Source organism: Vicia villosa, linkage group LG6 (assembly GCF_029867415.1).
Source record: "Vicia villosa cultivar HV-30 ecotype Madison, WI linkage group LG6, Vvil1.0, whole genome shotgun sequence".
In the NCBI taxonomy this organism is placed as follows: domain Eukaryota; kingdom Viridiplantae; phylum Streptophyta; class Magnoliopsida; order Fabales; family Fabaceae; genus Vicia; species Vicia villosa.
Window position 1 is genome coordinate 113,376,983 of NC_081185.1, and position 64,264 is coordinate 113,441,246.

General features: G+C 34.0%; 3 protein-coding genes across 9 annotated transcripts; 1 reads left to right on the forward strand and 2 right to left on the reverse strand.

Annotated features, from left to right (window-relative positions):
- Window positions 1–755: 755 nt before the first annotated feature.
- LOC131614376 (protein MAIN-LIKE 2-like) lies at window positions 756–1,409 on the forward strand. The gene is made up of 2 exons (XM_058885970.1): window positions 756–1,001; window positions 1,110–1,409. Exons 1-2 carry the CDS (start codon window positions 756–758, stop codon window positions 1,407–1,409), a joined length of 546 nt encoding a protein of 181 aa, XP_058741953.1.
- A 5,753-nt stretch (window positions 1,410–7,162) lies between these two features.
- Window positions 7,163–9,471, reverse strand: LOC131609643 (protein BPS1, chloroplastic-like). Its single transcript, XM_058881402.1, has 2 exons — window positions 9,311–9,471; window positions 7,163–8,459 (listed from the first exon to the last, which is right to left on the reverse strand). The coding sequence occupies exon 2, from the start codon at window positions 8,445–8,447 to the stop codon at window positions 7,389–7,391; it is 1,059 nt and encodes a 352-aa protein (XP_058737385.1). The 5' UTR covers window positions 8,448–8,459; window positions 9,311–9,471; the 3' UTR covers window positions 7,163–7,388.
- A 17,610-nt stretch (window positions 9,472–27,081) lies between these two features.
- LOC131609644 (furostanol glycoside 26-O-beta-glucosidase-like) lies at window positions 27,082–60,363 on the reverse strand. Of its 7 annotated transcripts, none has more exons than XM_058881405.1 (12): window positions 59,849–60,363; window positions 49,779–59,789; window positions 38,473–38,550; window positions 38,266–38,353; window positions 37,888–38,128; window positions 37,506–37,621; window positions 37,139–37,353; window positions 36,902–36,936; window positions 36,701–36,803; window positions 36,502–36,595; window positions 30,634–30,771; window positions 28,158–30,551 (listed from the first exon to the last, which is right to left on the reverse strand). In XM_058881405.1, the coding sequence occupies exons 2-12, from the start codon at window positions 50,026–50,028 to the stop codon at window positions 30,491–30,493; spliced, it is 1,419 nt and encodes a 472-aa protein (XP_058737388.1). In that variant the 5' UTR covers window positions 50,029–59,789; window positions 59,849–60,363; the 3' UTR covers window positions 28,158–30,490. The 7 variants fall into 7 exon arrangements, with proteins under 7 accessions (XP_058737390.1, XP_058737389.1, XP_058737388.1 ...); XM_058881404.1 differs by having other exon boundaries at window positions 28,158–30,375; window positions 30,463–30,551; window positions 49,779–60,363; XM_058881406.1 differs by having other exon boundaries at window positions 28,156–30,551; window positions 38,518–38,550; window positions 49,779–60,363.
- Window positions 60,364–64,264: the final 3,901 nt, after the last annotated feature.

Genomic DNA, 64,264 nt, shown 5'->3' on the forward strand with positions numbered 1-64,264 from the left:
ATTTCCGAAAACACCTTTTTTAAGAAAAAAAGTACAGTTTCGGAAATGAACTTCCGAAACAAGGGGTATTGTGGTAAATTCACCAGGGGTGGGCAAGAAGGTTAGGAGGTGGGTGAAGAAAAATTCTCTTGTAAACCCGGCATGAAAAACCCAAAATACCCCAATATTTCGGATATGCATATTCGAAGACACCTAAAAGGGTGATTTCGAATATGTATCTCCGAAATCACTTTTTTTTTTTAAAATGTGTCTTTGGAGATGCATATCTGGAAATTATTGCGTTTTTTCTCAAAACCCAAACAGACACCCCCTTATGTTCATTCTCTTCAAAACATCAAAATAATTTTTTTTTTCATCTTCCAATCCATTTCTGCCAAGTTGTATTCAAAGCATTGGTACTCCACAACTATTTCCAAGCATTGATAAATGATTCAAACCTCCATTCAGTATCTACTTAAACCTTCAAGAAATTGTAAGTTTCCACAACTTTACACTCTAGTTTGCATGTAATTTCGAAAGTGCATTTCTGAAATCACTTCAGACCAGTTTCGAATATGCACTTCTGAAATTTGGTCTGACTTGTTTTTTTTTTAATTTCCAATTTTATTTTCTTCATACTCTTACGAAATTTTCTTTTCAGGAAAATGACAGATAATCAGGTATCGACCGCACAACTTAAGCTGGGGAGGCAGACACAGACAACATCGGCTCGGCGCGAGAGAGCCGCGTAGCAAGGAGTCCGAGTGCAAGTCCAAATGGATGAGTCGAATGAAGGATCATCATCTGCACCGAGGAGTCGATTGTTTCGAGCATCTTCCTCTCGTGAGGTTAGTCGGGAGGAGGAGGTTGTGGGGCAGGAGGAAGTACCTGAGGTTCACCCTGAGCACGACGAGGATGATGCTCAAGACGCAGAGGAGGGCAGCTTCCCGGGAGGGCCTTTTGACACATCCCTCTTTATTTTCTACCATGACCATGCTGCTCGATGTATTTGGGACGTCGAGGTTGTATTTCTTTTAGCACTATCTAATTTAACCGTTTTATTTACAAATAGTTCATCTGAATTTATACTGTTTAACTAATATTGTTATTTTTTGTTGTGACAAGAACAGCCTACCATAAAATCTGTGAACCATTCGCAGAAAATATTATATCTATTTAAACCACAGGCTCAGTGGTTTAATGATGTTGTAGCTGGTTCCGGACTTGGCGGGTTATGCATGACCACATATAGTACCATAAGCCGCAACATGCAGGGAGATTTTGCTGAAGGGTGGCACAAGGAGACTTCTTCTTTCCACTTTCCTGTCGGGGAGTTGACGATCATCTTACACGATGTGGCCTGTCTGCTCCACCTGCCAATCAGAGGAGGTTATTGGACCATTCTCGGATACAGAGGGTTGAGGCTATAGAGTGGATGGTCGATTATCTGGGAATGGACCCAAATATGGCGGATTATGAGTGAAGAGCGACGAGTGGGGCGCATATCCAACTCTCCAGCCTGAAAGAGCTTTATGAGAACCACTTGGTGGCGGCAGCAAAGTCCGAGGAGGAGGGTAATGGGATTTTTGTTGAGTATTGTAACGCCCTGATAATTTAATTAATTATTTAATTAAATTATTTCGGATTAATTGTCAAAGTTTTGGAATGTTGGGATATGTGGATATAAATTACTATGTTGATATTGGTTTATTAGTTGATTAATATTTGTAATAATATTAATATAATTATTAGATTATTCTATATGGGCTTACTAAGTGGTTGGTGGTAGTAAAAGGAGGGTATGGATACTAAGCTCAATAAGAGAATGGAATTATATGTTTAAGTGGAATAAATGAAATTGGGGAAAAAGAATTAGAAGTTTTATTTTGTGAAAGAAGGAAGAAACAAAAGAAGAATTTTGGAGAGGAGAGAATCAAGCTAGGACATAAAAGGGGAGAACTCCATTGGAGAAGATGAAGCTTTTGAAGAGAATTGCTAAGATAAGGGTGGGGTTCTTACTCTCTAAGGGTTGACATGGTGATGGGTATGGTAGAGATTAGGCTTCATAATTATATATCCATGAATGTGTGAAAATTGTAATTTTGATGTTGTCGATGAATGTTGAAATTGATGAATGGTTCGTTGAGCATTTGATGAAATTGTTAGAGGTTTATGTGAGTGGGTGATGTTGTGATTTGTGTATTATCTCTAATCTTTCAATTTCATGGTTTGGGAATGTTAGGGTTTATGCTAGATTCTATGGATTTGTGTTCTAAGTATATTTTTGATATAGATTGCTGATGATAGATGTTAAATAATGGTTATATATGTTGTTAATTGCTGTATAGAAGTGATTTTGAGTGGAGAAATAGTTTTTTCGCAGAACTCAGTTTCCTGTTATTTTTCTGCAAAATCACACGTCCGCTAAGCGACCTCTGGTCCGCTAAGCGAAGTCTGGGAAGAATTTTGAAAATCGCGAGTCCGCTAAGCGAGCAAAATGGTCCGCTTCTGTTTTTTAGTTCTGCAAAGTGCGCTTGTGGCCCCCTAAGCGAACTTTGCTGTGAAAACTTTTATGAAACTTCTATTTGTCATATCTTTTGATCCGTAACTCCTTTTTATGCGCCGTTTGTACCGTTGGAAAGCTAAAATAAATTCATATCTTACAAGATGGATTGAGAGCCATTACAATATTATTTAATATGACTTATACTTTTTGTATGTGTTTGATATGTATGAATTGATAGTGATGTTGTATGCTACATGTGATTAGTTGTACGTATTCGATCTGTATGAGCTGATAATGATGTCTTGTGATGAATTAACAATAAATATGCTTTTAATTAAGAAGTTGAACTAACCGTGTTATTTCGTTACTTGACTTGTGTATTATGATGTTTGTTAGTAACATGATGGATTTGTTGTTGTTGTTAACGTGATGAATTTGTTGATGTGTGTTGTTAATATGTTGAATTTGTTGTTGTTGTTGTTGTTAATATGATGAATCATTGTCGTTGTTGCTGGTATGTGGAATTTGTTGTTGTTGTCGTAGACTCTATGGTCAATGTTGATAAGTTATATTCTGATGTATTGTGAAGTGTAATAATGTTGTATGTCGATATGATATAGTGACGTGATTGAGAAGTGATGAATTACTATAATAGTAATGAATTTGTTGTTGCAACTGAATCTTGGCATTGAGTTGATATTTTTAGCCGATGTTGTGACGTGTTGTGAATGTTGTGTTTTGTGGATGTTGCATCATTGAGTCGCATCCATTGCATAGTTTGAGACGACCTGAAAATTGCAACCACGACGATGGCCTGAAAATGGCAACAGTGACTATTAGCCTAAAAATGGAAACGACGATGGCCCAAGTGGAAAATGTTTGAGACAGGATTTTTACTCCAAATGATATCACATGCATATGCATAATGTTGAGTTGCATTTTGAGTTGTTGTGATTATGAAATGAATGTTATAGTGTGTTGATGATATAGTTGTGAACTTGAATATGTTGTTATGATTGGTTAATAACATTGTTGTTGTGATGAAAGTTTCTTTGTTGATGGTTTGATTGTGATAAAAGTTGTATTATATTGATAAAGTGTGAAGTTATAGTAATTATTGTATGAAGTGGTGAAATTATGTATGATCTATATCTCCTATATTATTTATCATGAATTCTTTTATATTGTAAGATATCTCACCCCTTCTGCTAATATTTTCCCTACCATGGGAAATGGGCAGGTACTCAAGAATAGTTATGGAAGTTCGAAGTAATTTTATGAAGTTTTTATGTTGCTCTATGATAAGTCAAGAGGGTTTGGTTCTGATACGTAGCACTCGGGGGAGTAGTTGTTGTTATTTAAGTCGTTGTATTCTAAGTTGACATTTATTTTGTTGAAGAAAAGTATTAAGTGTAATTTTGTTAAGTACTTTGTCGTTTAAAAGTTGTTTCAGTTGAATAAAAGATGTTTTTGAGTTGATTATAAACTATAAGTCGAAGTTGGATTCAATTGAATAAAGTTGTGTTTCTGAATGCTATGTATCAATGTTAAATGAAATACGGTTGTTTGTTGTTCTAAGTTAAAATATGACATCCCATTGTATGTTGAAAGTTTTTAAAATACTTTGTTTTTCACTTATAATTTACCGGGTAGATTTGGGGTGTTACAAGTATCACCATGGTTGCGCTCTGCGGTGTTGGTTCATGTTCTTGGTAGGCACTGCCCTCTTTGTGGACAAAATTGCAACCTATATGGACGTCTTGTCTCCGGTACTTTATTGATCTAACTATAGTTCACGAGTGGAACTGGGGGCGCCATTTTGGTATACCTATACCAGAAGCTGAATGAAACCTCCAACTGGAGGACCAGACAGTTGACTGGCTCTTGCACACTCCACACGGTACATTTCTTTTTAATCATTTCACATTTAATTATATCACGTTTATTTTTAACATATTATCGTATTTGTGTTTCAGAGCTAGATTATCTCTTATTTCTACCACATCCATGGCTATGGTCCTGATCCCGCTTACATTGACGCCATGCTCAGGGTTGTACGATATGTCCTCCAGAGGGGGAATCAGAAAGTGGGGCCATATAGTATATACCTCGATTGTACTTCTCACGATGACATCCAATGGACGTCCTTCAGTGATTACGGTGATGTTGTCCCATTCGACTGGATCACATTATATTATGGATGGTTGGCATGTGGGACTAACACCATGGTCAAGTATCTGCCGGAGCGGTGCATGAGACAGTTTGGACGTGTGTAGATGATATCGAGGTCTCCATTTGAGGATTCTCCTGACACCGTTACCCGCCGGGAGCTCACTGCTATCTTTGCGGATTGGCCGCATCATTTAGTTCCAGAGAAGTATCGGCGTATGCGGGCCACCCAGAGCTGGCACTATGTAGACGGGTACGTGACATGGTTCTATCAGGTGTTACACCCTATCATGACACCCGATGCTCCTGAGCGTCCCCCTAGACCAGCACATGAGGAGCTATTGGAGAACCAGTAGGTTGAGGATGACCATGCCACTGATCTCCCGCTGATCAGCCAGCAGATACACTCGATAGGGCATGAGGCATTGGAGAGAGGGATCATTGAGTAGGGCGATTTAGAGGCGGTTGCGATAGTACAGAGGATGGTTAGTGAGGCGTTCGGTGCGGCGGCGTATAGGAGGCAGAGGAGGTCGCAAGGTGTTTGCATTAGGCATACTCAATAGTAGTTTCCTATTTATGTTTTATTCATGACTTTTTTTTCTGTGTTGTAATATTTTGACTTTGTGCACTCATCCGAACAATTTTTTTCATATTTTGATATTCGTATTTTATTTTAGTTTGCGTATTTTTTCATATTTATGATTAAAGTGGGTGCTTTGGAAACTACTAAAGCAATTATTAATGACCTTGGGGATGAGTTATTTCTATTCTTATCGAAGAATCCTGGGATATATCTAATAAGGAGCAAAAAATTGTTGTATTGTGTTGTTTTAACAAATGCAGAATTATTATTGAATGGTTTTTGGGTATTGATTCGGTTAAAACTATAACATCCATATCACTGAAAATGTCCATAGATGATTTGTTATGCAAAAATAGACTTATTACTTCAAGAATTTGAGGAAAAGGTTATGATGGTGCTAGCAACATGCAATGAGAGGTTTTTGATCTTAATAATTTGATATTAAAGAAAAGTCCATGTGCATTTTATGTATATTGATTTTCTCATCAATTGCAACTTACATTAGTTTCTATTGCTAAAGATCACCTTCAAGTTTGCTCTCTTTTTAGCTTAATATCCACTATAATAAATGTTGTCGGGAGATCTTGAAAAAGGAGTGACATGATACATAAAATACAAATGATTAAGGTCCGAGATGCATTAGAAAATGGAAAAATCGTTACTGAAAAAGATTTTAATCAGGAAACTAGTCTCAAGGGACCTGTTGATACTCGTTGGAGTTCGCTATACTACTTTGGTGAATTTGATATTGATGTATAGTTCTATTACAGGTGTTCTTAAAATGTTGAAAGAAGATGTAACCGCCAAATATGCAAGCGGCGAAGCAAATGACCTTTTGCTTTTAATGGATTTAATTTTGCACTCACTTTGTATTTGTTGAAAAATGTCTTAGGTATTTTAAATGAGTTGTCGCAAGCATTGCAAAATAAAGAACAAGACATCGTCAATGCTATGAACTTGATTAACATCACAAAGAAAAGATTACAAAATCTAAAAGATTATGGGTGAGAACCTTTATATGAGAAGGTAAATTTATTTTGCATTGAGCATGATATTCATATTTTGAATATGAATGACATATTCTTTCGTGTTAAATCAAAATGTGGAGGTAATGCTCATTCTATCACAATAAGGAATCATTGTTGCGTTAATTATTTTATACAATTGTGGACATGCAACTTCAAGAACTTAACAATCGTTTTAATGAAAGAGATAGTCAATTGCTCATTTGTATGACTTGTTTGTGCTCAAGTAACTTGTTCTCTACTTTTGTCAAGGCAAAATTGATTGAGTTTGTAAAGTTTTGTCCAATGAGTTTTGTCTAACTATTTTGGTGATGCTTGATAATCAACTTGAGACTTTCATCATTAATAAGCGTACGAGTGTTGAATTCTCATATTTAAAAGAAATAAATTATCTTTTGAAAAAATTGTTGAAATTAAAAAGCATATTGTTTATCCATTACTCTATAAACTTTTGAAGTTAGCATTAATTTTGTCGGTCACCACAACAACGGTTAAACGGTCATTTTGTGCTATGAAGATTTTTGAATATTGGTTGCGTAGTTGAATAGGGGATGTTTAGAAGCCTTACTAGTAATATTTTTAAATTATCCAGCAAAATGCATTGCATAGGAGATGCATTTAGCCTTACTGGTAAGGTTATATGTTAATAAAAAAAATTCAAAAAATAACACGCACTGAAGTGTTTTTTCAAACTCTTCCACTGTGCACAGAAAATACAACTTAAATAATCTGATTTTGTTATCAGAGGATAACAACTATCATAGTAGGCCCTGTCATCAAAATTCTCATTTTCAGGTTAGGCCCTGTGTGCCCCTCGCCATATTAAAACTTCCAATTTGAAATCATTCCCTTCAAAACTGAAAGAACTAAAAAGGATCTCAAGATTCCGTAACCAACCACTTACACCATAAATAACTTTCTTTATACATACTTTATTATACTTTGATACACAGAATATCCCAACTACTACAAATTTCAGCAGTTCCATAATACAATTATAAAAGCTATTAATACTAAAGATAACTTCAATATAAGTAAAACAAGATTGAATAACATTATCAATCACGAAAGATAAAACCCAATAGCTAGATTCATAAGTATATACAAGATGTAGGCTGCAACATATTCAATTGACCACTTGTGCATCACTTTTACCTCCCAAGATATGGTCATTGCCGAAAGTAACCGACCTCAGATTAGCTAGCAAGGCATCACGGCCAGACAAAACCACTTGAAAAAAGCCATCCACCTCCTTTGCAAGAAGATCTAGTCCTTGAGAGAAATTCTCCGTTACGCTGCCAAATCTCTCAACAGTTTTTGCATGTGATTCTTTCTCAATTGTATGTACAACACCTTGGACAATAGGGTACAATTCCATCACAGACAAATCAATGGCTTCCAGCTCATTCAATACAGTAAATTTCCCACTTGAAAATCTAATTCTAATCTCTTCATTAACAAGATTCTGCAGACCTTTAAAAGCTGGAGCCCAGTAATAAACATCAGCCACATCCATATCCATCAAGTTCTTTGTAGAGCCTGAAAAAGCAGTAGCAAACACACTGCACACAAAAACCATCAGCGCCTTTACTCCATATATAGCTTCCATCAAAACCTTACCTTTTGCGGACTCTTTAATCTTTGGCATATCAGATGACTCAATTAGATTATCCAAAATGCTGCCACATTTTTCGATTCTAGGATTTCTAGAACTAATATGCTGCCTCCAACCATCAAGTGAAGAACATGCCCGGAAAAGATGATCTGGTGAGGAGGAGCCTAAATGGTGCAACGTGCACTGAAGTAAAAGGCGGCTCTGGTTTAGACGTGATAACTCGGAGCTAAATGCATTAGATATATCCAGCAACTTCACACTAATGTCCAAGTACACGTCTATCCATTTCTCATCCCAATCAGTCACAGGAAGCTCAAGGTCTGTCATGAGGGTTTTAATGTCATTGTGACTTTCACAAAGTGCCTGCATAGCCGAAGTCATCCAAGACAAGCTGACGACTTCATCCTTGCTTTTAGGAATAAGCTTTTTCAGCCTCTCTTCCAAATTTTCCTCAAAAGCCCGTAATACTGCCACTAGTTGCGGAGATAACTTAGTGCCTTTAGGTGATATCATCCGGAAAGGATTTCCAAAGGGGAAAAATGATCTGGGTGGATCCTGTGGAAGACTCATTTAGATGATTAACTGCAAAAAGAAAGATAAGAAAGTAAATACGACCCTTCTAAATAAATACCTTACAAATTCAATTATTCGTCACACAAAAAGCAGTATGTATTAATGAAAATCAATGGAAGAACAAAAACTCTGCATATATTAATTAGTAATTACTCCATTACTATTATAAATATTCAGTTATATCCTTCTAAACTTGAGCTGTAACACACTATACAATTTGTTTCAGCCATAGTTTGACATTGCGGTCACCAACCACGATGGAGCCGCAATATGAAAGTTCTGGAGGCCTTAGCAAATGTGCCACAGCCACAATATGAGGCCTTTGCAAATGCATCGCAACCGCATCAACCACATTCCTCTGCATTTATCCACAATATCAAGGGTCACAGCATAACTGCAGCCACAACCACAGTTTAAAACCCCGGTTTGACCCACAAACCCTAAACACCCAGCCTACTGATGGTAAGTTAAGCAAAATTCATAATTTACAAACAAAATTTACAAAATCAAAAGTTTTCATTTCAGCTCCACCCTTCATAATGTTGAAAATCCACAACTAAATCACAAATTAATAGCCACATAAATAAACTATCCCTACAAAAGCAACTTTTCTATATGAAAAAAAAAAAGCAGGGAAATTAGGTAAAACAACAAAAAAAACTCTTGAACTTCATCAAATACTTTAGATCCGTGGACAAACAAAACCGAAGAAAGAGAATAAACTAATAAATTATCAAAATTTTCACAAAACGTTTACAGTTAGGAGAAATTGGGGATTTCTCTTTCTAGATAAAAAAAGAAATAAAAAACTAAAGAATGATTGAGAAATTGAAGGAGCCATTGAGAATGGAAGAACGAACCTGGTGAAATAGATCGGAAAATCGATTAGGGTTTGAGAATTTGGTGTTGAATTTTAGTACGATTTCTACTATTGTGGTAGCAGAATGCGATGTATTTGTAGCCAAAAAAGTAATAATAATAAAACAAAAAATGTAATTTATTATTGAAGGTGTCAAGATGACTACACATTACATTACCGACCAACTCTTAAACGTCTTTTAATACAGTTGGCGCGTTCACCTATTATTTTATGTTTTCTTTCTCAAAATAGGATAGTGTGTTTTTTTAAAAATAAATTATAAAAGATAAGATCTTGTTTTTTTTATATAAAAATATAAATGGTTGAAGACGTGGTGAGGCACGCCTTGTCTTTTTTTTTAAAAAAATGTAACATATAAGACATTGTTATATTTTTATATAATAAAATTTATGTTATTGAAGATTAGAAGAGACACTTTAATAGTAATTTATAATTTTGTATGATAATTCAAACAATGAAAAAGCCAACATAAAATATATATTAACGATTTAACTAGTCATTTCAATTCAATTTTAGTACAAGAGGTACCTAGGGATGGCAATGGGTAGGGTACTATAGTATCCTTCCCCGTATCTGCGGTTGGAAAAAATCCCCATACCCGAGTCCATACCCGCTTGGGTAACAACTTTAGCATCTGTACCCGTTCCTTTTGGGTATGTAAGTACCCATACCCGTACCCATTACCCGCATTTCTAATAAAAAATAAATATATCAACTATAAAATATCATATCATTTTAAGTTTTTAGTAACATTTAAATGTTTTCAAAAAACTTATAGTAAAATTATGAAATAAACGAACACTTATGTTACATATGTAATGGTTTAACATCGATGTATTTTTAAAATTTATAGACATTTATTTTAATATAATAATATAAATCAAAATATATAAATATATATGTTGTGTGGGTATGGGGCGGGCTAGGTACTAAGTTGCCCATACCCGCTTATTTAAGTGGGTAATTACCCGAGCCCGTGCCCGTACTCATTTATGCGGGTTTTTACCCTACCCATTGTGGGTATATTTGTGGGTATCCACTGGGGATGGGCCAAATTGCCATCCCTAGAGGTACCATAAATGACAAGAAAGAATTCAAAATTAAAATTTGAAATTATAGGGAAAAAATCAACAAAAAAGGGTCTACATAATCGTTGATGAGCTAGATAAATTATTTAACCTCCATAACATATAATTATAATCAAAAGAAACATATTTCGACTTTAACTACTAAAACGATTGAAGTTTTACTTTTTCAGATAATGCTAGCAATTATTTCGCTTTATTATGAAAAATACACATATTTCGCTCTTTTCAAATAACTCAAACAACCGCGAAGCAAATAGTGTTAAAAGCCAAACCAACATTTTTCAAAAAACCACCAAGCCCACCAAACTGCAATAGATGATCCCAAGTCGTTCCTTGGGATGTCGTAGCTAATTAAGAATAATTAGCCACAAACTACCGGAAAAAAAATACATTTTACTAACAAATGATCTTTGTCTTCATCCACGCCACAATTCGGCACACATTTTTTATTGTTCGTGGTGAAAATCCACCTCCTAGCTAGATTGTCCTAGTCGAACTACGATTCAGAAACAACCACCAGACAAAAATAGATACGTTAAGTAGCACAATCGTCATCCATTAAAATTGAGAGTTAGCCTGAGTATTGTTGACGTCAACTTCAGCCAAATTTTTATAAGCACCATGTAACAAGAAGAGGTATGTAAAATTCAAACTACATCCACTTGCAAAACAATTGAGGTTAACAACTCAATATACTCCCATACTAACTCATCTTCCCATACAATCAACCTCCTATGCCACTTCCACGCCTCGCTATTCTCCCTCACTCCAACTCGTTCATTTCTGCTACCATCCTCTTTTTATTCTCAGCTAAATCAAATAACCTATTAAATTCAAATACAGATAAAAATGATAATTTGTGTGCTAATTCATCTCACTTTTATAATTTGTAATTCAATCAACAAAATTATATATTAAAAAATATATTTTTTACTTAAGAAATTATGATTATCTTAAAAAACTATTAGCCAAAATAATTTAAAAAAATTTAAGAGTTATATAACATAGATAATTTTAGATTTGGTTGAGTTCTTTTCTTTTGTTCCTGCTTTAATTTAATTTTTTTATAAAACATCATTAAAAGAAATTGATTCTATATCTCATCCTGCAATTGTGACTTTGTTTGTAATTACAGAAATTAATCAATAAAATTTTATTTCTTCAAAAAAATTGACTTTACTATATTTCTCTGTTTATAAACTCTGGGATTTTTAATTTAGTTATAAATTTTTTTATCATATCTAAATAATTTTTAATATAATAAGCCACAAACAACCGAAAAAAATAACATTTTACAAATAAATGATATTTATCTTCATCCACGCCACAATTCGGCCCGCATTTTTGATTGTTCGTGGCCAAATTGCACCTCCTAGCCAGATTGTCCTAGTCGAACTACGATTCAGAAACATCCGCCAAACAAAAATAGATACCTTAAGCAGCACAATTGTCAACCATTAAAATTGAGAGTTAGCATGAGTATTGTTGACGTCAACTTCAGCCAAATTTTTATAAGCACCATGTAGCAAGAAGAGGTATGTAAAATTCAAACACATTGATCTTCTACATCCACTTGCAAAACAACTTAGGTTAATAGCTCAATATACTCTCCTACTAACTCATCCTCCCATACAATCAACCTTCTGCGCCACTTCTATGCCTCACTATTCTCCCTCATCCCAACTCGTTCATTTCTGTTACCATCCTCTTTTTATTCTCAGCAAAATCAAATAACCTATTAATTTCAAACACAAATAAAAATGATAAATTGTGTGTTAATCCATCTAATTTTTGTAATTTATAATTTAATTAACAAAATTATATATTAAGAAATATATTGTTTACTTAAGAAATTATGATTACCATAAAAAACTGTTAGCCAAAATAATTTTAAAAAATTTAAAAGTTATATAACATATATATTAATATGATAAGTGAATTTTAGATTTGATTTAGTTCTTATGTTTTGTTCCTGCTTTAATTTATTTATTTTTTATAAAAAATCATAAAAATATTTTGGTTCTATCTCTCATCCACAATTGTGACTTTGTTTGTAATTACATAAATTAATAAATTAATGAATAAAATCTTATTTCTTCAAAAATTTGATACTATATTTCTCTATTTAATCTAAACTCTGGATTTTTAATTTAGTTATAAATTTTTTGTATCATATCAAAATAATTTTTAATATAAAAATTGTTAACCCCGCTAACGTAATATAATATTTATATAAGAATTTAATGATGACACACTTTTAGTATAAATTAGTTTTATAAAGTAGAAATTATTTTTTTTTTTTATTGTTGGGTGGTAAAAGCTATTTGGAATGAGATAGCGTCTTGGATTGGTAAAGAGGGGGATACGGAGGAGGGGTGCTTGCCGAATTTTATGGATTGGCATTGTTTCTTTCGGGATAAAAATATTAAGAATAGTAAGGCGGATATTGTGTGGCTAGCTACTACGTGGACGTTATGGTTGGTGCGTAATGGAGTGTGCTTCCGTGAAGATAGTTGGAATTTTAACGATACGGTTTGGAACATTAAGCATATGGTTTGGAAATGGTCATTTAGCGGGAAAATTACTTACTCCAATTATTCGTTTTATGAGTTTTTAAAAGATCCGCTTCTTTTTCTCTCATAAATTTATTTGGTTGTAATTTTCTTTTTTGTGCGGTTTATCCGCTTCTTTGTGTAATCGGGTTGGAGAACTCTTAGTTCTCCCGTTTCAATATATCTTGCTTACACAAAAAAAAATTGCTTTATAAGACTATTTTATAACTATTTTAAAAAAATTACTATTGATTCACATATTAATTAGACATAAAACTCTATATGTATTTATAATTTAAAAATTTAAAGGAGTTAGATTTCAAAGACATCTAGTAGATATCTAACTAAAAAAAGAAGTAAGAAATAAATAGCAAGAAAGGTAAAGTGCTATGACGAATTTCTTCGTGAAATTCAGCTGCATCATTATCTAACGATAGTTGAGCCAATATTGCTTCGCGCACGAGACTGATGCCAGGAGCTGATGCAGCTGATGCCACACCAAACTCTACCACGAAGCCAACTAACAGAAGTGAGCACCTAAAGCGGGGCTAGAAATTGTAGAATCCAAACTTGCACCCAGGTTCATAGTTCAATAATTCCTAAATACGCTTTAGGATTCATAACCACTGAGTTATATTGAATGAGAAGCTCTTAGATTTAAAATAAAGCCATCTCCATGAATACATTGTCACATCTTCTATCATCTTTTCCACTTTGATTTCCTTATTGCCAAAGATCTTGTCATTTATGGACTTCCAAATACTCCAAATACAAGTAAATTAGATTATTGTCAGTTTGTTAACTATCATTCTACCATTGCCTAATAAGCGCTCGAGTTTCTCTTTGTGTCGGTTAGAAAGCATAGGATAAGTATTTCTATTATCGTCTCCTCAGGGATTGATGCGATATTACCGCCGTTCTACAGCTGAGTATGTTTTGAGTTAAGATTCTGGAAGTGTTTAGTGTCATAAGATATAAAGAGCATGAAAAGAAATTAAAGACAAAAACTTAGGGTTTAAAAACGGTTTGGTAAAACTGTGTCAAGATTAGTTTTCATTAGCCTGCTTTTGTATATATTTTGATGATTATGTATATGAACATATTAATGATTAATATAACCACGTATCCTCTCGATACCGTTTATCTCTAAAGCAATATCATGAGTGTTATTATATTAACCGTCAGATGATCTCTCATGCCAACAATTGACATAATAACCTTTAAAGCTTGATACAAGTGATTATCAACTCACAAATCTATCTCTAGAGTTTGATTATTGATAGATGAATACCTTTTTAGGTCAAGATTTGAAACATATCTCTCAATAGTGTATCAAAACAACATATAAACATGAATAACAAAGATATTCACCATATATTAATCATCAACAAGGTTCATATACAAAAGATCAAGCTAAATACATACTATACAAGCTAACTACCTCTAATCTTGACACATGAGAAGTTTAGCTCTCCATAGATTCAACAACAAACATCAAAACAAGATCTCCTAGCATGAGAATCCAAAGATGATGTAGAAAAATGCTTGAGAAATCTTGAATGGAAAATGAGTTTTTTTCTTCCTTTCCTCTTGCCCAAGAATGTGTTCTTGGTTGTTATGAAAAAGAAGATAAGATTCTCCTCCAAAATATCTCAAAATGCCTAAAAGTAGTCCATTGAAAAAGTACTTCCGCTTAGCGCACAGACGGCCGCTAAATGGAGCACCAAAAATATCTGCTTCCACGCTGGAGGCCGCTAAGCGGATTTAGGCCGCTAAGCGGAACTGGCTGAACAAAAATTTCCTCTCGCTACTGGAAAGCGCGCTTGAGCGCTGCTCAGCGGCCCTTGCTGAACACAACTTCTTCAAATGGCTTTGAATCTTGCTCCAATAGTGCCCTTTATGACCTTCTATCATCCAAAACTTTCCCATATTACAAAATACCTACAAAATGCATAAGAAAAGCTAATAAATAATATATTTACTACTAAACTCGATTTTATTTATTTATACGATTATAAACCGTAATTGCATTGAAAGTAAGGAGAAAAGTTATCGAAATACCACAAAAGTTATTCACAAACTATCCACATTTTAGATTCTAACAGTGTCTCAATGCCTTATTCTACAAGACACAGTGTCTTCTAAGCCACTGACAAATATTTGACCAAACACCTAAAAAATTTGGACATTCAAAAAACAAATGTGAAACAGATTCCTTTCTATCGCACTCCCTTGCATAATGAAAAGTTCCCCGCTCTAAAGCACCTCTTCTCACTAGGTTATCTTTAGTTTGAATTTGATTATGAAATAGTTTCCAAAATAAGCATGAGACTTTATAGGGGATTGCCTCATTTCAAGCCTTAGACCAATCGGGGTCAAAATTGCATGGGATATTTGAGATTAGATTATTATACGCATCTTTTACACAATATCCATTTGTTTTCTACCCGATGACACTGCCTAATTGGGATATATCGCTCCACCAAGTAGAACTTCCTTTCCTCCCCGGGTTTATTACGCCGTTCGACATTCCGTATTTGCTTACCAAAGCCCTATACCACAAACCCCTTCTTTCCAAAAAAAATCAGCCCCATTTTCCTAGTAAGGCCAGGTTGAACTCCCCCATTCTTATAATCCCCAACCCCCTTATTCAATCGGTTTACGTACCTTATCCCAAATAACCCAGTATATCTTTCTCTTGACCTAGCTCTCTCCCCATAAAAAAATTGAACAAAGATTCAAGTTTAAGGATAATACATGTCAGAACCTTAAAGAAGGAGAAAAGGTATATCGATAGTGAAGATAAGACTGATTTTATCATGACAACGCGACCTTCGATAGACAAGTGTTTGTTCTTCCATCTCGATAATCTAGATTTCACTATCTCTACCACTTGATTCCAAGTGTAGATTCTCTTCGGGTTTGCTCTATTTGGGAGGCTTAAATATTTAAACATGTATGAACCAATGCTGCAATTTAGCGTTTTCACTACCTCTTCGAGCCATCTTTGATTTATGTTGACTCCCCCCAAAGAAATATTTTAATAGTTTACCTTTAATTCCGACATCATCTCGAACAACATCAGATTTTCCTTTATTGTCATAATGTTTGATCAATTCTTCTTGCTTAAAAACAGCGTGTCATCGGCAAATTGAAGGTGCAAAAAGTGAGTATCCCCTAAATCAAATTTGTATCCCAAGAACTTCCCCTATACAATAGCTTTATTCATCAACATCCTGAAACCATCTGCAGCTATAAGGAAAAGGAATGGCAACAACAAATCGCCTTGTCTAAGCCCATGACCCATCTTGAACTCCTTGGTGGGGCTTTCTTTCACTTACACCGAAATTGAGTCTGATCTTAAGCACTCTGATAACCAACTTCTCCACTTTTGATGAAAGCCCGTTTTGAAGGTAGAGAAAAACACAAGAAAATGGGGGTTTGAATTGGGTTTTTAAAACTTTTCCCTTTAGAAACATTATTCGTACAAGATAAACAATAATGAATGCAATAAAGAGAAAGATGACACATTCAGTTATCCAATTTCCCCTTAGAAAAGGTTAGTCATGTCCACCCGCCAAGGTGATTTTGCCTTAGAAAAGGAATTAATCCACTAATCATCAAAATAATTACAATTGCACGGGCCAACTATCGGTCACTAACAACCAAACCATTGATAAATTTGTTAGTGATCTCTTAAGAATTCTGACCCAACAAAAGCATTGGTCAAAGTCTTCTTGAGTATACAGACTAAGACTAGTCACTCAAGGAACAAACAACTAATTGTTTCTTAAAGTTTTTGTTTACATGATTGCTTGTATTAAGCTGATTACACAAATGTTTAAGTACAAAAATAACACAAATTGTTAAGCAAGATATGAGCAACAAATCTTAACTTTTACATGATTCTACAAAGATGTATTTGATGAGTGTTTGGGTAGCATCTTGTAGTAATCTTATTTCTCTTTTTTCTCTTCATTCTTTATCATCTTTTTTATTTGGCTTCACCTTTCAGCTTTGCTTGAGTATTTTGACTTCAGTAGCATAAACAGCTTGAACAGCATTTGCAGCCTTGGCATTCACTATTTTAGCATTTCCAACCAGCCTCAGCTATTTCCAGCAACCTTTCTTCTGAAATCTTAATCTTCTTTTATAGTCTTCAGAGAAAGAGACGTTGTGAGGATAAAAGAGTCATTTCTAGAGCCAACGGATAGTTTCAAGTGTAGATGTTGGATAGTACAACAAGTTACTTCCTTAGCCTATAACTTGCAGCTTTATCATGATAGCATGGAAGACAGCTTCTGAATAGTACGAACGTCTTGATAATAGTGGATTTGTTCAAGCATACCGTTGTACTGAAATCTTCTTAACAATTTTTTTTGATCTTATCTTCAAATTATGTACTTCTAATCTGAAGTAATAAGCTTGGAAAAGATCAACTTTTTTTATCTTTATTCTATTGATGATTTATTTGATGAGTAGTTCAGAAACTACTTTGTTATGATAGCATAAAAACATCAGAGCCATTAGGAAAAAACTTTGTCTTTCAGAAATAATAGCAACAACTTTTCTAAAGAGCGACGCAGGACTTCCTATATCAAATTCGTATCTGAAGTAAGATAAATGATTTTATGAGAGAGAAAGAAATCATATAACATTACACGCAATAGTGTCAGAGTCTTTCACAAATAGAACAATGTTTTCAGATATATAAAGCAATAACTTTTCTGAATACAAGTCTTGATATCTGAACAGAGAGTCGTGACAACTAATCAGTATTTATGATGCTAACCTTTATCAGCTAATCTTGACTATGTCATCAGTGTTAAAAAAAGCAACAACTCTTCTTACGAACATATTTTGACATCTGATCTTATGAAGCAATGACTTGTATCTGATGTAGACTTGTTTTATGCTCTTGAGATATTATTGAGAAGTACATAAGAGATCCTCTTTCTGATTAACATTCAATATTCTTCAAAACTATTGATTCTTTTTTCAGAAGTGAAAGAGAGTAGTCTTTCTGACGACAACGTATCTGATGATTCTTTAGACAATAGTCTTGAATCACAAAGAGCTTCTGATCTGCACACTCAAGAAACATTAGAAACAAAATTGTTTACATATAAAATATATGCGTTGTTATCATCAAAACTTAGAGATAAAGTGCATAACCAAATATTGTTCTAACACATTTTTTGCATCATAAAATCAATGTAGTTCCAATCTACCGACTCAAATGCTTTTTCGAAGTCCACTTTAAAGAGGACCACTTCCTTGCCCTTTTTCTTGGCTTCATCCACTATCTCGTTTGATAGCATCTAGAATCTGTCTTCCCGTTAGGAATGATGAATAGGACTCAGATATGACCTTATCCATCATTTTCTTTAGCATATTTTCCAACACCTTAGAGAGGACTTTGTTCACTTTAAAGAGGACCACTTCCTTGCCATTTTTCTTGGCTTCGTCCACTATCTTGTTCGCTATCAGGATACCATCTAGAATTTGTCTGCCCGTTAGGAATGCTGATTGGGGCTCAAAGATGACTTTATCCATCACTTTCTTTAGCCTATTTGCCAACACCTTAGAGGGGAATTTGTATATGCATCCTATTAACAAAATAGGCCTGAAATTTGCAACTTTCACCGAATTCTTTTTTTTGTTACCAATACTAAGAATGAACAGTTTGCCCCTTTTACCATCCTATTGTTTGAGTGAAGTTCTGCCATCATTCTCAAAAAAATCGCTATTAATGTCCTCCCAGAAATATTTTTAAAATCCAAAGTCATCTCAAATCCATGTCATAGGTTTAAGTGTCAACTATGTGATTTGAAAGATGATATATACATTGACAAAATGTAAAATAGTAAGGATGTGATTTGGTATGGATGGCAAAGAAGGTCATTTTTAAATCACCAGTTAAAAAAATTATTCCATCAATGATAAGTTAACACGTGTCACAATTTTTTGTTTTTTTATCAAATGGTCTAATGATTAAAATTTATCTTTTAAAAGTGAATAAATAGGATGTTGCGAGTTCGAACTAGTGCCTCTGTATTTGATGTTCCTATGTAACTATCAATTGAGTTGGTTTAACAAGATATTTATTTAATAAATATTATTTAATTTATTAACTATTAATTAATATACAATTACTTTTTCTTTTTAAAAATGTGACGTTTATAAAAGAAATTGTGACGTGAGTTCACATACACAATGTCATCTCAAAACCACATCATAGCCTCATAGGTTTAAGTGTCAACTATATAAATTTGAAATAAATTTAAAAATATTAAATAGACCGACCAAAAAATTATTATTTTTAAATAAAATTAAAAAGAAAAAAAATTGAAGACTTAAAAATACATTGAATACATTAAGGCCTTTCATTTTAAAGGGCATAGCAATTAAACTTTTTTATTTTATTTTATTTTTATAATTATTTGTAATTCTCAACAATTCTCAATGGTAGTTAATCAAAGTATCACACAGTTCATGTTTCTCTTTATGACATTAATCAACGATTCTTATTAATTTCTAACTTCAACTCCTCCCAAAAAAGTACAACAATATCAAGGCCGTTGAAGAAACGTCATTAAGTGGGTCCAACTCTATCCGACATTGGGTGACCCAGGCCCATTGCTTTTGTTGGTTTCTATTCTTTTTTAGACTGTTATCAATATCATTACGTAGAATACATTGTTCTTCTATTTTTAGAAATACCAAATGATCCCTTTAGAAAACATCATCCTTGACATTTCTAATCACAACAATTTCTTCTGAGAAAAGTTATATACATTATCAAAATAAAATGACTTAAGTAATAATTACTCAATTTGACTAAAAGAAAACGCGACTATAATTCAACTAATTAACTTGATTATAATATAAACGAAAACGCGAAATTAACTTGATCATAATATAAATGATACTAATCCGACAGTAGACAACTCAACGGATTTTAAATAATTTTTTTGAATTATCTTAATAAATATGGTTAACTAAATCAATCTTATAAAATTGACTTATAAAATAAAATATATTTTCACTTATAAACACATATTCATATTATATCTTTTGTGATAAAAGACTCTTAACATTGATTGCCTTTTGTTTGTGTCTATATCTTTTGTTTCTATTTATATTATTCAATATAAGATTTTTAATATTATCTATACACTTCAATATTTTTTTTATCCATTCTATAGTATCTATAGTTTTATCTTCTTAGATACGAGACACATTGCATGTTTGATTTGGCTTTTGAAAAAATCAATAGCAATTTTAGATGAGTAGAATTGATTCTAGATGATTTTAAGGTGTTTGGTTAGACAAAAGTAGAACTGATTCTGTCTCTAAAATTGATTATACTAGAAGCTAAAATTTGTATCTTTTGCCTCCAGAATTGATTCTGGATGATTTTTACACTGTAATTTATTGTTCAACTCACTTTTACATAAATGTATTCAAACATAAATCAATTCTGCTAAACTAAATTCTAATAAAATCAATTCTACTAAACTCACTTCTGCTAGAATCAATTCTGTTTACCGTCAATCCAAATACAACCTTATAGACCCTTTTTGAGAAAACTTGTCCCTTTTATGTTTTGATGAATCAACAATTTTGTTTGTCCACGAACATACATGAACTCTTACCAAACTTAAAAGCTTTTCAGTTAATCCCTGTGTTTACAGGGTTGTCCCTAAGCAAAGATGAGGCAAATGAGTATAAAAAAGTACCTTATTTTACAACATTTAACCCATAAATAAATTGCAACGTGGTATATGACTTAAAAAATAAGCGATAATAGCTGGAGTTGAACTAAATTAGGCATAAAGAGCCAACCTTTTTCCCATAAAAGGGTCAATTAGCACAACACAAAAAGTGCTCAGAAGAAAGGAAATGCTTCTCTTTACACCTATATGTCAACATCACACGTTATGTTATATTCTTAAATTCATTCATTAAAAATAATGATGATTGAATATGAAGCACTTAGTAGAACTGTGGCTGGTTTCTTGAAGGGATTGCTTTGTAATCAGTTGTGTTTCGATTGCAAGAAAACTATAAAATTTGGTTGGAACTGAATAACACGGGTAGGGATGTCAATGGGGCGGGGCGGGGCTGGGGGATACATTCCCATCATAATTCCCGCCATCGAATCTATTCTCCATCCCCGCTTTGGATCCCCGCTATGGGGAGATTTTGTCTCCCATCCCCATCCCCGCGGATCTCCGCGGGTCCCCACGGATCCCCATGCGGAGATCCATAGACATGATTATTATTATTTTGAGTGAAGACCCATTTTGGTCCCTCACAAAAACTACAGAACCCAAATTAGTCCTCCACAAAAAATAGGACCCGATTTAATCCCTTACAAAATATAACCGGGTCATATTAGTCCTTCTAGGGATATTTTTTTCAAACCGGTTTTTTCTTCTACTTTTAAACCGTGACTGGACCGCCAAGTCGTCTTTTATTTTTCATTTTTCATATTTTAAATACTAAATTGATTTTTATTTTTAATTTCGATTTTATTTTTAAACAATTCAAATTTTAAAATACAAAAAAAGATAAGATTTGTTCTGAAAAGGAATCGAACTTAAGACATTTAGGTCACATCCTATGCCTTTACCACTATGCCAACGTACACTTGTGACAAATAATTCGCATGATTTATAGTAATATTAAACAATTCTAAATTTAAAATATAAAATATAAAATTTGTACCTATGAGGTCTCAAACTCAAGTCCCTTCAAATTTAATGATAGTCACTTCACTATAGATATGAAAAGTGATTTAAGAGCGGGTGAATCAGTTAGATTAATCGGTATTAGTGAATTTTTCTCGATTATGAATGTTAGCAATATTGTTCTAATTTTTTCGAAATTGTTATAATAGTTTCAAAAAAATCAAAACATTGTTAACATTCATTATCGAGAAAAGTTCACTAATATCAATTAATCTAATTCATGCAACCCCTCTTAGATTACTTTTCATATTTACAATAAAGTGACTACCATTTAATTTGAAGGGACTTGGGTTTGAGACCCCGTAGGTATCAAAATTTATATTTTTTGTTTTGATTTCAGAATTGTTTAATATTATTATAAATCATGTCAATTATTTGTCATCAATGTATGTTGACATAGTGGTAAAGGCATAGGATGTGACATAAATGTCTTAAGTTCGATTGAAAAATGAAAAATAAAATACGACTTGGCGGTCCAGTCACGGTTTAAAAGTAGAAGAAAAAACCGGTTAGAAAAAAATATCCCCAGAAGGACTAATATGACCCGGTTATATTTTGTAAGGGATTAAATCGGGTCCTATTTTTGGTGGAGGACTAATTTGGGTTCTGTAGTTTTTGTGAGGGACCAAAATGGGTCTTCACTGTATTATTTTTTAAACCAAATTAATAGTAAAATCTTCAAAAAGTAACCACGAGAAATTTATAAATTATTCCTTTATGATAAATAATATTATTTTAACAATATTTAATCTATAATATTGAGTGTCATGACGACCAAAATTTCAAACTTAAAATAAACTTGAAATAATCATTTAGATCTCACTCTTTTACTAACAATGCATATATATTTTAAATTTGTGTATAAGATTAATTATATGAAATGACAAATAGACTTACATAATAATTTAAAATTATATATATAATAAATTAAGGACATTTGGCTATTTTATGCGGGACGGGGATTCCACGGGGCGGGGATTTACGCCACCCCCGTCCCCGAAGTCCTTCGGGGAGACTTTGTTCCCCATCCCCGTCCCCGCGGAGGGAAATTCCCCGTCTTTGGGGCCCTAGATGGGGAATCCCCATGGGAATCCCCGCTAACGGAGGCAAGTTGACATCCCTAAACACGGGTAGAGAACATGTTATTTCGGGTTTGTTTTTTATCTATAATTTTTTTATAATTTATAAAATAATTTTTATAATTTTTAAATAATAAATTTACTTTAAATTCATTTTTATAAATTAATTTTTTTTATGTTCCCACATTATTAAAAATTATTCAAAATAATTCTAAATTTAAATAATTTTTAAAATTTTTTATATTCAAAAAAGTTATAATAAAATGATGAAATATTTAAAATAAAATCATGTTTTCAAATTCTTATTTTAAATATTGGTCTTGTATCCTAAAACATTAACACCTTTATTCACATAGCATCTTATCAAAATAGCCCAAAAATCATATTTTCTACTAGTCATACATCATATTTGAATAATCATTTAAAATATAAAACTGAGTCAGAATCAAGCAGATGAATATGTTTTGAAAAGTTTAAAGAGTCTATTTTCAGACTATGTTTTTTATTTTATTAAATTATTAAAAATATACTAAAATTTTAATTTATATTAACCTAACATTCCGACTTCTACATTAATTTAAATATAATAAAACTCATCCAAAAATCAATAACTTAAATAAAATAATTAAAGACGTCAAAAACACTCTAAAACTCAATTAAAATAAAATAATCAAAATCAGGATGTTATAGTTCTCATATTTAGGAGGAGTCATAAATAAAAAGTCTATAGGATTAGGAAGAGGCATTGGACAACATGAGGTTGTTGTTCTTATAAGACTAACTGTATTAATTCAAAATTATGAATTTCCTTTCTTAGGTTGGAAGCCATCCCTCTAGACGTAGGTGTAGTTGCACCGAAGTGGGTTACCAATTATTTTGTTCTTTATTGCTTTTTTGCTTCATCATCTTGTACAAGTTAAACTCTCATAAATTGGTTTTGTACATTGTCCTAGACATCGTGTCCAACATCTGTCCCTAGGAACAAAATTTCAACCCACTTCTATCTCTTTCTTTGATTTCTTTTTCAAGATCGGGTAGGGTGTTTTGATGTAGTCAAGTAGCTATGGATTAGGTTCATTCATTATTTGTTTCTTAGTCTTTCTCAAGGGTGAGTTTATATCGATGAGTTTGTCATGGGTATCTCCTCTAACTTCATCTTCACCTTTTTTCTCACTCTTTTCTCACTTGAATTTTTTTCAACCTCTTTTACAACTACTATCTTTTTTTCAAAATTTCTTCTCACCTCACTTGATTCTTGTCTCTCGTCACAAAATTTTGGGTTCGAAGGTTCTAATCTATTTCTCAACTCAATGGCTTTACAACTCTCATTTTTCGAGTCGTCAGTCGTATTTTCGGCAAATCCCCCACTCGAACCAGCTTGTGTTGTCACTTGTCGAGATAATTGTCCGATTTGTATTTCCAAATTTTTTATTGAAACTTTGGTGTTTTTTTCTCAAGGTATCTTAATTTTTTGCCATCTCCTGTTGGGCACGAACATTTCTTCCTGAGTCTTTCCGACCTATTCAAACATGGTTTAAGTTGCTTTCATGAAGTTGGATAAGGTTTTCTCTAGTGGTGATAGTTTCCTTTGTGGTGCTTGAGGAACTTGTTGAACTCTCTGATTTGCACTCAAAGTTTGATTATTGCTCCATTTAAACTTTGGATGATCTCTCAAACCAGGATTGTAGTTGGTGGAATAAGGATTATTCTTCTGAAAATTTTCATACCGAGCTTCAGCACTATCAACTCCCGCTTCACAATTTCTATTTACATGTCCTTCCCCATTGTAATACGATGGGAGAACTGACTTTAATATTTCGCAAAAAAATATTGCGGTGAGCAAGAGTCGCCACCGACTTTTATTTCATCCAATTAGGAAAGGCTAAAAGAACAGGAAAGACCTTTTTTGAAAGACTTGGGTTCGGGGGGTAGGTTATACAAAGAGAAGGTGTAAGCACCCTTTGTATCCTTGGTTATCCATGGGCTCTTAATTGCTTAGCTCACTTGTTTGTTTGAAATGTTTGAAAGAGTGTAGTGAGTATTTAGAAAAACAATTTATTTTTGAAAATGTCTGAAAAGACAATGTTAAAAAAAACAGGGTGTGAAAAGCATTTGATTTATTGTGAGCAATCACTTAAGAGTTACCTACCCTAAATTCGTAAGGTATTTCCTATTCTAAATACTTTCCTTGAGCGATAGTATTATCCATACCATATAGGGGTAGGTAGTCCTATACATTGGATGTATTCGGGACATCGAGGGTCATCGTATAGTCATAGGGGCTATCCATACCATAAAGAGGGTAGGAAGTCCTATGCATAGGATGGACTATGATGATTTGAATCGAAGGAAACATGTGATAAGGTATCCCTACGCTCGAGGGACTTGACTATTATTCCAAAGGCAACAGAAGAGGGAATTACCCTAGAGGTGAGTGTGTGAGAAGTGTTTGTTTTCAGAATATTTTATCTTTTTCAGTTAGTGATCTAGATCGAGTTTAAATTCTTTCACATCCTATTTTACTAACACACACAGGTATATAGTACAGGAAAATAACGGGCAAAAAAGTAAAGATCCTAGCTATTACAGGGCTTCAGGGAGGGGGTTACAATAAAATTAGGAGGGCGGGAAATAAATCCTAATTTAATCTATTACAACAAAAACTTGCAACCTATACAGGAGTTTCTAGAAAACAAATGGGTGAATAAATAAACAATTAAATAGTTACAATTTAAACAAACACGCGTCAAACAATGGTGTATGAGATGAGAAGAAGAATCGGGAGAAGTTTGATGTTAGTAAAAGTTTGGAGTGTGATTAATTAGGACCTAATTATTAATTTATTCACTAAGTTAACCTAATGCTAAGTTAATTATTCTAATTAAAACCTAATTAAATTAATTATATACAAATACTAAAATTTAATTAAAAATCTAATGTCTAATTAATTTTAATTACTAACCTAAAAATTATTAATCAAAACTAAGCTACTTGTTTTTGTATATTTTTTTGGTGGATTTTAATTTTAAAAAAAACAAGGGTTAGTGAAAGAAACTAAAAAAAAAGGAAATAAAAAACTAATACATGGGCCTGGGGGGTGCATGCTGAGAAGCAGGGTGCTGGGCCCAAAATAGAAACCCAATCCAGCGAGTCTGGTTGAGTGTATAAACTCTTTGACGGTGCATCGTGGGGAGCAGTATCTTGGTCCATCAGATGTGCTGTCGCAGCGATCCCCTGGCTGACGTTGGGGTTGTACCGTGAGGATGTGTGAGCAAGAGGCGTGGGATCATGGAATTTGAGAAGAAAAAAAATGAAATATCCTCAGCATGGATCGAACTCAAGTTTGAGGGACTGCAAGCTTCTCCATCTAACCATATGCGCTATCATCATCATCTGAAAACAATACGCATGGAAATAATGAAATATTAAACGTGCATTGAAATCTACAAAGTCAAACTTGGGGCCTATCGTGTGCGCGCGTCCAATAGGAGATAGAGAGAGGAGTAAAATTTATTGACCAGCAAATAGGATTGGCACACACGAGTGGTCAAGCTTTCAACCCTACTGTTCATTGTCTTCTCCCTCTTATCTACAAGTTTTGTTGCGGCTTTAGCTGCAGTTTTACCTGCGGAATTGCAACGTTTTCGTAGGACAAAATTATGCAAACATGGAACTCGTGAAAACGCTCAAGGCAAATAAAACTAAAGGCCAAGATCGACTTGAAATTACTCCCTAATCATGAATATGGCCTCCGTTTGGCCTGAAACGCCATGGAACATAAGTTTCGAAGCTTTGCAGGTTTGAACCCTCAACAATGGTGGATCACGGTTTAGGACCTGAAGTTCCAATATGGCACGTTGGACATTGTAATACCTCAAAGGTTTATTGGGGTAATTAGTTGGTCTTGAACCCTCATGATTTTTTTCTTTATCGTGCCCTAGTTTAGGTTTCTTTTTGGAAGAGTTTTGCAGCATGTTTTGATGCTAGGGTTCGTCGAGAGTGAGGTTGCACTCTTGTGTTTATATATGGGATGAATTAGGTCAAGAAATATTGGAGAGAGAGCAAGAAAATTGATTGAAAAAGTATTTGGTTTTAATTATGCATGAAACCTTTCTTTTTTGGGTTGAATATATTTCCATACCATTTCCACGATTTATTTGGTGAATATGGACTTGATTCAATGAATGGGAATATTCCATGGTATTTACATGATTTTATTTGATTTTATTTTTAATTTTATTTGATTTAAATTGAATTTAAGTAAATAAATCCGAAAATAAATATAATAAAATCATAAAATAAATAACAAATAGTCCTTGGGCCTCGAATGAGCCTACTATCTCGTGGAAATAAATTATCTCAAAATATGTGGGCAAATTTTGGGGTATGACACCCATATAAATTACACCTGATTGTCTAAACTTGACTCATATTTGACCCAATGATGATGCATCTATTTATTTTGAAATTGCCTCCAGTTGAGCCAATACTGATATGTTTGAATCAACTGCAAAAATACCCTTTTGTTTTACTTCTTGATCACTTGAGCGAAACTTATTCTGACACATATTTTAAATCACCACTTTCACCTCATATTCATTCCTAGTTCCTAAGGTACCTTCAATTGAGGCATCAAGAAGAATTCTTGTTGGAGTTTTAAGCCCATTGATAAAGTGTGCCATCTGTTCCATAGCACTCATGTTATAATTTGGACATCTTCTTAATAAAAGTTTGAATCTCTCCCATGCATCAACTAGTGTCTCCTATTCACCTTAATCGAAGTTTAAAATTTCAACTTTTCTTTCTACAATCTGATCATTAGAAAAATACCTCTCCCGAAACTTGTCCTCTAGTTCCTTCTATGTCTGAATCATACTATTAAATATGTATTGCAACCAATCCTTAGCGCAACTTATCAAGGAAAAACCAAACAAACATAATTTTACATGATTGTCGGTTATCGCATTTAGTTTGCACATTGAACAGGTCTCATAAAATTTTGCGAGATGCTCCACAAGGTCTCTACTAGCTTATCCATCAAACGGGTTATCCCTCAAACCTAAAAGTACATAATTTTAAATATCAAAGGTTGCAGGGTTATCTGGTTGGAAACCTACAAATATCTTTCCGATATCAGTCCTCCTGCAACATCCCCCATCATTTTTCTTGGTGGATTTGCCATCTTTCCTCTCTCTTCTTCAATTTCTTCTTTAACTTGTAGTGCCTTTCTTCGTGCTCTCTAAGTTCTTCGCATTGTTCTTTTGATTTTTTAGTCTAACAATATCAACGTCGAACTTGAACCTCACATAAACGAATAATACCTCAATAGCACTGCACCAATCAAAATTGAATAAGAATAGAAGATAAAAATAAAATTAAATATAAACTATAATAACAAAATATAAAATTAATAACAATATGGAAGTGTCTATGTGTTGTTGTTACTTTTTTAAAGTTGTTAATGACAATATGTGCTTCGAATATTTTACTCCATACTTCATCATTTATTCTCCTATTTCTATATTATATTTTTTTGACCAAATTACTCATATAAATAGTATATTAGTCATAATATTTTACTTTTCCTGCAAAATTATTTTTCATTTCAGAACTCGTTTGCAAAGTCTTCCAATACACAAAATAAAAGTTAAAAAAACTAACTACCGAAACTCTTTTGCAAAGTCTTTCGGTACATTAAAAGTTAAAAACATGGACTCCTGAAACTCTTTTGCAGTCTTCAGGTACACAAAATAAAAGTAAACAATGTTAAGAAAAATTGACTACCAAAATTCTTTTATAAAATCACCCGATACACAAAACAAAAGTTAAAAAATATTTTAAAAAATGACTACCAAAACTCTTTTGCAAAGTCTTCCAGTACATAAAATAAAAGTTTAAAATGTTAAAACTTACTACCAAAATTCTTTTGTAACGTCTTCCGATACAAAAAATAAAAATTAAAACATATTAAAAAACAGACTACCAGAACTCTTTTGCAAAGTATGTCGATATACAAAATTATTGTTAAAAAATGACTACTAAAACTCTTTTGCAAAGTCTTCCGGTATACAAAATAAAAATATTTTAAAAAATTGACTACCAAAACTCTTTTGCAAAGTCTCCCGCTACACAAAATAAATATTAAAAAAAAACTAAAAAGTAAAATAGTAAATTAGTTAAAAATACACTAGGACAAAGTTGACATATATCCTAAAATGTAAGGGTATGAGAATAAATGCAGACGTATGGGTTAAATTTTCGGAAAAATACCAATAACCAAGTTTTAAAAAATACAAAAAAAATCATATTTTGGAAAAAGTTACCTGGGTATCCAGGTTTGCGGGGTGCCCTACACGTATCCCTCCTCATGACGCCTAAGTGTTATTTTTAAAGCTTGTGCACCATCCCAGATGGCCCCGTAATGCCGACCTATTTAGGGTTGCCATGTGAGGTGACGCCTATGTCCTTTTCCTTTTTTTTTATTATTTTATATAAAGTTCAATATTTAATAAATAATTAAATATACGGAAATATATACTAATGATAAAACATGCATTACAAATTTAAAATAAATACAAATATTCGAATGATAATTGTCACCGTAACGCCCATCGATTCCGCACCTAGGCGCTACCCGAACATGTCGTCGACCCTACCCTTTGAGGTTCCTGTTTTGTTTGTGTGGGTGGGCCTTGTATTATCCCCTCCATGCGCCCGTTGTCCATGTACTTCGATATCCTGCTGTCAAAGTGTTGGTTCCCCATGCCATCAAAGTTTTGTTGTGGTAGTGGGGTAGCCATATATGGTTGGTAGCACTCTGCATTTGAATTGCCTTGGTAAAAAGGCATTGTTGCTTGGGGTGTGGTGTACCATATTTTTGTTTTTGGATGCTACAGTAAAGTGACGATTGCAGGATTATTGGATCCCTTGGATCGTATTCCTTAGGTGGGCCCAAGTCGGGGCTAGGTTGGGATGTGGAGGGGTCCGCCTCATGGGGTTGGGTGTATTGACTTTGTTGTTGGTATGGAGTTTGATAATCTGCTTGGTAAGGGTATTGATATTGATGTTGATATTGATGATGGTGTTGGTATTGTTCTTGGTACTGAGTTTGGTGTTGGCTTTATTGGCATTATTGTCGGTTTTGGGGTGGTTGTTGGTTGTATATTTGTTGGCGGGGGTCGTGTAAATAGTACCAGTCGAACATATACACTTCAAGGGAGGTAACCAATATATACCAACTCATGTATTCTTCGGTTGGTTTCATTGGAAATGGGGCAACGGGGAACCGGAGAAAAAACCGGTGACGGTCCTTCCACATCTGATAAAATTTGGGTGTGCATTCTTTTAAATTTTAAACATTCCATTGGTGATTCAGTCTTTTAAGATGTCATTCACCCAAAGATGTCGGGAGAGCCAGGATTTCTTGACGCATGCCAAACTAGAGTTTCACACTGTCACTTTGGTGCATCTCCACAATGTTGAACCTTATGATAGGTGTTGTCGCAGTCCAAACAGCTTCTTCGTCAGGGTACGGCTCATGCTGTAGACCCATATATCGTCTCCAATAAAACTGCATAGGAAAAAAGGATACAATATATTATTTGAAAAATGGTTGATATTACAAATATGATTCTTAAAAAGTTTAGTGGTAATACACCCTCCAGTCGTAGGTGATCCAAAAATTATCAATACAGTACGATATTTCTCCTCAGGTTCTTACTGTAATCCATCCCTTTAACATAGAATCTTAAACAAAAAGAGAGAAAACAGATTATTTACAATTTTTTTAGAAGAGAGTGAGAAAATTGAAATAAAGTTATAAACTTACTCTGTTGCGTAAGGAAACATGTAGAGGTCGTTGCTTGCAGGGGCTAGTGTGGGCACTCTCCACCAACCCCATACTTGGAGCAAGAACGCGCATCCATAAAATGTGCAAGTATTGTATTTTGCGTTCTTACAGAGGGAACTATAAAGCATAGTCAAAACAGCAGACCCTTAGCTATATTTTCTAATTTTATTAATATTGTCAAACAAACTTAAATAAAAATTGACAGTGTTACCTGTACTCTCTGGAAATAACAGGTTACCAAACAGTATCATAAGATAACACTTAGTTTTATGAAAAATTTGTTCCTCAGTCGAGTTCTCGTCTAACTTAAGAGACTTATAATACTTTTTAAGAGTCTTTATATTGATACCTTGACCCCTCAAATTCGTGTCTCCCTCAATCCTTTCCCAAGACCTTCTCACATAGGGCATTTGCATGTTGAACACGCCCATTAACCGCCTTCCCCTCAATCGGGAGACTAGGCAACACGTGGATGTCCTCTAGTGTGATTGTACACTCACCTGTTGGAAGATGAAACGTGTGGGTTTCAGGTCTCCATTGTTATAATAATGAAAGTATGAATTTTTTATCAACGGTGTTATTAAAAACATTGATCACATGTCTGAAGCCAGCTACTTCCTGATACAGAACTATCATTGAGTCAGGAGCGACATAACCGTGAGAACGAGAATGGAATCGCGAAACATCCTAGAAGACTTATATAAATTAATGAGTATAGACACCATATAAGTATAGATGTATGGAAGAATATATGTACAAACTTACAAATGTATGAAGGTTTTCCTTAGTTCCTCTGTGCCTTTCACCCATGGTTAGAAGTTGAGACATCTTTGAAATCTCGAAAACTTACTTGGGAGCTGAAAAGTTTAAGTGTTGTGAAGAAGAGAGATGGAGTGTTTGATGAAAAATGAGTTATTGAAAAGGGTATTTATAGAAGGGATGGTGGATGATGATTTCTTTTGCTTGAGTGCCAAGTGGCTTAAATGTGACATGCATGTCGACATAGATATATGTTGCAGTATAGACGTGCATGCATGGACAAATAGCTATAGGTTGAGGTATAGGCGTGCATGCATGACAAATAGGCCGTAGGTCGCAGGTCTAGGGTCACATGCATGATAGATAGGCTATAGGTCATAGGGCTAGGGTCACATGCATGACAAATAGGTTGTAGGATGCAGTATAGGCGTACATGCAGGATCAGAATAGACTGCAGTAGACAGGTGTAGGCTCACATGCGGGACCAAAAAAGGATATAAATAGGTGTCGTCCCATATGGCGCCTTCTCTATAATGTTGTACATAGGCGCCACCCCATGTGGCGCCTTCCCGTAGATATATATTTTTTGCTTTCCATTCCTTAGTTCATTACATGTTTGCATGATTGCACTAGATAGATTGTGCATATCTGGTATACTCAACTTAGCATGGTTGTGTCTAGTCCAATCGGTTGTAAAGCATGAAACACTCCATGCATTAATCCCATCAACTGTAAACGCATGTGACGCTCCATGCATGCATCTCATCAACTGTAAACGCATGAGAGTATACAATATGCATTGTTCCCATAATTTTGTGTTGCAGAAGCAACTTTCTTCTTCTACTTAAACTAAAGAACTTCAGTACACAATGAAACATCTCATTACACACTTGTAAGCAATCAACAATGGCCTCTTCACCATAATACATTATCAATGCACATGTAAATGGTGAGATATACATTTGTGAAGCTGATGGTTTTCTGTTTAGAAACACTAAAATTACACGATTTTCTTTATACAAAAAAACAATTTTTTCTTACTTCAAAAAGATATTAGAGGCGAAGCTTGCACGGAGTGCTGTATCATAAATTTTCTACCAATATCTATTTTTTCGTGAAAACAATCCAGTGAAGTTTTTCCAAGTTGAGATCCAAGATAACGAAGACTTACATAATATGTTTACTAATCATGAGCATTTTGGTTACGACTCCATAGAGTTGTATGTTACCCTACAAGAAACGCAACTATCACAGTTGGTTGTATGTTGGCACTTTCTAATGTATGCTTTCCTATGTAAGACTAGTAAGGGAGCCATTCTCTTTAGTAAGAATTAATATTGAGAACTTAGGATAAAATTACATAAACATGATGAATATGTATTTTCAACTTTTATTGTTTGACGAGTAAAGGAATAGTGCATATCTATTGGGAAGGGTACTTATGGAAATCCCGTTTCCCTTGTCACCCCTTGTATTGTAAAACCTGAAGAAGATGGTCTAGTACGCATGATCCCAAGGTTCCTATATAAGATCTTGAATCCCTTCACAAAACCATAACTATTTGGGTGGAGTTGTGAGGGGAAGACATTGTTTGCCTTCAAAACGCTAACCTCAAAGATGGTGAAGGTATTGCATACCCCCCAAATCAACTATAACACATGTTTACATGAACAAATATTTCTCCCCTCCCATTGAGGATACATCTTACAAGAAGTCATCTTCGTTTTCAGTAGACAATATATACAAGTCCTCACACAAGGCGCCAACAAGAATTTTTATTCACTTTTGGTGGACGATATGTAAAAGTCCCTGCGTAACTTCTTTACCCTTATTTATTTATTAAATAGATAGTTAATGTTCACCACTTCATCACAAAAAAAGTACGAGCATACGTTTGAGGGTGCCATATTTGGCATTGTTAGTCAAGGGTAAGAAGAAAAAAAAGAACAATAAGAGTTGATATAAAAAATACTCCTAGAACTACTACCATTACTCACAAGCATCTATGTTTCAACATATATCTATTTCATTATACCGTCTTCTCGCTATGAACTCTTAATACAATGATGCCATAAATCCAACCTTTCTTCATGGGTATTAGGCTTAATTACATTACCACTAATGTTGCAATCTCTAAGGAACATAATCCTCTAAGGCATCATGAGTGGCTTAATAAATCTTAGTTGGCAGGGTTAGATGAAATGACAAAATGATATAGTTGTTGTGTGAGAGTATAGAAAAGAGGATAAATAAAAATGACATGCAAACATCTTTATATTTATATGAAATAAATATTTCCCGGCCTAGTAGAGATCATTATTGTGTTAAAATATCAAAGGTTCGACTTATAGGCATGAAAAGGAATGAAGGGCTTAAATTGAGTGGCCCTTCCCAATAAAACTTATTCATCACAACTTTAATGATAAAATTAAAGGACTTTTTCGAATCCCTTAACTAGTATATTGATTTTTCACCAAATAATCAAATGGTTTAAAATTAATATAGTTTTAATCGAATGTGATCAAGAGTCATGCAAACTCGCCTTAACCATTTTCTCCCTTATAAGCCTCATGCTTGAGGGAATATGGATCATTATTTCTCCCTTTAACCACTTTGCCTTTACAAGCCCAGGGCATGAGGGATTGTGGATTATTATAATAAGATTCGATCCCATTTTGGTAAGAGAGGCCCACAAAGGATTTAGTCGAGGTTACACACGTATTGAATACATGGGAGAGCTCACCAAGCTCCCTTATTTATTATAGGAGATGACTCGTCAAAGTGTGTTAACCTCCTTAAAACTAGCAAGTCCTATCACAAAAAATATCCCTAAACCTTATTAAGTTCCTTAACCACGTCTTCTATATTGGAGAAATAAGTCACCCACTTTGCTCCAGGTGGGCAAGAGTCGTGATGAACATGGTGACATTATAGAGAAAAAACCCAATATCCTTAGGGAGAGGAGGGGTGAAGATATAAATACCTAACTCCAATTCGAACTCCAATTCAAATAAGTTTTAAAAGGAAAGTTGTTTTTAAGTCACACACAATTCGAACTCCTAATTTCTTGTGTTTTTGGTAGATTGAGCCATAAATATTAATACTTTGTACCATGTAATGATTGATATTAGATGAATCGATGATAAACTTTATAATGTATATATTTCTAGTTGATGACTTTATAATGATGATGATGTTGATGAATATGTCTGAATAATGATAATGGTGTTTGGATGCTGATTATTTTATAATGATAATGAAGATACTTAATTAGTCTACGAGATTAATCTATGGTCAATAGTTTACATAACTTCAATATTAAAATCATTCTTAGGCATCCCTGCATTGAATAATCCATATAAAGGATTTAATAATGTGTGTGTCTGATTAAGAAAACATGTTATTAATGTATGACAATTAGAACCAAATTAATAAAGAGCTAAAGTGAATAACTTTTAATAGTTTGATTAGATATCTTAGACCAACTTCCGGTCATTGATTCGTTTATGGAAGGATCATAATTATTAAGTGATAGTAATAATTATATTTGTGTGATGTTGTTAATAATTGTTTTTTAAGTGGTACATAGCATGTCTTTGATATGACAAATGCAAGATATTGATATTGTATAATTGATTCTATTGTTTTTATTTATTTGCTTATATGGTTTGAACTCGAATTCTTAATTATAAAATATCTACAAGTAATAGTGATTTATAGGAATAGAGTGTGTGTCTTCACAAGAATTTGAGTTTTAAAGAAAGATCTTAGAATTTGGAAAATTTATCATAATTCTCATTGTTTGTTCAAGCTCTATCCAAGTCACTTGATATTTTAAGATTTTTATTTTTAAATGATGAAAACTATTATGTGCTATTATAATTAATATTGGTGTACTCTTTATTTGAAGGTGATTTAAATAAAATATTTTATTAATATTTTCAATTTTTATTTATTCGAAACAAATTTTATGATACATATCAACAACTAAGTCATTTCGAAGTATAGGGTCTCACATGCATTGTATGAGTATATACACTAGTATAAATTCCAACCACATTTGTAAATATATTTAAAAAATCGAAATAACTATAAAGGAAATAAACAAATTATTATATACAATCCCGTTTAAATAGGGATTCATGTCTCAATTATCCTTTTATAATGATCTTCTTTCCTTTTATGATGATTTCAATCAAATGTATATTTTAGTGTCTCAAATCAGTTGTAAGATATTCTTTGTACCATTTTGCTGTATCAGTCTGTATACGCTTGAGACTATCATTAAAATCGATATGATAAAGACCCCAATTTCCAGAATAACTAGCTTAAAATTCAAATGTATCAAATGCAGACCACAAAAAGTAACCTTGAACGTTTACGCCATCACTATCATTTTAAACATAGAAATTTTTAAGAGATGAGTCATACCGATATTTTTTAGGTTTCATCACTTTAAATTTGATTTCTTTTTTATATTATAGATAGTTAAAACAGAACAAAAAACTATAAATACTTAAAGTGAACAATACACTTTTGGGAAAAGTAAATAGTTTTTAGAAATTGCATGAAATTTAATCTCGAACAATTAAAAATTGTTACAGACCCATTTAATTATATTTTATCATGATGTCAATTTATTTTTATCATTTTTTAAACTATCCGAACACAATATCTAAATATTAAGATTATTGAATAACTACTTAAGAGTATTTTTTACTGTTAATTCAAAATCATTGACCTTTATTATAATTTAACATGTTAGAATTTCATTACTTTTATCCAAAATATATCTTGAATCAATACATTATAAAAACCAACACAATATAGTTAAGAAACATTTTTTAATTTTTTTATTACTCTTCTATACTTAAATAACAATATTAATAACATTCTTGGTAATATAAACACAATATATTAAATAAATTATTCTCACAAAAACAATAATAAATCATGCATAAACAAAACATACGCACATGTCTAATAGGTAAAAGGAATATATTCAGTTTTAAAAATAAATAACTGCATCATGATATATTTATTTATCATCAATATAATTAAAATTATGGATAAGTAAAAATGACTTACTTAATTGCTGTCTTGGTAACATTTAAATGTGCGGCAACATATGCAATTCGGTGTTCGTCCTTCAATGGATTTGAGATTTTTGAAGAAGCAATACCTACATAAATATGATTTTACAAAAATTATACTAATTAATATTTTTGTAGCATAAATTATAGATATTTGTTATAATATTCTAAATGTGATAAAAAGCACCACTAACCATTTTCAGTGATGTAGACTTTCGGATTTTTGTACTTTTCCTTAATGTAGATTAGGAAATTATATAATCCTTCGGAATAGACATTGCTCCAACCATATTGATCCTATAAATTATCAATATTGAACAAAAATCAAAAATATTATAATAATGTTATTCCCCTAACATATATCATTATTTAAGTTCTTATCGTTATCTTCTCACCTTGAAACCAAGAATTTTTCCTTCTGCATTGGAATCTGTAATTATGAAGTAAATGGCCCAAAAAAGTTAATAATTAATTATTATAATCTAATTTAATCTTACACGTAAAATAAGAGAAATTTTATTAATAGAATGTGTGTTATTAACACTTGTTTCTAGAGTGATGTGTTTTGTATACCATTTTTGTATACCATTTTTACACCTTAAAAGTAAAATTTAATTTAAGAAAAAACTTACCTTCTGAAACTGCTAAAGCATCATAATTGTCGGCCATAATCTTAGTTCGGTTTGATTCATGTCTAACAAAGTGAGAAGTATAATAATTGATCCCAATAAAATTTGTGCTTCCTTTTAACATATGTTTCTCCTTTTTAGTGAATTTTGGTAGCCTAATTCCCACCAACTCTTTCATTATTCTTGGATAATCTCCATGAAACACTAGATCTAAAATCCTACATGTTGGAATGAAATGTTGCTAAATATATTTTTTATATATATGTAATTACCTTTCAAAGAAGATATAAAACATTAAATAAACATAACATCAAACTCGTGATAATGCACACTAGGTGTGTTGTTTGTAGGGTAAGTAAAAGAGACTTACCATCCCCAATAGAAATCCATTAGTCGTTGAGCAACAACCACATCTTCTGGATTAGAACTATAAGGAACATATCTTCCTGATGAAATAACAAGTCCAATTTCTCCCCTTTGTATTGCCTATATCAAATATTCAATAGAAAAATAACAATAATTTATTTCTTATATAAATTATCCTTATTTTATAAACCTTTGATTAAAGTTACTAACTGTCAAGGTAGTATTTTTTTAAATTTAAACATATGAATTATAACTATTATCAATACTTTTATCGATGGTTTGTATTCCACTCACTCATGTTGTGAATCTCAATTGTTGATCTACATATATTTTAATCTAATATTCATACTATATATGTAACATAGAATATCTAAAATATATCTTACTTGGAATTTTGTTGTGTATAGCTTTGATGTTATAGCATGGACCCGAAGGAAGTTATGAACTAGAGTATATGTCTTTGTACATATTTTCGTATTTATGCAGGTCTGATCAGAAGATATATTATCAATATTGAACATGTATTGAACTATAGCTGTGAACTCTGCCTCGTTGATTGTAGTCCAATGTTTCACTCGATCTCCATGTGTTTTGAATAAGAGCTCACTATAATCCTTGTAATATTTACTGAAATTTGTTTTTTTACATAAATAATATAAGCATAAATGTTGAGATTTTATAATCTTGGTGTACACTAACTTTAAGGTCAAATAAGTTAATCAAAAATAAATTATTAAAATGAGATGATATTGAGGAAAATTTACACAATGGAGCGATTTAAAAAGCCACCATGCTTTTGTTTAAGGGCTAATGGATAGTCAAAGTGCATGATACCCACAAAAGGTTCAATACCTACACATTCAAATAAAAAATGGATCATGTAAAAGCAAAAAAAAAAAGTGTATGTATTTTTAACAAAATTCTCGTTGAATCTGATTATTGCAATGAATGTTATATACTTTAAGCAATACCATTTTTGAGTAATTCATTGATCAAGTTGTTGTAGAAGTTGATACCTTCTTGATTTATACCTCCTTTCAAAGTTCCATCTATATAATCGATCATTAAAAATAAATAAAAAGATAAGTATATTTGTATTATGAAGTATTTCAAAAACGATACATTATAACATTAACTGTTATGCATTTGAAAATGATTATTTTTCTGATAACTTTAGTACCACCAACAATAAACATCAAATTTTAATTTCGAGAAGAAAGACACAAACATTTACAAATTTAGCATAAGTGTTACACAGATATGACATGTTATATACATTCAAAACAAGTATCAACAAAATGAGCTAAAGTCTCTAATATTTAAAAAGAAACAAAAAAAACTTATAAAATAAATTTAAAATCCAAAAATAAGTAAGTGGAATAAAAAAAGTATAGTTTAACCTACCTAAACATATAAAATTCTATTTATATTAATAAATTTAAATATTATTTAGTGTTTGGATTACTGTTGTTTAAAATTTAAATTAATGTTAGAATTGTATTGTGGTAATAAGGTCAACACAAATACAATTGTTTTAATTTTTTTAAAATAATTTAAATTACAATTTTAAGTTTGACGTTTATTTTTGAAGTTTTTTTGTATTTCACTTTGATGCATTAGATTATAGATTTTTGACTTTCTTATCCTTATATTTTTCCCTTTTATTTTAATCCATGTTATAAAGGTTGAAAGTGACAAAAATAAATAAAGAGTTTAATATTTTTAAATTAATAGAACAAAATGTATAATACTTAGAATTTAAGAAAACAAAATAGAATACAAAATAAATTAAAGAAATTAAAATATCTAAGATTTGTATCTTAAAGAGGAAGAAATGAATAACAAAAATCTAAAAGACCAAAGTAAAATCTAAAAACAAGTTAAACGACTAAAGTTATAATTTATAATTTTTTTAAAATCATAGAAAAATAAAATTTCTTGTTTAATTTCCAAATTAAAATTTTGTTTAATATTCTTCACTTCAAATACTAATCAATGTTCGGGTGAAAATCAAATATAAAGATCGGACCAAAAAAAAACACATTTTTAAAATTAATTAAGAAGAACATAATTTATACTCGAACATAAGATATTATAGATTTAAAGATAGCAATAAAAGGAAGAACCGAAACACCAAATATTACTCAAATGTTAATCCACTTAACATTCATCTTCTGCGAAATATGATTGTATGTTAACAAAAAACTCTTGTAGATATTTTTTAACAATGTATCCACTCATTTTTTTTATAAATTCAATCATATAAATTAATATGTTTAAAATATTTTATTGTTTTAGATATTATAATATATTGTGTAAGTTTGAAGAAATTACCTGGCAATATTCTACTCCAAGAGATGGACATTCGATAAGAATTTACTCCAAATTTCTTTAAATGTTGCACGTTGTAGCAACCTGCCCTAAAAATTTAGCTTTTAGAGTCGCCACCTATTCTGAAGGGCGAATAGGAAACCCTAAGCAGTATAGAGATCAGGGTAAGATACTATATTCAGGTCGAGGGAAGGTGTTAGGCACCCTCAACCCTTTCCTATGGCTTTGAATCTAAGGTCAACAATTTTATGGCTAAGAGTATTAAGGTAAGGTTTATGCTTTCGAGGGTTAAATAATTAAGGGAAATAAATCGGGAAAAATGAGATTTAGAAGGAAGGGGACTCGCCTTGTTGCCAAGTGCCTACGTACCTCCTTATGGAGGATCAGAGTCTACGTAGTTCGGGCACAGGATTGTACGCCTTTAGAATTGATTATGAATGTATTTGAAATTGTTTGGAGGCTTTTTGAATGGCCTATCGTAGTTTTAGAAGTTTTGATTTGAAAATCGCAGTTGAATGGATAAAAATCCGTAGTATCGTGGTTTAGTGTGTTTTAGGTGTTTTGTGTGAATACAAGATTACACTCAAAGATGTTTTTGATTCATGGCAAACTCAATAAGCATTCAAACAACAAAGCGGGAGCAGAAAACTCAAAGAAAAGCAAGCATTGATCACTCATGACAGAACAGGTTGATCTATTATGCATATAGGTCGACTCAACACAAGCAAAACAAGAAGAATGCAGAAAAGCAGCAGTTAGGTCGACCTACCATCAACCCAGGTCGACCTAAAATGGAGAAAAATCCATATACTTCTGCTAGGTCGACTCACACATCATCTAGGTCGACCTAAATTGATGAAATTTACATACCAGTCTGCTAGGTCGACCTACACAACAACTAGGTCGACCTAATCTGAGAAAATGTCCCCAGAATGCATCTGAAGAGGATTCTGGTCGACCTACTCCTTTAACAGGTCGACCTAACTGGGAGCAAAATTCTGCAAGTTCTGCTAGGTCGACCTAAGCACTAAAAGAGGTCGACCTAACTGATCAAGAAAGTCAAAAATTCTGTTTCTCTCATCTCCAACTGTTAAGCTATCATATATATTGTCCAAGGTTCATTATTACAAGCAACACCAACGACTGAAAGATACACAAAGGCTTCTCATCTTCGTTCTTCGTCATCTCCAACACAATTACACATAATCATTCTTGCGTTGAGGGTTAGTGATCGAGTTCGATAACGTCCATGGAACGGAATTGAAGATTCCTAGTGGGTGAAGATTTGTGGGGTTTTTGGTGAATAAAATCTGCGGGTTTTGTCCTCCAAGATAGGTGTTTCTTGGGGGTTTTTATCAAGAGGTTTCATCGAGGATCCGGCTGAGTGTGAAGATTGAAGAACAAGGGTTCGAGGGAATTGAAGACACTGCAGAAAGGGATCAAAGTGAAGCTCTTGGATAACCTTGATCTGACTCAAGATTAAGGGGGAAGAAGATTCAAAGGATCGACATAATTGGTTTATGGTTTATCGCTTTGTTATCTTCTTTGTATATACTACTTTCAACATTAATGAAAGATTACCCAATTTCAGTTTGGAATTGGGGGCAGACGTAGTCGTAGCGAGGACGATCGACGAACTGCCTAAACAAATATCGTGTTCTTGTCGCTTTTACTTTTTCATTTACGTTCTGTTCATATTTGGTTATAATAGCAAATTGATCAACGATTCGAGTGTTAAGATTGTGAATTAAGAACTTACATAAACATCACAATCCATCACATATTGAATCACCGTCAATTTGATCATTATCACCAAGTGTTTGTATAATTGTTTCTATCACTTTTACTGCATTGCAAACATTGTCCATCATACAAGAAGTTAATCTGATTTTCAATAAGAGCAACGCTTTGATTCTGCAAAGTATACTCTTATCACTTACCTCAAGTTTTTGACTGGTTTTAAACACATATACAATCGTTTCGATAGTGGTTCGGAATAGACGCGAGTCGATTCAGAATCACTTCCGCTGAAAAGTCGTTTAACTCCGTAAAACTGTGAACGATCTATTCACCCCCCCTCTAGATCCTAAGGCCAGCGTCTAACAAGTGGCATCAAGAGCTCTGGTTTATTCCGTGCTACGTGAAACACTTATTGGATAGATGGCTTCCGGACCTAAAGGGGCTCACAATAGAGCTCCAGTTTTCAACGGTGAAAACTATGGCTATTGGAAGGATTGTATGTGTGTCCACATCAATGCAATTGATAGGAACATCTGGACAGCTATTGTCAATGGTCCCTTTCAGATCACCATGACAAATGCAGCTGGTGCAGTTGTTCCAAAACCAGAAAATACTTGGGATGCTGAAGATGAAAAGAGATATGCATACGATTGGAAAGCGAGAAACATTATAATCTCAGCTCTAGGAGTTGATGAATACTATCGCGTTTCCCATTGTAGATCAGCTAAAGCTATGTGGGACACATTGCAAGTTGCCCACGAGGGAACGAATGATGTCAAACTAGCTAGGATCAATACGTTAACTCAAGAGTTCGAACTCTTCCACATGGAAGATGGTGAATCCATCGAAAACATGCAGAAGAGATTCGTTCACCTGAAAAATCGGTTAAATTCTCTTGATAGACCTGTTTCCAATGCAGTTGCTACTAACAAAATCTTAAGATGCTTGAACAGGGAATGGCAACCCAAGGTTACAGCAATAAAGGAAGCAAATGATCTAAACACCTTAGACATTACCACTCTCTTTGGCAAACTAGAGGAACATGAACAACACCTTAAGTGCCTTGACATGCATGAGAAAAGGGCAAAGAAAGAAAAGAACATGGAGAAAGAGGTAGAGAAGAAGTCAATAGCTCTAAAAGCTTCAAGCTCCAAGACCTCAAGACAAGAGCCAAAGGATAGTGATACAAGTGATGACGAAGACTCCGATGATGAGGAAATGGGACTGTTTGTGCGAAGATACAACAAATATCTAAAGAAAAATGGAGCAAAACATTTTGACAAAGGCTTGATCAACTATAGAAAGCAATCAAACAAGTTCAAACAAGATGACGACAACAAAGGAAAAATCAAAGGCCTTTGCTTCAATTGTGGGAAAGCCGGTCACTACAAACCGGATTGTCCATACCTTAAGAAAGAAAAGGAGAAGAACCAAAGCAAAGGTCATAACAAATCTAAAAGAGCCTACATAGCATGGGAAAGTGATTCATCTAGTGAAAGCTCATCAAGCGATGAAGAAGAATCAGCAAACCTATGTTTCATGGCTCATCAACACAAGAAAAAGAAAGATGTAAGTCATCTTAAACCTGAACTCGTAGATAAGGTATCTCATTCTCAACTAAAACTTGCTTTTGAAGAATTACATAGAGATGCAATTAAAGCTTTCAAACTTTTGGCCTCAAATAAGAAAATCTTTTCATATCTTGAATCAAAAGTTGAGAAAACCGAAAAGGATATGGAAGCTTTAAAACAATCTATGCTAGACATTCAAAAGGATAAAGTTGAAATAGATCCTACATCATGGTTTGGTTGTGAGACATGTCACATTTGGCAAAAAGAAGTAAGAGATCTAAAAGCCAAGTTAGACAAGGCTCTGCAACCAAAAGTGACTTTTGCCGTTGATCCAAATAAGTTCAAAAGATCGTATACTCCTTTATATAGTAAATACACTTTTGTACCAAAAGTATCAACTAGCAAAACACCATATTCTCATCATATTACCTGTCATTATTGTTGCAAAAAGGGACATACCATTGAAAAATGCAAATTTAGGAGAATTTTAGTTCCTAAAGGAGTATTTCAATGGTTGCCTAAGTGCAACAAATTGTGTACTCACTACCAAGGACCCAATGAAAATTGGGGACCTCCCTCTCTAAATTAATCTTGCAGGAAAAGTGTCTTGACATTGCCGAAAGGTTGTGGTTCCTTGATAGCGGATGTTCAAGACACATAACGGGAGACCTATCTCTTTTCGTTGAGTTTCAAGCAAAGAAAAAGGGGTATGTCACCTATGGAGATAACAATCGGGGAGCCATACTTGGTAAAAGAAGTGTAGGTAACCCTTCTACCACTACTATAACTGATGTGCTGCTAGTAGAAGGTCTTAAACATAATCTTTTAAGTATAAGTCAATTGTGTGACAAAGATTTTAAAGTAATGTTTACAAATTCTGGCTGCACAATAGAACATACTAAGAAAAGAGACATTATGTTTAAGGGCTTAAGAGTAAACAACATCTACATGCTAAACTTGGATGAGGTATCTAAGTCTAGTACCAAGTGTCTAATTGCTCTGGGCGAAGACTCATGGCTTTGGCATAGACGTCTCGCCCACATAAATTTTGACTTACTTAATAAAGTTGTCTCAAAAGATTTAGTAATCGGCTTACCTAAAATGAAGTTTTCAAAAGATCATCTATGTGATGCTTGTCAAAAGGGAAAGCAAACAAAAATCTCTTTTAAATCAAAGAACGTGGTTTCAACATCACGCCCTCTTGAACTACTTCACATGGATCTCTTTGGCCCTTCAAGGACTAAAAGCATAGGTGGAAACACCTATGGTTTTGTCATTGTCGATGATTACTCTAGATTTTGTTGGACAATCTTTCTACCTAGTAAGGATCAAACTTTTCCAGCTTTCACACAATTTGCAAGATTATGTCAAAACAAAATGAACAACAAAATAGTTGCAATTCGAAGTGATCACGGTGGAGAGTTTGAAAACATTCTTTTTGAAAAATACTGTGATAAACATGGAATTGAGCATAACTTTTCAGCTCCTAGAACACCTCAACAAAACGGAGTAGTTGAACGTAAAAATCGGGTTCTAGAGGAGCTGGCAAGAACAATGCTGAATGAGGGTAATCTACCCAAGTATTTCTGGGCCGACGCGATTAGCACCGCATGTTATGTTTTAAATAGGATAATAATACGTCCTATACTGAACAAAACTCCCTATGAATTACTAAAAGGTAGAAAACCAAATGTATCTCATCTCCATGTATTCGGTTGCAAGTGTTTTGTCTTGAACAATGGTAAGGATAATCTTGGTAAATTCGATGCTAAAGCTGATGAGGGCATATTCCTTGGTTACTCACAATCTAGCAAAGCATATCGGGTATATAATAAGAGATTACTTATAGTAGAAGAGTCAGTACACGTGTCTTGTGATGAATCTTATGCAAAATATGTCGAGAAAGGTCTTTCATTTAATGGTGCAGGTCCATCCACTGAAGACATTGTCAAGGATAAGAAAGACGAGAATGAAAGTATTGTAAAGAAAGATGCTGAGAGAGAGAAAGATGAGTCTCACAATGAAAATGAAAAAGAAAGCATCTCAAACAATGAAGAACTTCCCAAGGCCTGGACAAATGTGAAAGACCATCCAATTGACAATATAATAGGAGACATCTCAAGGGGCGTTACAACACGCTCAAAGATAAGTAACTTCTGTCATCATTTTGCTTTTGTTTCACAAGTTGAGCCGAAAAACGCTAAGGATGCATTACTTGATGAGCATTGGCTAATGGCCATGCAAGAAGAATTAAACCAATTTAAACGGAATGATGTTTGGGACTTAGTCCCTCATCCGGGAGATCATCAAGTAATAGGCACTAGATGGGTTTTTCGTAACAAACTTGATGAAAACGGCGTTATTACTAGAAACAAAGCTAGATTAGTTGCCCAAGGTTATAATCAAGAGGAAGGTATTGATTATGAAGAGACATACGCTCCTGTAGCACGTCTCGAAGCTATTCGTCTCTTACTTGCTTATGCATGTTCTAAAGACTTCAAACTATTCCAAATGGACGTTAAAAGTGCCTTTCTAAATGGCTATATAAATGAAGAAGTCTATGTTGCTCAGCCACCCGGCTTTGAGAATCATTTGTATCCAACTCATGTCTATAAGCTGAAACGTGCTCTATACGGTCTTAAACAAGCCCCTCGGGCTTGGTACGAACGTTTGAGCAAATTTCTCCTTAGTCAAGGGTACTCTAGGGGTAAAGTTGACACTACTCTCTTTATTAAGAGAAAAGATAAAGACATTCTCCTAGTCCAAATTTATGTAGATGATATTATATTTGGGTCGACTAATGCAAAACTTGTCAAAGATTTTTCTAAGCTTATGCAGAGTGAATTTGAGATGAGTCTCATGGGTGAGCTAAATTTCTTCCTTGGCCTACAAATCAAGCAACTCAGTCATGGAACATTTGTAAATCAAACTAAATACTGTACGGAACTGCTCAAAAGATTTGGAATGAGTGAAGCAAAGGAAATTGACACACCTATGGCAACAAATACTAATCTAGACAAAGATGAGAAAGGTAAAGAGGTTGACGTGAAATTATACCGAGGTATGATAGGTTCACTATTGTATCTTACTGCCTCAAGACCAGACATTATGTTTAGTGTGTGTATGTGTGCAAGATATCAATCTTGTCCAAAAGAATCTCACTTAAAAGCTGTCAAAAGAATTCTGCGATACTTACGTGGAACTACTACATATGGCCTATGGTATCCAAAGGGAAATGAGTGCCATTTGGTAGGATTCTCCGATTCAGATTTTGCTAGCTGCAAATCCGATAGAAAAAGCACCAGTGGAACATGTCATCTATTCTCAAATTCATTGATAAGTTGGCATAGCAAGAAACAAGTATCGGTTGCATTATCTACTGCTGAGGCAGAATATGTAGCTGCTGGAAGCTGCTGTGCACAAATATTATGGCTCAAGCAACAACTTCTTGACTTTGGTATTAAGCTTGATTGCATACCTATCATGTGCGACAACACAAGCGCCATAAACTTGAGTAAAAATCCTGTCTTACACTCACGTACCAAGCATATTGAAATAAGACATCACTTTCTACGAGATCATGTAGAGAAAGGAGACGTTGCATTTGAACATGTAGAAAGCAAGAAGCAACTAGCTGACATCTTCACCAAACCTCTAGCAACGGAGCAATACTTCAACATTCGTAGGGAATTAGGGATACTCGATATCTCTAATTTGGGCTAATTACGTTTGTTCTCTCTTAATATTATTTCTTTACTTTATATATATATATTTTTCTGCTAACATTTCTCTTAGCGTGAAGGTAGTTCATCATCAAGCCAGGCGTCATTCCACATTGACTAAAGGCTGCCACTAAAGTTGACACCTACATATTGAAAAAGCGGTAACGTAATTGTTGTTCACTTCCAAAAATATTATTGATACTATAATATGCTATCAATTAACATGCTTATAGTGACTTCATGCATATAATTGCTCTTGCTCATATATGTGTATCTTCTTTAATACACCTTTAAACATATTTGGCTCTCATGCTATCACTATCTACCTTTTATCTACTATACTATGAATGCTAGCATTTTATCTATGTTTCTCTCGTTACTCTTCTACTCTCTTGTTTTCTCTTTTTGATGTTGTCAAAGGGGGAGATAGATGCTGAGTGTACGGGGGAGCTTTGTTGAGAGATAGATGCTGAGTTTGTTGAGTATTTGTCACTTACTACCAAAGCCTCGACTACTGGTTTGCCATCATCAAAAAGGGGGAGAATGTGAATACAAGATTACACTCAAAGATGTTTTTGATTCATGGCAAACTCAATAAGCATTCAAACAACAAAGCGGGAGCAGAAAACTCAAAGAAAAGCAAGCATTGATCACTCATGACAGAACAGGTTGATCTATTATGCATATAGGTCGACTCAACACAAGCAAAACAAGAAGAATGCAGAAAAGCAGCAGTTAGGTCGACCTACCATCAACCCAGGTCGACCTAAAATGGAGAAAAATCCATATACTTCTGCTAGGTCGACTCACACATCATCTAGGTCGATCTAAATTGATGAAATTTACATACCAGTCTGCTAGGTCGACCTACACAACAACTAGGTCGACCTAATCTGAGAAAATGTCCCCAGAATGCATCTGAAGAGGATTCTGGTCGACCTACTCCTTTAACAGGTCGACCTAACTGGGAGCAAAATTCTGCAAGTTCTGCTAGGTCGACCTAAGCACTAAAAGAGGTCGACCTAACTGATCAAGAAAGTCAAAAATTCTGTTTCTCTCATCTCCAACTGTTAAGCTATCATATATATTGTCCAAGGTTCATTATTACAAGCAACACCAACGACTGAAAGATACACAAAGGCTTCTCATCTTCGTTCTTCGTCATCTCCAACACAATTACACATAATCATTCTTGCGTTGAGGGTTAGTGATCGAGTTCGATAACGTCCATGGAACGGAATTGAAGATTCCTAGTGGGTGAAGATTTGTGGGGTTTTTGGTGAATAAAATCTGCGGGTTTTGTCCTCCAAGATAGGTGTTTCTTGGGGGTTTTTATCAAGAGGTTTCATCGAGGATCCGGCTGAGTGTGAAGATTGAAGAACAAGGGTTCGAGGGAATTGAAGACACTGCAGAAAGGGATCAAAGTGAAGCTCTTGGATAACCTTGATCTGACTCAAGATTAAGTGGGAAGAAGATTTAAAGGATCGACATAATTGGTTTATGGTTTATCGCTTTGTTATCTTCTTTGTATATACTACTTTCAACATTAATGAAAGATTACCCAATTTCAGTTTGGAATTGGGGGCAGACGTAGTCGTAGCGAGGACGATCGACGAACTTCCTAAACAAATATCGTGTTCTTGTCGCTTTTACTTTTTCATTTACGTTCTGTTCATATTTGGTTATAATAGCAAATTGATCAACGATTCGAGTGTTAAGATTGTGAATTAAGAACTTACATAAACATCACAATCCATCACATATTGAATCACCGTCAATTTGATCATTATCACCAAGTGTTTGTATAATTGTTTCTATCACTTTTACTGCATTGCAAACATTGTCCATCATACAAGAAGTTAATCTGATTTTCAATAAGAGCAACGCTTTGATTCTGCAACGTATACTCTTATCACTTACCTCAAGTTTTTGACTGGTTTTAAACACATATACAATCGTTTCGATAGTGGTTCGGAATAGACGCGAGTCGATTCAGAATCACTTCCGCTGAAAAGTCGTTTAACTCCGTAAAACTGTGAACGATCTATTCACCCCCCCTCTAGATCCTAAGGCCAGCGTCTAACATTTTGGGCGTACAACCCTGATTTTAATTTGTACTATTAATCACGATGATCAATAGGTTTGATCACCATAATTAACAGATTAATAAAAGCATTGCTAATTATTCTAATCGATTGATTCGATTATCACCGTTAGCAAATTGATGTGTTTTAATCATTTAATTTTATCGTTATCCCTCATAATCAATAGCTTTGATTAAAAATAATAACGAATTTTTAAAGGGGAAATGCTAATCATCGTAACCAATAGATTTGGTTAAAACCATTTAGCAAAATAAGTTTATTTGAATTAATATTATTTTAATTAATTAATGGTTAATGAAAACAAAGAAACTATCCTAAATTAATTTTAACATAACATGTGTATCTTTTCTCTAAATAAAAAGATCATATTAGTGTTTAGAATTCAGCCTACCATTATATTGCTCACTTTAGATTCAATTGACAACTTAATATATGATAATATACATGTAGATGAAACTTACCTAGAAATCATAACGACAATCCATTTTTATCCTTAAAATCACACCAGCAATGGTACACGTTGGACTATCATTCAAAGCAATAAAAAACCATAAAAAGTAAACCGAAAATAAAGATGTATTATTTTATCCTTCTCACATGTTGAACTGTTTTTTATAGAAAATTAATACCGAAAAGCATACTCTCTGTTATCCCCACGAAATCAATTCAAACATTTTCAAAAAAAAGAAAAATAAAAACAGAAAACTCAACTTTCCTTTTATGAATTGCAGATCCAAAACAAAGAATCCATACACATCTCTTTTAACTCAGTTTTTTAGAGTAACAAAGAAATCAAGAGAAAACATACCGACGGTCTTGCAAAGAGGATGAAAACAGTTTGACGGCGGAGGTAGATCGGGGCGTTGTGGTTCATAGTGAATGGAACTCGTCGGCACGTTTCCGGCGGAGAGTGGTGCAACGCGGTGGCTCGCGGATGCTGCTTTGTAGATCCGGGTTCTCTCTCCCTCTTTATCATTGTTTCTTTCAAGTTTCTCTATTTTCCTGTAAGAATAAAAAATCAAAAAAAAACATGTACAAGTTATATTGTGTTGGCTCATACCTTAGTTGATGATTTGGTGTGAAGAGTGTTGATGTTGTTGTGTGAAGGATTCTCGAACGGAGGTTGAGGGCGGAGATGTTCACGGTGGTCGTTGCGGATTGAAGGGTCGGAGGTGTGAGTTTCGGCAACGTGGATCTGATGAGCCTACGCGGCGGATTCGGATGTTTGTGGTTGTCGGCAAGCTTATTGCAACGTTTGAGGGAGACCGATTCACCTTTGTTCTTCCTCTGCTTCTTTTTCCTGATTGTGGACTTCAATGAACATGGAGTTTCAATGTTACAGTGTCAAAGATGGCTTTTTTTAGTGAAGGTTGTTGTTGTTGTTTATTGGTTTGTAGGTTAGGAAATAGAGGTAGGCATTTGGTGGTAGAGTGAATGATTTTCACAGCAGGTTAGAAAATCGTTCACAGGGCAAACAACAGTTTGGTCGGTGAATATTGTGTGAAAGAAATAAGGATTAGTGATGACCTCCCCCCCTGTGAATAGGATTATGCACCTCTTTTATATTGCACCAATTAGGTTTTATTTTTATTCCTAATGGGCCTATTGCCCAAATAACATAATAATAATAAAAAAACTCCTAATAATTAAAATTAGTAAGAATAATAATAGTTAGTAATAACATATACAAATTCTATAATACTAGATAATATTAATAATAATATCACCTAATATTAATATTAATATTAATAATAAAATTAATAATATTAAATACTAATAGTTAGAAGTAATAAAAATTACTAATAATAATCCAAAAAGATGCAAATGTTAGTAAAAGGAAAAGAAATATTAACAAATGATGAAACCCTTGAAACGCCTGTTAATCGCACCCCATTTATTTCTCGGGATATTTTATAATAGGGCAGGTTTGACAATAGGAATGTCAAACCCCATGGCTCTCAATTCTAACCCTTGATGATTTAACAGACGTAGATTTGATCGGGCAAATTTTGGGGTACAACAGCTGCCCCTGTTCAATCTTCTTAAACCTGAAGAGTCAGATAGGCACGTCTGCCTATCGTGATCTAAAGGTAGAAGATGATTGAACACTGAAGTGCCCTAAAATTTGCATTTGTTAGGCAAAAGTGCTGTGGGAGATGGGCTTGAAGATGCCACCCGCGGTGAATACCATTTTTCAGAGTGTGGAGCAAACACCTTTTGGAAGGAACCAGGTGATTTTGATTGTAGCATAGCCTAAAAAGGCAACCTGAAATTTATGCAATGTTATGATGCATGCAATGTATGATGCAATGAGTCTCTCAAAATAAATGAGAGTGATGTATGTATATGCACTATGTATGAATGAGGTATGTTAGTTGAATGATGCATGATTGTTAGTTATGTTAGTTGCAGTTAGTAACTTTGGAAAAGAAAATAGAACCTTGTTTGTTATTGATGATATTTTGAAGAAGATCACTGCCGAGGGACTAACGTGATAAACCCAATTGAAGAACTGTTTGAGAAACCTTGTGATCAGGAAAATAGATCCCTATTTGCAAAGAGACGTAGCTTTATATCACTGCCAGGGGACTAACGTGATATTAATCAGCGAGATGATTTGAAGGAGATTGTAACACCCGAGGCCAAAGAAGGCGAGTGGTGGTTGCACCGCATGGAACACCTGAGGCCGAAAGGGGCAAGGGTGGTCGCCACATCGGAATGAGAGGGATCCTGAAGCTGTGCAGGTATGAGACTGCATGGTTGAAGGAAAGCTTATAAGGATTGATAGGTACTACCTATACCAACAAGATGCATCTTCTTTTCGGGAGCCCGTTCCGTAAGAACTCCACAGTTAAGCGTGCTTGACTTGGAGTAGTATTGGGATGGGTGACCTTCTGGGAAGTTTCCCGGAAAGCGTGCGAGTGAGGTCAAAGCATGCTGAACAGACCTGTGTTGGTTTGTGGGGTCAGTCGATCATCCCGAAAGCAGTCTGGGGCGTTACAAATGGTATCAGAGCCAGACCTCTCCCAGTACGATGTGGTTCGAGGACGAACCATGCGGAAGCTGGTGGGCATGTAACACCCGAGGCCAAAGAAGGCGAGTGGTGGTTGCACCGCATGGAACACCTGAGGCCGAAAGGGGCAAGGGTGGTCGCCACATCGGAATGAGAGGGATCCTGAAGCTGTGCAGGTATGAGACTGCATGGTTGAAGGAAAGCTTATAAGGATTGATAGGTACTACCTATACCAACAAGATGCATCTTCTTTTCGGGAGCCCGTTCCGTAAGAACTCCACAGTTAAGCGTGCTTGACTTGGAGTAGTATTGGGATGGGTGACCTTCTGGGAAGTTTCCCGGAAAGCGTGCGAGTGAGGTCAAAGCATGCTGAACAGACCTGTGTTGGTTTGTGGGGTCAGTCGATCATCCCGAAAGCAGTCTGGGGCGTTACAGAGATCACTGCCAAGGGACTAACGTGATGAATGTTGTGTAGAAGATAATTAACTTGCTGTAGTGCTAGAGGGTTTGCAGTTCGTAGGTAACCCACTTACTATAGTTCTAGTAAGTCGTCGCGGTTGGTATACCCACTCCCTATCGTAGTTTGAGTAAGTTTGTCGCAGATGGTGTGGCTCACTTACCATAGTTCGGGTAAGTTGTCGCGGTCGGTCACACCTACTTACTATCGTAGTTGGAGTAAGCTTATCGTAGATGGTAGGGCCCACTTACTATTGGTCTAGTAAGTCGTCGCAGTTAGCCATACCTGCTTACTATCGTAGTTGGAGTGAGTTTATCGTAGATGGTAAGGTCCACTTACTATTCAGTAAGTCGTCGCGGTTGACCGTACCTGCTCACTATCGTAGTTGGAGCAAGCTTATCGTAGATGGTGTGGCCCACTTACTATTGTTCTAGTAAGTCGTCGCAGTTAGCCATACCTGCTTGCTATCGTAGTTTGAGTAAGCTTATCGTAGATGGTATGACCCACTTACTATAGTTCTAGTAAGTCGTCGCAGTTAGCCATACCTGCTTACTATCGTAGTTTTGACTAATCCCAAAGGGATCAAGCTCACCTGCACCCATGGGATCCACTTGCCTCGGTTCGGACAAGTTTACCTGCATAGGAGATTGTTTGCTATAGTTCTAGCAAACTTACCTGCATGAAAAAGATTAACCTGTTTGGAGACTCACGACTCGAGGGTCGGAGAAAATAGCATGTCAAATATTCACGACTCAAGGGTTGGGAAGGAAACGGTATGTTTAGAAACTCACGACTCGAGGGTCGGACACTCACGACTCGAGGGTCGGAAAACACGCCTACCACAACACGAGGGTTGGAAACTCACGACTCGAGGGTCGGAAAACTTTTTGTAGTATGCGAATGCACTATATGATATGTGTATGCTAATGCGTATGTATGTATACTGAAATGAACAACAAGGTTGCTATCATCGGTAAGGTTACTGGCATCGGTAAGGTTACCGGAAGCACCAATCAGGTGATTGGAAAGAATATCTTAGTAAGGTTACTGGCATTGGTAAGGTTACCGGGAAGCATCAATCAGGTGATTGGAAAGAATATCTCAGTAAGGTTACTGGCATCGGTAAGGTTACCGGGAAGCATCAATCAGGTGATTGGAAATAAGCCAACAGTAAGGTTACTGTCATCGGTAAGGTTACCGGAAAGCATGCGGACAATGTAGCTTAGCACCAGCGTTTTGAATTGGATGTTTTGATGTACGGAATAATGCTTATGCTCATGCATATGTTGATTGATGTAATGATTGGAATGAAGTGGTGTCTTTTATAAGGTTACCTAAAAAGGTTTCTGGAATGGATATGAAAATTTTGTCTTAAAGAGGACTATCTGAAAAGATTTTTAGAAATGATAGCAATTTGTCTTTAAAGAGGACTACTTGGAAAGGCTGAAAAAATGTCTTAAAAGACTACCTAAAGAGGTTCTTAGAACTGGCGATAATTGTCTTAGAGAAGACCACCCAGAAAGGTTCTTTGGAAAAAGAATGTCTTAAGGAAGACTACCTGGAAAGGTTTTTAGAAAAAGAATGTCTTGAAGAAGACTACCTCAAAAGGTACTTAGAAAAGGAATGTCTTGAAGAAGACTACCTGAAAAGGTGCTTAGAAAAAGAACGTCTTGAAGAAAACTACCTGGAAAGGCTAAAAAATAATATCCTTAAAAGACTACCTAAAAGGTTTTTGGAAAGACTAATGAATGTCTTAGAAAAGACTATTTAGGATGGAAATGTCTTACAGAAGACTACCTGAAAAGGTATGGTGTAATGTATCGACCAATGTATGTAATGCATGATTTATGTATTTGCATGATGCCCCACTGATAGGTTATTGATAACCAAGCGGATATAGTTTGCTAATGTTGTAAGGTTGTTGGATGCTAGCACGATTTTCCAATACCTTTTTTTTGCAGATCGTAGTTAGGAGAAAGATTGATTCGGGGTTGCAAAGTATGAAGACGCATTTTCCTTTTGTTGTACGTCTTACGGATTTGATATCCATTGCCCCAGTATTTTTGTGGAAAAAGATGCTTATGAGGGAAGTGCCCCAGGAAATAGCCTTGTCATATGTTTCGACGTTTGAATTGAAGGGTATGCCCTTGATCTCCAGGATATGGAGGACTATCCATAGTGTTCTATCCTTTGTATTTGAATTCCTCCCATGTTTGACATGTCCCTGTTTGTAATTGCTTCGAGATGTGACCCAGGTCGATTGGACCTTAGGAAGAATGCCCCTAGTTAATAGGATGTTTGGTTGTATGCCCCTGTTTAGGAAAACCCTCTGGACGTGGTTTCCCCATTCAAGAGTCTTTATCAGAAATGATCGCCTTTGTGCTAAGTGTATATTCATAAATGGCGTTGTATCCTTCGAAAAGTAATTCTAATGTAATGCGAATGCAAGTTTTGAAATCGAGGTCCGGCATGAATTAAGACTGAATGATTAGAAATGAATGTTTGAAGAAGCGTAGTGATTAGCAATAGTTTTAACAAACCTAGGAGTCAGTATAACAAAATCCTGCTTAATATGCTTTTGTAGTTGACCTTGCCTCAATTAGGACTTTTAAATGTTGTAACTTGGCCTGGTTCATGTTTTTAAAAAAACAATAGATATAAGGCTCAAAATTTTATTTAACCCACCCATTTCTCCTTGATGTTCTCCAAGTCCTAAAAATTCGCCTAATCCAATGAATGTGCTTTGTTTGTAAGAGAGTCGTTTCAGTTTTTGATGTTGAGCAAAAAGCCTTAGTATAGATGCAAGCATTGATGAAAATGTTGTAGAGATCCAAGCATTTATGAGAAGCTTCCATGATTTAGCAGTCACAAGATTGTGCTTTGTATTTTTTCTTTGTTTTGTTTTTATCCCTTATTTTTGCATGAACCAATTCCTTTGAATTTGATCCATCGGGATGCCCTAAATTTTGCCTAAGTCATTTGGTTTGTTTTCATGGAATTTTCCATTTTGACTTAGCGGGCGTTTTTCTTTTGAATGCTCCTTTTGAGATTTGATCCTTGGATATTGAATATTGTGACTGCCATGATGGTTTGGATTTGCAAGCTTCGGCTTAGATATGTCCTCGATCTTGGATGATGTATTGAGGAAGAAGATGTGCTTGGAACTTTGCTTGATCCTTATGTTTGAACTTTTGCTTGAATCCTCGCTTGGATTGATTGATTCTCTTGACAACCAAAGTACATCGTTGAATTAATCGAAATCTACCCTGCCCCGGGTTGACATCAAGGTTTAATTGAAAAAGTCGAAACAAACTCCAACTCCTGGCTCGAGGGGGTAACGAGGGATTAACATCCTTATATCTCCACTGTTTGGGAATTGAAACAATGCCTGTACATCCTCGGTTCGGTCTTACTTCGAAAGCATATGTTTAGCGAGACTTAGTTATTTGTATTCGTCATTCTCCCTCAAGTTTGTTAATAATTGAAAGTTGAAATTGAAATGGAATAGAGGGGTGTGAGTAGAAAATCGTAGTAGTGAGCGAATGAAGCGAATGAATTGATTTCAAACATGCATGATTATTTTATTGAATTACTGTTCGAAAGATACAACGTTTTACATCAAATAGCATTTTGTGATCGTAGGAGTTACAACTTGAAGGATAGACCTATTAATCCTGAGGGCAATCTCCTTTGTAAGTCTGTTGACCATATCCTACTCCTTAGTTCGTGGAATTGTAGGAGTGAAGGGTAATCTCGAATTCTCCTTGGGCACGTCGAATCTGTCGGGAATGAATTGTTAGCGGTGGGTTTTCGTCGTATCGGAACTTCACGAGTTTCCTTTGACTTAACCTCTTTTGCTTTTTCCTAAGGATAATATCACACCATTTGCAATCTTCAGAGTTTGTAGATTGATATAGAAAACACATGACCTTTTTGCCCCTTGGTGGGGAGTTAACATATGTCGTTTTCCCTCCATCGTAGTTAAGCATCTTCGTTCAGGGTGTTGCCCCAGTTGGACTAACCCTTGCCCCCAGGTTATCGTAGAGCGTCCTTGTGAGTTTGCTATGTTCGTAGATGAACCCCCTTATGACTAGATACCCCTTGAGTGTATCTATGAGGGAATTTCGTTGTTGAACTAATCCTTGCTCGACAATAACCTTTGTTGCATTCACAATCCTGTTACGACAAGGCGTGGGCATGCGTCTGGCATGGTGAAAGACATCCTTTTTCCTCCTTGTGAGACCAAGTTCGTTCTCGAAAATTTATCCTCCTTTCTCCATAGTCTACAATCCTTTTTATTATTTTTTTTTGTGAGTCTCGGGAAATCGGCTAGCGCGGTAGGTGCGGATGCGGGTGAAGATAGAAATGCAAATGTAGATGTAAATGAATGTATGGATGCATGAAAATGCAAATGCATGCGTATGCAAAGGACTCCTTTATTATTTGTATGTTATGACTCCTTGTATGTAATGCAACGCGGACGTGCGTTAGATACAATCCTAAGGATAGCCTATGCGGGTTTAGGGATGACATTAGAGTCTAATGAAACATTTGCGAGCTAGATATTATGACACGTTAATGGGAATAGATTAGGAAGTGCGTGGGAAGTAGCAGCTGATGACCGTTCAAGACGGTCACCAAGTCTCATGACCTTCGAGAGGTCGTTCGACGTGTACTTACGAAACTGTCCCTCGTGGGAAGGTTCTCTATGTGGAACGCATCCTATCTAAGGACGATATCGAGTGAAGAGAAATCCCTACAGGGTAGGGATGAAAGATGTATAAACGGATATCCAAACCCTACAAGTTAGAGGTATACGGGAATAAGCACGGGATGACCGTTCTAGACAGTCACTAGATCTCATGGCCATCGAGAGTCCAATCGACATGCGTTAATGAAGATGTCCTTCGTGGGAAGGACACGTGGGTGTAAAAATACAAAGATGTAAAAGGAAAATCCCTACGGGCTAGGGAGTGCGTAGGAGTAAGCATGGGGTGACCGTTCGAGACAATCATTAGATCTCATGGCCATCGAGAGGCCAATCGACGTATGCTAACAAAGGTGTCCTTCGTACGAAGGACACGATTTTAAGAATAGGATCCCTATAGGCTAGGGAATACGTAGGGGTACCTGCAAAATTGAAACGCATAGATACTTGAAGCATATAAATTGCAAACATATAATAAGTACATAAGCACAAAAGTCCTAGGTTCATAGGTCCGACGTAGCGGCTCTTGGGAGCCAACCTTTTAATAGGGGGTTCTAGAAGGTCTCATGGGGTCGTTCGTAGCCTCCGAGACTTTTTGTCTCTTCGGATTTTAGAACGACTCATTTTATCCATGAGGTTCGAATTTTTGGGGTAGGTTCTCGGAGAGATCAGCCAAGTATCCAGTCCTGCCCTCAACAAAGTCAAGCCTCGTTTTGGACATTTCCGAATACTCAACCCACTCCGAGTGGAGTTATCAATGAGACTCGTAGGCGATTCATACTCCCCTATTGATCTCAAAGTTAACTCCCACACTTAGGGTTTAACACAACATAAAAAAACACCAGCAAATATAATAGAAATAAATATTCACTTAAATAAATATTTAATTAAATCGCAGTAATGAAATTGAAAAGGAAAATAAATAAATAAATAAAATTTAAATATTTACAAAAATAAATAAACCCTAAAATGGCTAATTAGCCAAACCCTAAAAAGAAATCGCCAAAAACCTAAATAGTTCGCCACAAACCTAAACCCTACCAAAATCTATAGGAGTATAGTAATTCACCATTTAAGTTATCCCCAGCAGAGTCGCCAGCTGTAGCAACCTGCCCTAAAAATTTAGCTTTTAGAGTCGCCACCTATTCTGAAGGGCGAATAGGAAATCCTACGCAGTATAGAGATCAGGGTAAGATACTATATTCAGGTCGAGGGAAGGTGTTAGGCACCCTCAACCCTTTCCTATGGCTTTGAATCTAAGGTCAACAATTTTATGGCTAAGAGTATTAAGGTAAGGTTTATGCTTTCGAGGGTTAAATAATTAAGGGAAATAAATCGGGAAAAATGAGATTTAGAAGGAAGGGGACTCGCCTTGTTGCCAAGTGCCTACGTACCTCCTTATGGAGGATCAGAGTCTACGTAGTTCGGGCACAGGATTGTACGCCTTTAGAATTGATTATGAATGTATTTGAAATTGTTTGGAGGCTTTTTGAATGGCCTATCGTAGTTTTAGAAGTTTTGATTTGAAAATCGCAGTTGAATGGATAAAAATCCGTAGTATCGTGGTTTAGTGTGTTTTAGGTGTTTTGGGCGTACAACCCTGATTTTAATTTGTACTATTAATCGCGATGATCAATAGGTTTGATCACCATAATTAACAGATTAATAAAAGCATTGCTAATTATTCTAATCGATTGATTCGATTATCACCGTCTAATTATTCTAATCGATTGATTCGATTATCACCGTTAGCAAATTGATGTGTTTTAATCATTTAATTTTATCGTTATCCCTCATAATCAATAGCTTTGATTAAAAATAATAACGAATTTTTAAAGGGGAAATGCTAATCATCGTAACCAATAGATTTGGTTAAAACCATTTAGCAAAATAAGTTTATTTGAATTAATATTATTTTAATTAATTAATGGTTAATGAAAACAAAGAAACTATCCTAAATTAATTTTAACATAACATGTGTATCTTTTCTCTAAATAAAAAGATCATGTTAGTGTTTAGAATTCAGCCTACCATTATATTGCTCACTTTAGATTCAATTGACAACTTAATATATGATAATATACATGTAGATGAAACTTACCTAGAAATCATAACGACAATCCATTTTTATCCTTAAAATCACACCAGCAATGGTACACGTTGGACTATCATTCAAAGCAATAAAAAACCATAAAAAGTAAACCGAAAATAAAGATGTATTATTTTATCCTTCTCACATGTTGAACTGTTTTTTATAGAAAATTAATACCGAAAAGCATACTCTCTGTTATCCCCACGAAATCAATTCAAACATTTTCAAAAAAAGAAAAATAAAAACAGAAAACTCAACTTTCCTTTTATGAATTGCAGATCCAAAACAAAGAATCCATACACATCTCTTTTAACTCAGTTTTTTAGAGTAACAAAGAAATCAAGAGAAAACATACTGACGGTCTTGCAAAGAGGATGAAAACAGTTTGACGGCGGAGGTAGATCGGGGCGTTGTGGTTCATAGTGAATGGAACTCGTCGGCACGTTTCCGGCGGAGAGTGGTGCAACGCGGTGGCTCGCGGATGCTGCTTTGTAGATCCGGGTTATCTCTCCCTCTTTATCATTGTTTCTTTCAAGTTTCTCTATTTTCCTGTAAGAACAAAAAATCAAAAAAAAAACATGTACAAGTTATATTGTGTTGGCTCATACCTTAGTTGATGATTTGGTGTGAAGAGTGTTGTTGTTGTTGCGTGAAGGATTCTCGAACGGAGGTTGAGGGCGGAGATGTTCACGGTGGTCGTTGCAGATTGAAGGGTCGGAGGTGTGAGTTTCGGCAACGTGGATCTGATGAGCCTACGCGGCGGATTCGGATGTTTGTGGTTGTCGGCAAGCTTATTGCAACGTTTGAGGGAGACCGATTCACCTTTGTTCTTCCTCTGCTTCTTTTTCCTGATTATGGACTTCAATGAACATGGAGTTTCAATGTTACAGTGTCAGAGATGGCTTTTTTTAGTGAAGGTTGTTGTTGTTGTTGTTTATTGGTTTGTAGGTTGGGAAATAGAGGTAGGCATTTGGTGGTAGAGTGAATGATTTTCACAGCAGGTTAGAAAATCGTTCACAGGGCAAACAACAGTTTGGTCGGTGAATATTGTGTGAAAGAAATAAGGATTAGTGATGGCCTCCCCCCTGTAAATAGGATTATGCACCTCTTTTATATTGCACCAATTAGGTTTTCTTTTTATTCCTAATGGGCCTATTGCCCAAATAACATAATAATAATAATAAAAAAACTCCTAATAATTAAAATTAGTAAGAATAATAATAGTTAGTAATAACATATACAAATTCTATAATACTAGATAATATTAATAATAATATCACCTAATATTAATATTAATATTAATAATAAAATTAATAATATTAAATACTAATAGTTAGAAGTAATAAAAATTACTAATAATAATCCAAAAAGATGCAAATGTTAGTAAAAGGAAAAAAAATATTAACAAATGATGAAACCCTTGAAACGCCTGTTAATCGCACCCCATTTATTTCTCGGGATATTTTATAATAGGGCAGGTTTGACAATAGGAATGTCAAACCCCATGGCTCTCAATTCTAACCCTTGATGATTTAACAGACGTAGATTTGATCGGGCAAATTTTGGGGTACAACACACGTCCTCCTACAAGACCATGCAAAATACAAGAAAGAAAAAAAGTTCCCAAAAATAATTATGTTAAGGTGTATAGTTTTTTAATCTATTTCTATATTGTCAATCTATTATATTTAATTAGTAATATGTCATGTATTAATTCTAAATTATAATGTACTAGTACTTTAGACCCGTCCGAGGCACGGGTTAAATATTTTCTAAGTAAAAAATCTCATTTTAAAAACACTTATAATTTACAAATCTTACTTATAGCAATTGAATAAAAAAATGTATAAAATAGATCTTTTATTTAATATATAATAAAATAAATTGAATAAAAAAAAGGACAAATTTGTATTTTTCATAAGAAAGTTGTGTTTTTCATACATCATAATTGTCTCATGTCTAAGATATAATACTTATAGCAATTTTTAGTATAAATACAATTTGCATAGGTATATAATTATGTGTAACTTCAATGTACATATTTCTAATACTAAATTTAAATATTTCATAAATATTAAGTTGTATTTTAGTTATAAACTAAAACCCGTTTTAATATGAATCTATTCAATAATAATAATAATAATAATAATAATAATAATAATATATAATAATATATGTTTTATGTTATAAAATGATATCATCTCATTCACTAAAACAAAAACAAAAATGATATACTACATTAGCCTCTAAAATAATTTACTAACACAAATGAAAAATGACTCCTATGATATTTGAAGATAAAAATTTGAATATAATAAAATATATCAAATTAATTTATTGATCTTTATTAAATATAGTAAGAGAATATAAATTGTCCAAATTTTACCGTATAAAATTTTAAAGTAATAAATTTGTGTATTAATCAAATATTTTTAAAATTTTTAGAATAAATATTAATATTTTATTTTAAAAAATACAAACTTTTTTGATAAACTAATATTTTAATATAATTTGTTACACTTTAATAGTGTTTGTAATTATAGTTAATTACATGTATTTTTAAGAAAAAAAAATATCACAAATAAATAAAGTTTATACATACAAATTATTATATATTATTTTATACATTTTTAATAAGATAAAATTTACTTTTGATGTAAACTAACTTTATGTTAAACAAATTTCAAATTCTCAAAATAATATTAAATTTAATTAATTATTTAATTATTGTTTTAAATTTATATCTTTGTTATAGGTTTAAAAGAATAAATATGTAAGTAAATAATTTTTTTTACCGTTGTTATAGAGAAAAAAATAATATTCAAATAAACGAAGTAAAAAGATATCACATAAAAGATCTATTTCAATTTAATATAAACTAAATAATTTTTTTTTACCGTTGTTATGACAAAAAAATATAAAAAGTTATTGTTTAATAAGATCTATTGGAACATAATAAAAATAAATATTAATAACAATAAACATTAATAATAATATAATAAATATTAATAATAATAATTATTATTGATAATAATAATAATAATAAAAATTTTAATAATAAAATTAGTATAAAAATTGAAATGATAAAAATAATGAGAAGGAGGTATATCTGGTAACGACAATAAAGCTAAGGATGGATTATTGTGGATTTTAAATATAAGAGAAATAATGAAATACATTAATGGAATACATGTATTAAACAATAAAATAAAAATTTTGTTTTTATTTTTTTCATTGGAATACATGTATTAAAAAAAATAGCAATCTTCATCTTCAAGACTCAAAGGTAACTCAACATTCCTACCAATGATGTTGAACATGAGAAACATCATATACTTATAACAACAACTTTGATATCCTTGCCCCTTACGGAAGTCAAATTTTTTAGACATGATTTAGAAAATTAATATCTACTAACAATTTTCCAAGCAAACGCTCAACCAAAACATCCAGTTGCAAAACCACCTAACCACTGCAGCATCGACACCACAAAGTCCGGTCAACAACGAAGACACCACCGCAAACTCTGCTCAACAAAGAAGACACAATTAATCTCTCAAGTTCCACTCGAACTGTAACTAAAATCTGACAAACAAAAAGAAAACAAACCGAAAAAGAGTGTTATAGCGGCGGCGAAAAATTACACAGCATAACCCTTCAGCAGATCTGAAACAGAGAGAAAAAGAGAAACAACCAACTCATGATTTTCAGAAAAAACTCAGCATGCTTATATCTCTACAACGCAAAAATAATTCAAAAACTTTAAAAGTTTATGAACTTCAGAAAAAACCAATCTGTATCTGTATTATAGAAATGGCTGTGAAATAGGATTAGGGCTCTAGGGTTTATATAGGAATAAGTTAGAATCTAAAAAGTTTGTATTTTAATGTAGGAGGAAAATCTAAAAGCCATCAAATATTGTTTGAATCAACGAATATTTTGATTAATGTGGGAAGGAAATATCAAAAGGCATGGAAATGGTTGGAAATAGAAAACTGAATTGATTTAGCCGTAAAAGCTTATTATATTGGAAGCCTATAGCTTGGTTCACACGAAATAAATAATAATGATAAGACCAAAGTGAATATATAATAATTTTAAAAAAATGAATTATTAAATTAACAATTACATTGAGATTTCCTAATGTAGAAATAATAAAAATAGTAAGTTCTCTATAATTGTGACACTTGTCAAAATTGCCAAAAATCTCATTTTGCTTTATTATATTGTATGATAGTAAATAGAGAAATAATGTTAGGTTGACGGTTGGAGTCCAAAATTTTGACAAAAGATGGATGCACTCTCACTCTCATCAAAATAGTAATGTGTACCCAAAAAGAAAACAATTAAATTTATATTTGGTGAACTCACCTTATATCTTTTATAATGTTCAATTTTTGATGAAAATTTATCAGCGTCTAAATACCGACCTGTTTGTTAAGAGAGAAAAAATGATTAATTTTAACCATTATAATGAGGATTGTATTTCAAGATGGAATGAAATAACCAAATGAAAATACTATATATTCCAAGATGAATAGAAAAACAAACCACTGAAATTGAGGATGATATAATAAATGACCATAAAATTAAGATATTATCTCACAAATAATTTGATTGTTTTAATTCCAAGAACGAAGTTCAAATTTTAAGAGAGATAGTTGTAAAATGAACATGTCACTATTATTTATTATAATTTTCTACAATTTTAAAGTTGTTTGTCACCTTATCTATGAACATCTTTTGATAATTTAATTATAAAAATTCTATGGTAAATTGAAGTTTTATTGAATACTAATACTCTAAATACAATTGAATTAAAATTTAAATTCATTTTAAAATAATTAAATATAAAAGATAAAATTAAATTAAATCATTGAATATTGGGTACCATACCCAACAAAATATTAAAGTATCAAAATATTCACATATACATTCCTACTATAAGTATATGTTTCAAACCTTTGTTTTGTTCGATTATATCATCCCATATACCAAGTCCCCTTCCTCCTTTGTGAGATTCT

What these genes read in the sequence shown, in the direction of transcription:
- LOC131614376 (XM_058885970.1), top strand. Translation starts at nt 756, where the DNA reads ATGGATGAGTCGAATGAAGGATCATCATCTGCACCGAGGAGTCGATTG. An exon ending in GATGTATTTGGGACGTCGAG is followed by an intron (nt 1,002 to 1,109) that starts GTTGTATTTCTT and finishes TGACAAGAACAG; the next exon opens with CCTACCATAAAATCTGTGAA.
- LOC131609643 (XM_058881402.1), bottom strand. Translation starts at nt 8,447, where the DNA reads ATGAGTCTTCCACAGGATCCACCCAGATCATTTTTCCCCTTTGGAAAT.
- LOC131609644 (XM_058881405.1), bottom strand. Translation starts at nt 50,028, where the DNA reads ATGAGCCAACACAATATAACTTGTACATGTTTTTTTTTGATTTTTTAT. An exon ending in TTTTTAAATCGCTCCATTGT is followed by an intron (nt 38,129 to 38,265) that starts GTAAATTTTCCT and finishes AACAAATTTCAG; the next exon opens with TAAATATTACAAGGATTATA. An exon ending in ATGGATTTCTATTGGGGATG is followed by an intron (nt 37,354 to 37,505) that starts GTAAGTCTCTTT and finishes TCCAACATGTAG; the next exon opens with GATTTTAGATCTAGTGTTTC.